A 60,948-nucleotide genomic window follows, 5' to 3' on the forward strand; every position below is an offset into this window, starting at 1 on the left:
TGGAATGCTGTGCGCACTGGAGATAATACGTGTTTATTATAATTATTAATTTCTGATATTCATGATTGTGGGAACCGACCTGTGAGATTTATATTTATTTAATTTATATGAATTTATATTTACGTTAATTTATATACTTCGATAGCAATTTGTATAATGATAAGTGGACTGTATTTCTGCAATAATCTCATAATCTCACAAATCGATCCTCTACACATTAGGGGGGGTTTATATTTATATATATGCAGCCAATCAAACTACAGTATTAACTACATACATTGAAAAGGTTCCTTATCTTATAGTACAGCAGGCTAGTCCACCAGGTATAACTAGGGTGTAGACACCAAATTATCCTCTTTGAGGTAGCTTCCATCACCCAGTAACTGGTGCACAAAATCTTGCATCCTCGTCTTGACCTGTCAAAAGTGCGCTAGCTGTGAAGCCAGATACCTATATATGACAAGCTATATCAGAGAAAACTGTACATGGAACATGAAGACCTGGCTTAATTACCTTTAGTTTGAGGCTTCCACGTGCTCTAACCGGGTCACCCTATATAATGACATTAATGGCCATAAATGAAGATACATGGGTTTCGGAAAGAACACTTAACTTGATTTGTTGACAGCGTGTTGACAGATGGTACACCTTTGGTATCCATAACACTACGTCCAAGTAAAATTAACAGGAGCCGTATTTGCTCCCGTGTGCCTCTGGTCTAGTATAAACAATGGCTGCCCTCCTTCCTCCCTCTGACGCCTGGCTTACATTGTCCACATGTCAGAAAGTGATAGAAGGGTCACATTTACTCTACTTTAATATTGATAATTAAGTTAATTTATATAAGATGTTTTTATGATGGTAAAGTCCAAAGACTAATGTATTTAAGAATAATTCCCACCATAATAGGTGGTGAATTATAATAGTATGTGGTGATGATATCCCGTTTTCTTTAGACGGTAATTCCACTACAAGTTACGTTTTCTATGGGTTAACTTGTTTATACAACACAGCTATTATCTGTCTGTATGATATATTAAATGGTGTCGGATTTTCCGACATAATTCCCCAGGGGCTGCTCACGGGTCGAAGTCCTATTTAGAACAGACGAACACCGATACTCCTCCTTCGAATTATTAGATTAATTTGATGTTAGTAGTTAGTAATCACACATTTGTGTGTCTGTTCGTACAGGACGGATGTCCCGTACTAGAGTTGCAGGGGTTAGAAGTCTAATGCAATTTCATTTCCCTGTCAACTCTTGAAAGGCTAATATTCAAGCCTTATTACATATTATTTAACCCAGAAGACTGGATGTGATCAAGTACTACAGTCAAGTATGATTCAGGGACTGCAGTGAGATCAGTGACATTAGATATAACTTGAAGTTTCTTCAGGTAACTGGTCACTGATATATAAACACTGAGGCCCATGGAATACATCTTGATTAAATAATAAATGTATCAAATCAGACATCAGATTTATTAGGGTTTAATTTAGTTAATTGATTCAGAAGATTGAATAGCTCATCATTAAAGTAAAGTATGGTTCTGAGACTGCAGTGGGTTCAGTGACATTGGTCGCAGTGACTTGTAGCTGTTTTAGGCTACTGTTCACTGATTTGCCACTGAGGCCTCATGAACTCATCTTCAGCTTCAAATGATGATACTAACATCAACTTCTGTTGGTATAGTCAGCTGTAATCTCCTTAGTAAAATGCTACTGGAGAAATATAATCAGCTGACAAATTCAGATTTCTATTGGTATTGTTTATCTGCAGCCATAGGTCTCCTCAGGCTTGATACTGGGCCTGAGAGCAATTTACCTCCTGCAGAGTTTAACATGGTTATACCCTGATATTTAGTAGGGCTACCAATGAATCGATGGCAATAGTCTGTCCCTACAAGGAGACCGAAGTCGGTAAGGTGATCAGACTTAATATTATCTGGCAATTTTATTCCTCTATTTCTCAGGAATTTGGCTGTTGCTCTCAGACCTTGAACTTGTAGGTCTACTGGTATTTTGTCCACCACAATGGCTTGTACTCGACAGACGTACCTGCCTAAACGTACTGATGGTTGTACCACCTGGTAGACTTGAGGTCCTGCATCTGTTACAAACCCTGAGATGTTGAATGGCATCTGGGCTACAGGCCTTAATTGTAATTCATCTGCCAACTTTTTAGTGATATATGTTCTCTGGGATCCTTGGTCAAACAACCCACGGGTATGGACCTTGGCCCTCTTATTCAGGATGGTAATTTGGGCAGTAGGCAAAGTCGTATTACCTTTAGACTTTGCCGATTGGACACTCTTTGTTTGTTGCACCTTGCAGTACTGTACTGAGGTGGGAATGCTATCTTCCACCTTGGGGTTTGGAGACGTTGTTTTGGTGTCTCTGCACAATGCTGCATGGTGCTGACCTTTGTTACACCTATTACAGGTGTGTAATTGGGTATCACAGTCGTTGATGTTATGTTTCCTGAGGCACCTCGTGCAATGTTGCAAATCTTTGAGTCGCTCAACACGGGCGTCACTATCAGGAAAATTAGGGCAGTGGTACATTGAATGTTTCTCATTGCAGAACAAACATGTTCCATAGCTTCCAGTACCCTTTGGTGTCACGTTCTTGGGTGACACAGTAACTATAGGCTTGGAGGGTCCCACTGCATATACGCCCACACTGCTACTGTTCCACTTTGATGTTGAATTATATTGTCTAGATTGATTTGGAGTACCTTTGGTACTCTGTGGTTTACTATTATTGGTTTCTGAGGGTTTACTTGGTGGTTTTAATTTGTCATGTGTTCGTAATTGATGAACTACTGACTTTAAACCTTCAGATATTTCATTCATAGATAAGATGCTTTTATTGTAATGAGCACTCATTTGTCTCAATATGTCCCTAGGTATTTTCTCCTGGACAATTATTTTCAAGACCCACTCAGCCCCGTTTGTATCTGCTGTCAGGCTGAGGGCATTGATCATTGATTCTACCTCCAGCTTGAAGACTTGGAGTGAATCAGCTGAAGCCTCCGGTGGGGGTAAATGCAACAGCTCATGAACTAAATGTGATGTTCTTACTTCTGGATCAGCATAATTATCCTTGAGGAGTTTTACTGCCAGATCATAGCCGTCATTAGTTAATCTCAGATGGGATACTACTGTTTTAGCCTCACCTGATAATTGGCCTTGCAAATAAGAGAATTTACTACTCTTTGGTAAAGATTGTTTTGAGTCTACAAGGTCAACGAATTTGTTCCAAAATTCATCCCAATCTTCCTCATCTTTTCCTGAGAAAGTGGGTAAATTAATTGGAGGGAGTCGAGCTTCTGCTTGACTCGTATTAGATGCAACTGTTGCTGTTGTTGTTGCCTTGTTCTGGGCAATTAATTTGACATAAGGCTGTAACGTGGCCTGAGTCTGATCTTCATAATTCGCTAGATCAACCATAATGTCGTCTATTTCTGTTTCTGATAAATTGGTATTGGCAAGTTCAGCCACATATGTTGCTATTTGACATTTGATTTGCTCAAATTTACCTGCAGCTGCTTGATAATAGCTTTCCAGGTCAGCATAATCAACTGTTGATTGTTGTGACAAATCTTCACATTTCTTGATCTGTCTTGTTAAGTGGCCTTTAAGACCTGCAAGGGTTCTTTTCATTCTCCCTGCATTATCCATACTGGCTAGTTGGTGAAGCCTTGTGGGGCTTGTACTTGGGCTGCTCGTAATACTGAACAAGCACTGATGGTAGCCTAGGGTCAAATGCACTCACTAGGCAATAATCCTACCTCTACTAGAGGTTAGCACTTAAAATTAATACACATTATATATATACAATCATACACACTAATGATTTGAGTGATAAACCAGTGTCACTGGAAGTACCTTTAGGTTAGCTCTTCTATATCACCCTAGGATGGTAGAGACACTAATTAATCACTCAAAGGTGTAATGATCATAAGTAAATTATTATATATACACAACTCAACTCGAGTTGATAAAAATTACACCCAAAATAGGGTCTGGACCATGCATTAATGGTGTTAAGTTGTTTAATATAGTACAACTGACTATGGTAATAATGGGACTAGGATGAACGATAATAGTTCAACTAGTCAATGGTTAATATCCTACCCTGTTGTGGGTTGGCAATTAGTAAATATTATACTGTGATCACTAGTGCAATATATATTAAATAATTCTCTATTTTGGAGAAATAATATACACAATTATTGATAATAGCCTCTTAATTAGCCTCTATAAAACTTCTAATATTATCTAGAAGTATTAAATATTATTAGTGACCTCGCGAAATAAACTCCACAAAATTCGTAGATAATCTCTCGCGAAATGTAACACCACGAAATCCGTGAACAATCTTGCGAGGACACAGCCACTAATTTGGCTGGCTTCTATATTAGCGCTGTCATTTCACGGAATAACACGCCACCAAATATCTGTGGGTGTCCCTGAAACCGCTGATGAGGCAGAACTCGGCTGAGGGAGGCTCCTGAGCTCCCTCGAGGCTACGCTGCAGTCTTGACTGCTGGCTTTGTTTAAATAACACTGCACTAGTATATTTAATGAATCCACTGGTTAACTAGTTCATCCGGTACTAAGATGACCAAATGTGGGTTCATAGGATCAAATAATCCGTCATCCGTTTCGAAGATGACCAAATAATGTGGGAACCGACCTATGAGATTTATATTTATTTAATTTATATGAATTTATATTTACGTTAATTTATATACTTCGATAGCAATTTGTATAATGATAAGTGGACTGTATTTCTGCAATAATCTCATAATCTCACAAATCGATCCTCTACACATTAGGGGGGGTTTATATTTATATATATGCAGCCAATCAAACTACAGTATTAACTACATACATTGAAAAGGTTCCTTATCTTATAGTACAGCAGGCTAGTCCACCAGGTATAACTAGCGTGTAGACACCAAATTATCCTCTTTGAGGTAGCTTCCATCACCCAGTAACTGGTGCACAAAATCTTGCATCCTCGTCTTGACCTGTCAAAAGTGCGCTAGCTGTGAAACCAGATACCTATATATGACAAGCTATATCAGAGAAAACTGTACATGGAACATGAAGACCTGGCTTAATTACCTTTAGTTTGAGGCTTCCACGTGCTCTAACCGGGTCACCCTATATAATGACATTAATGGCCATAAATGAAGATACATGGGTTTCGGAAAGAACACTTAACTTGATTTGTTGACAGCGTGTTGACAGATGGTACACCTTTGGTATCCATAACACTACGTCCAAGTAAAATTAACAGGAGCCGTATTTGCTCCCGTGTGCCTCTGGTCTAGTATAAACAATGGCTGCCCTCCTTCCTCCCTCTGACGCCTGGCTTACATTGTCCACATGTCAGAAAGTGATAGAAGGGTCACATTTACTCTACTTTAATATTGATAATTAAGTTAATTTATATAAGATGTTTTTATGATGGTAAAGTCCAAAGACTAATGTATTTAAGAATAATTCCCACCATAATAGGTGGTGAATTATAATAGTATGTGGTGATGATATCCCGTTTTCTTTAGACGGTAATTCCACTACAAGTTACGTTTTCTATGGGTTAACTTGTTTATACAACACAGCTATTATCTGTCTGTATGATATATTAAATGGTGTCGGATTTTCCGACAATGATCTATATTCTTATTGGTGACAAATTTTCTATTGATTCTCTAATTGGTCTTAAGATTAGGTTATTACACAATGAACTGGTGTACGAACCACACTAGTTCCTAGACATATATGAAGTTCTAGCAATAACCCCCCAATGTAGGTGTTTGAGGCTTTGATTCAAGTAAATTATTTATACAGCCCATTAATTATTTAAGTGATTATATTTCCTAATATTTATCCATAGTCACTGGTTCTTACAGGAATTTCTAATGATCACATTTTATTAGTTTCCCTCTTTACTATAAAAGCGGGTGGTCCTTCGTAATTGATTTCATTACTTTAATAATTAAATAAATAGAGTCAAGCCCCAAATGTCCCACACCAGGTGCTCAAGACAGCGGGGATGTCATTAACCAAGTGCTCAAGACAGCGGGGATGTCATCAATCAGGTGCTCAAGACAGCGGGAATAAAACAGACCAGTTATAATAAACAAAATTATTATGAGAATAATAATAACAATATACCTAGTGTCTCAATTTCTGTGACAAGGCTTTGCAGTTCAGTGAGATTAATTTTCTGCCAATGTAAGGCCTTTCTTAGGCATTTTTTGACAGTTCCCATCATCCGCTCCTAAAAGTTACCTTGCCAAGGGGCTCTTGGAGGTGTAAATTTCCAGTGACATTGTCTCTTGTTTTAATACTGACTGTTCCTCTGGATGGTTCCATACCTCTCGTAGATAGGCTTCTCCAGCCACAAAATTTGATCCATTACCTGAAATCATCAATCTGGAGTAGGATCTGCGTGCAGCAAAACTACGAAAAGCTTGGATAAATGCTTCTGCACTCATGTCAGAAGTTACTTCTAAATGTACGCCTCGTGAAATTGCACACGTGAAGAGGCAAATGTAGGCTTTCACCGGAATTTTATCTGGAGTGCCTGTTAACATTAAGGCTCCTGTATACTCAACACCTGATGTCTCAAAGGGACGAAGGTGACCAACTCGTTCCTTTGAGAGTGGTGGAGGTCCTGGGTAAGGACACACTCGAGCATCATATCTTCTACAGACTACACAAGATTTAATAAGTGTTTGACAATTTGGCGACCTTGGGGAAGCCAAAATTTCTGTCGAAGGTCGGTGAGAGTATCTAACACTCCACCATGTAAAGTGCCATATTGATGGTGATGTAAAACTATAAGTTTGGTGACGATGTGGTGATGTGGCAAAAGTATTGGATTTTTAGTCTCCAAGTTATACTGTGCATGAAGCAGACGTTCTCCACACCTCAGTATATTATGATGATTTGAATCACACTAGATACCCAGAGACGTAGTTAGTTTCGCTGGAAGATGTTCATACTCATTTCCATAAGTCTCTTGTTGAGCACGTTTGACCCAATATTTGATAGGACTGGGAAATCGATATCTAATTCCTATCTTGTTGATAAAATCAAATACGATGTCAGTTACTCTCAGTAACTTACTTAAACTAGAATAATTGAGAGGATTAATAGCCAAGGATCGAGGAGGTTCTGGGTCCACCGTGGGTGCAGTGATATTGGTCACTATGACTTGTGGCTTTTGTTCAGGCCACTGACTACTAGTCAGCCATAGGGGGGGGGCCCATTAAACCACATCTGAGCCTTAATTAGCTGTTTTAATGTTAAACCTCTTGATAGGTAATCGGCTGGATTGTCCTTAGTAGGGACATGTCTTAATTTATATCCAGCAGATAATTCATGTATTTCCCTGACTCGATTACTAATGTAAGGAGTTTTGTTGTTATTATTTCTTATCCATTGTAAGACTGCCTCATTCTTTGACCACACTACTATCTCACCAAAGTGAATATTACTGAGTGTCTTGGTCAGGCAATGAGCTAACATTACTCCTACTAACCAGGCAGTCAGCTCCATTTGGGGTAAGTTTCTCCTTTTAATTGGGGCTACTCTTGCCTTTGAAGTAAGCAGAAGTGACTGTTGTGTATTGACTAAATAGGCTACTGCACCATATGCTTGCCTGGTGCATAGCCGAACACATGTATATCTGTGGTTAAGTTTTGTCCTAAGGCGTTACGTGGAAATTTCAGAACACTTAATTGATTAAAATCCGTTGTTAGTGTCTGCCATTTGTCTTGCAACTCAATTGGTAAGGGATCATCCCAACCCATATTTTTTCTGCCAGCACTCCTGCATGAGGAGTTTGCCCCTAATTATAATAGGACTAAGCAATCCTAAAGGGTCAAATGGTTGACTGACATATGCAAGCAATTTTCTCATGGTTAGGGGTGATTTATTTGTTTGTACTGACTTGACATTCGTTTCGTCAGTAATTGTGCTCCATTCCATGCCCAGAATTTTTAATTTATTAGGTACCTGATAGCTGGGAAATTCTTTCTCCATTATCTTGTTTAATTGTTGGTTATTAGAGGCCCATGATTGTAAAGGCATATTGGCTCCTAGCAACTCACGGTGAGCCTCATGGTAAATTTCTACCAATTTAATTTCATCATTATTAGTTCCCTGGAAGTTGTCCATGTACAGGTTGTTACTAATTTCAGCCTTATAGGAACTCTTCGATTTCTTCAGATGAGTATCGAAGGCAGCTTGGAGTAAAAATAGTGACGAAGAGGCTCCGAATAATACTGAAGCAAACTGGTAGGTGATGATGTGACTATTAGGATCCTGTGGATCCTTTACCGAGAAAAATTTAGTAAAATCACGAGCCTCTTCTTGCAAGCCTACTGTTAAAAACGCTTTACGGATATCTACAGTATAGGCGGCGAAAATGCCAGAGCGGAATCGTAACAGTACATTTTGTAGCCTTTGTGTTAGGCTAGGTCCAGTTTGTAGACAATCATTTAATGATACGCTGTCTGCCCTTATTTTGGCACTGCAGTTGAAGACTATTCTTATTGGTGTCGTCACTGACTCTTTCATGACAGCATGATGTGGTAAATAATGACCTGTTTTATCAACAATGTCTATAAATTTATTGTTAAGTTGTTGGTGTATCAATTAATGAAACAGATTCAATTTATTAGGTTGTTTCTGTAACCTTGCTAATTGAGATTTTTATTGGGATGCTGCCATAATATAATTTTTGTTTTATTTATATTTTTACATGCAAGCATACGTATAAATACAATAAAACGAGATAAAACAAACATAACACAAAACACAAATTACAGAATCACAAAAGCACATAAGTACTAAACGACAAATTCACAAAACACCAGCCTGAAGGGCCGACAACAAAAGCACAACAATAAACACAAACAATGCAATACAGTACAGAAATAATAACAGTAACAGTAACAACAGTAACAGTAATACTGTAACATGAGGGTAATGTTTGCCTGACATGCAAAAATGCATATTGTTACAATAATCTCCTTCAAGAGAGATTTGGCCTGCTCTTTCCTATTGTCATGTTACTTCAGTACATCTCCATCTAGATACTACAAGCAAGTGTAGTACATATTTGGTCAGATACGTTTTGCCAGGCGCAAACGTAACACACTCGCTCTCCACCTCCCTCCCTCGTCGCCAATCACCAAACTAGCATTTCCAGCCTGCCCGCTTCTGACTGGTGAATCGACGTCTGCACCACTGCACTTCTGCACCTCAGCGCCATCTACCTAGCCGATGTCTGGGCCTGCACCAGCCATTGGAGTTAGAATATTCTGTGCTCTCAAGTTGAAACAACCATCTGATATACGCTCTGTCTATTAGTGGATGTTCTCAGCCAGTGCTTTATTCTCAGCACCTGTTAATTTCATTTTGTCTTTATCCATTTTAGAGTAACGTCACCATTATATTGTTTTATGTTATTTTTTGAACACTGTGAGTTTGCACTGTACATAGCCAAGGAATTGTCTTATTCTTAATTTGTTTTAAATTTAATTAAAGTTTCATTGTTCATACTATTTGTTTTGCTTGTTTTGCCTTACTTTGCCACAGGACACAACAGCTACGCAGTCATCTTTTTTTTATTAAATGTGATAGGAATTGACACCAGCCATTGGGAGGACTGCCGAACACCTACACTTCTTTTTTCCATCACAATATAAATACAGTAAACTGAGAACAAAACAAACATAACACAAATCACAAATTACAAAATCCCAAAGCACATAAGTAAAAAAATTACAAAGCCATAAAATACCGGCCTGAAGGGACGACAACAAAAACACAACAAAAAGCACAAAATGCAAAACATTACAAAAATAACAGGAGTACAATACACAGTACCCAAACCCGCACCCAACTATCGAAACACAACACAAAACAAGCCTACCGGCCCTGGAACCACACACGGAGAGGAACCAATACACAATGACAATAAGAAGAAAGGAAGCAGAAAAATATGACACATAAACAAATGGAAATTAATATCAGCAAATCCTGATAATGGGAACAAAAACAGGCACGGCCACACAAGCATCCCAAAAGGCATGCAACCACCCCACAAACAAGCGCACACCGCAACTCACAGGAACCGGAAATACGGAGCACGCAGGAACCGGGAAAACATAACCCGGCCCACACACACATATGCAACCTCACCTCACATCCACACACACAAACGGACACAACCCCACAACACATAGCAAACAAAATAAATCACTTCAAAGAAGAACAACCCTCATTGGGAGGTGAATATTTCTCAGGGAACTCAAACACAGGATATTTCTTCTTATAGGCCTCCCACATCAAATACTCCATGTCAATAGGGGAACGATTCCCCTGCTTCAGGAGGGGGCATAAACTCAGGAATCACTAAATCAGGTGGAAACGGCAGCTCCTGGAGCTGGGCGACAGAAGTCGCATAAGGAGGGCGGGGCTGGCGAACCACCTCTGCCGTGGAAGCAGAATGTTATAAATAAGAATAAGTTCTATGGGGGATCTAGTATTAATTTAGAATAGGGTCAGTAGTTAGCATTAAGAGGTATCCGGTGCTGGAGATCTTCAAGGCCCGGCCCCCAATAAATATAAAAAGTAAACTAATAGTGGCTTATTACTGCAATTGTCAGCCTAGAGGTAGATCATAGATCTCCTACACAGGAAGAATGGATACTCCTTTAAATAACTTACTTATTTATTAACCCCCTTAACAACCCCCCATATACACTCACACCAATAACAATAATTACTTTACCACACTATCTTACGTTACAAGCCTTGGTCCACATAAGCAGGATACAAGGTTTACACTGAGAACAAGCTAGGGTACAGTACTACTAGTGAAGAATCTGAAGCTTGAGGCAGCTTAGGGTAGTGAGACCACGTGGTACCCTAACACAACACAACTCTTAGGGGTACCCAAAACACTGGCAAATACTAACCCAGGTCTACACAAATCTTTCACTTCCAGAGTAGGCACACTTAACAACACCGTACTTAACTTAGTGGTTACAGGAACTTAAGGTAAGGGAAATAGGTAAGAGGAAAGGTAGAGGAGTGCAGAGCAGCTCAGGAAAGTCTTGACCCCCCACGAATGCCAGTCAGAGAAGGCCGCATCCAGCGTCCCATCCAGGGCTCCCGAGTTGTTGTGGTGCCGGGAAGAGCCTAATCGATCGTGCAGCTATACACATAAAAAATCTTCACCGATGTACAATATTGTTTACTTTACTCGTTCTAAGGATAGTTAATAATTACTACAATGTTATACTTAATCCACAACAAACTCAAGTCTGAATGCTTTGTGAGCAACAAGATTCATCCTACGTTTGGCAAGGAAGATACGAACAAATACACGTCGGCAAGCGTGTCAAATATATGGTAGTTTATTTAGCTCAATTTGACCTCTGGTTTCCAATTGAGGAACCCAGGGTCGTAACACTCCTCCCCCCTTCAGAGAAAAAAATGTGACAACTAGAATAGTAGTCATATTTTTTTGTAAGACTATACTGAGAATAAAAAGGAAAATCTATGACATAAAAGAAAATCAATCAAAACAACAATTTCTCTGTAAGAAAAGTACAAAGGAATTCTCTGAAAGAAAAACACATACACAAAAGAAAAAAAAAACAGGTAAGTAAATAAATTGGACACGGAATATTTAATGTCACAGGAGAACCTACAAAAAAAAATATAACTAAAGCATGATAGTTGGTAAATGGCATCCTGTGGCCCAGATGAATGTTACTCAGGCAACCGGGGACAGAGCGTCGGCTATCACGTTGTGCCGGCTCGGTAGGTGGATAATGGAAAGATTGAAGTCATGTAGGTACAATGCCCACCTGAGGATGCATTTATTCTTCCCCTTCATTTGATTCATGAAGACTAGTGGGTTATGGTCCGTGTACCCTTCCAATATATTACCTGTGAGGTAAACTTCGAACTTTTTACATGTTAACACTAGTGCCAAAGCCTCTTTTTCTACCACTGAATAATTGCGTTGCGCCTTGTCAAATTTCACAGAGTAATAATATATTGGGTGTTCCACTTGATCATCCCCAGTTTGCAACAACACTGCACCAGCACCCGAGTCAGACGCGTCAACATGAATTTTAAATGGTCGGTCGAACCTTGGACTAGCGAGCACTGGGGCGGAAGCTAAGATCAATTTCAAATTTTTAAATGCCTCTGCACAGTCTGCTGACCACTTAAATTTAACGGCCTTCTGCAACAAGTCTGTGAGAGGAGTGGCAACACTGGAAAAGTTCTGACAAAAGCGTCGATAGTACGCACCCATACCGATAAAACGTTGAATGTCCTTTTTAGACTAAATCACGGGATACTCCAGAATGGCACTGATTTTATCTTGCCGAGGTAACACTTTTCCTTGGCCCACTTCATAACCGAGGTACGTCACTGTGCCTTGGCCAAAATGACACATTTTTGCATTTAAGGTCAGATTTACCTTTTTCAAAACTGTGAACAACTGGCGTAACCTAGCTATGTGGTCAGCCCAATTACTATCAAAGAGCACAATATCATCTAAATAAACCCGACAATTTGGCACATTAGCGAGCAAAGAGTTCATTAGCCTCTGGAACGTGGGGCATTACACAAGCCGAACAGTAACACTTGATACTCAAAAACACCCTCGGGTGTCACGAACGCAGTTAGTTGTTTAGCACGTTCAGTGAGTGGGATTTGATAATACCCCCTCGAGAGGTCAAATTTCGAGACGTACTTGGCGTTTCCCAGCTCGTCGATGCAGTCCTCGAAAAAGGGTAGCGGGTAGGCATCCACAATGGTCACCTTATTGAGCTGCTGATAGTCGGTGCACAATTGCCAGGAGCCGTATGGTTTGGGGACCAAAAGGCAGGGCGAGCACCAAGAGCCCTGGCTCGGCCGGATGAGGCCGTGCTGGAGCAGGAATTCGACCTCTTTCCATATGATGGCCTTCTTTTCCGGACTCATCCGGTAGGGTTGAAGGCGAATAGGTGTGTAGTCCGTCAACTTGACATCATGGTAAATGGCATCATTCTGGGTTGGAACCTCCCCGAACAGACTGGAGAATTCATCAAGCAACGACTGCACCTCTTCACATAGGGCCAGCTGCAAATGGGACAGTCCCTCCTCCACAGCATTCACAGAACTAGAATTATTGAGAATGAGATTAGTTGGGTCCCCAGAACAATCATCCCCTCCCTCACTGGAAATGGAAACATTGGTTATTGCAATGGGACTGTGGCCCTGGAACTTCTGCAGCTGATTCAAGTGTACGAGCATTACCTGGTTACGCTTGTCAGAGTGCCTCACTTTGTAGGTGAGGTCCCCAGTCTTTTCTGTCACGATGTAGGGGGCCTTCGTACTTGTAGGACATAGTGTTCCCTAGCCGAGGCTTTAATACCAGGACAGGGGTCCCCCAGGCTGAAATACCCGCAACTTAGCCTTAGCATAGTTTCGTTCTTTCATCTTTTCTTGGGCTTTCCCAAGATACTTTAGTGCCGCCGCCTTGCAGTCCTTGAGTCTCTGGTGGTGTTGCGTAAAGAAAGCGGAACCTTCAGTTAACGTTACGTTCCCTAACAGATTCTCCTGTAACATTTGCAAGGATCCACAAACTTTATGGCCTAAGACTAACTCAAAAGGAGAACAACCCAGTGAACTTTGTAACCCCTCTCTAGCAGCAAACAAAACATACGGCAAGTTCTCATCCCAGAAGGTGTGGGAACTCTCGCACGATGTCTTCAACATCTGCTTCAGAGTTAGATGGAACCGTTCAATTACTCCCTGACTCTGTGGATGGTATGGGCTGGAAACCTTATGAGTTATTCCATGGTCCTTACAAAATTGTTCAAAAATATCAGACTTAAAGTTAGTACCATTGTCGGTTTGCACGACCCGAGGCAGTCCAAAAGTGGAAAAAAATTGCAACATACGAGCAACAACAGTCTTTGCTCGGATGTTCCTTACAGCAAAAGCCTCTGGGTAATGGGTCGTGATACACATCATCGTGATTAGGTAAATATTACCAGGCTTAGTTCTAGGTAATGGGCCAACACAGTCCATTACCACATGAGAAAATGGTTCCTCTGGCACGATAATAGGCCTTAGAGAAGCTTTAGGTGGAGTCTGGCTTGGTTTCCCAACAAGTTGACAAGCAATACATGCATTACAAAATTTTGCCACATCGCTTTTCAGCTTGGGCCAGAAAAAATACTTTAAGATTTTGTGATACGTAATATTAGTACCTTGATGTCCCCCCATAGGGTCATCATGAGCAGCTGCCAAACCTCTTTCTCTCTGTGGTCTCCATTTTCTCATCAAAATCCTATCATTGTAGTAGTACCCTGTTGCTGCATCTACAATTTCCTCCTTACAGGTGGCTAACTCATGGCATTCTGCAAAACTGGGGTCAGCTTTCTGTAACTCACTCAAGGAGGCATCCAGGTCTTGGTCAGATGCCATTCGCCGAGGCTCAACAGTGTTCTCCACCACCTCCTCACTACTCTCGGGAGGCGGCAGTGGCAGGCTCTCCACAATGTCCTCGACCACGTCATCGAGTCAGGCCATGAATGTGTCCGCAAGGTCCACTTGGCTTTCACCACTCGGAAAGTTCCTCGTGTCCTCGGGATTTACCATCTTGGCAAGCACAGGGCTGCCCTTACATTTAAATCCCATAGACCGGGTCACCGCGCACACAGGGTACACAACATTATCCTCTGCGGCGGGTAGATCCAGGGAATCCTTAGGGGGTAGGCAACATAATCGGCAGTCTGGAGTCCCCTACATTATCCCCTGTTAAATCATTACCCAATATTACATCAACATTAGGGAAAGGTAGGTACGAAGTGACTTCGACTGTACAAACACCCTTGTGGAAATCAGATTCCAGGGTAACCTTATGGAGGGGTACTGCTCGAGTAACACTAGTGACACCCTCGACCAGTACCACCTCTACAGTGTCGAGAGTGTTGGCACCTTGCAAAACACTCTCTAAAATTAAAGTCTGGGTGGCACCGGTGTCTCGGAAGATCACCACATCCTTCCAGGACGAACCCTCAGACAAAAGTAGTCTCCCTTTCGATAAGAGTGGGGTAAGCAAGTCCAACCACTGCGAGTTGAAGGTCTTACTCCCTAACCCTTCAGAAGGCCTCAAGCCCTGTGTCACAACGAGAGCATTGGATCTTTTTTCCAGGTACAGTTGCCAACAATGGCTAGTAATGTGATTTGGACGTTTGCAGTGACCACAGATATGTCGGGGAGAAGAGACATTACTAACAGGATTACCCTTCGGTTCACCCTGAGGTGCCGTGGGGCTAGACACTTTAACAGGGTTAGTTATGTCTGAAACAGAAGGTGCAGTAGTTAAAGGGTTAGAATGAGCTGGTCTGGACTGGCTGTGGGTATAAGTTTTGCTACTCTGTGGGGTATAATTATTTTTATTGGGCCTTTTGCCCGCCAACTGGTAGTTTTCTGCCATCTTGGCCAAATCCCCTATTTTAGAATCTACCTCTATCCTTCCTCTAATATAATGTGCTACATTCTCTGGCATATTATCTATAAACGGTTCCATTAAAACTAAATTGTTCAGTGCCTTGTATGTTTCAGCTTTAGCCAAGCGAATCCATTTATCAAACAATCTAATTTGATCATTAGCAAATTCAGTGAGCGGTTGGTTGTGAATAGGCCTAAGGTTGCGATAAGCTTGGCAGTGAGCTTCAGGAGTAATTTCATATGCCCTTAAAATTCATTCCCTGACTTTATCATATTCAAAACACTCGTCGTCAGGCATGTTTATAAAAATATTTTGGCCTTACCCCTAAGTCTTCCCTGTGGGATTTTCACCCACTCTTCCTTTGGCCAGTTCATGGACATGGCCAATCTCTGAAAATGGTTGAAAAGCCTTTCAGGGTCCGACTCTGAAAATTCAGGCAAGTTATGCTTTTTCTCATAATGCCTGGGGTTTAAATCCCCAGCAGGTGGTGTCCAGTGGCATTCGCTCTAATTTTAGCCTCCTCGGTTTTGAGTCTTTGCTCTTCTAGTCTTATTTTTGCTAACTCTAGAGCCATCCCTCTGTCCCTATGAGCTGCACTTTCCGCTTGGCTAGGTTGGCATAAAGGTGTATCATCTGGCAATAGTTCTTGATCCATACAATGTTGTAATATTTCATTCACCAAAGTCCACTTTTCATCCGCGTCATGTAACTGTAGGCCAAATTCCTTGCCTAACAATACTAAATTAGACTTGGTAAGCTTTTTGATCTCTACCACCGAAGGATTCCCTGCCAGTTCCTACATTTTAGCCTCCATCACTAATAAAATTAGCTCCTAGCCAAAGAAAAAATTAAAAAATAAAAATTCGAAAAAACAAAAATTTGCACGGCCTCTAACACAAGGCCCACACTTACCTCAATCGTGAAGGGATCCAGCTGGGTGTCCAGTCAGTACAAACTATCCTTAATTAGATGAGCTGGGCCCTAGGCTAAAACACAACCGTTCTGCGGAAAACAAGAATTTTTAGTTTTGGCGCTCAAAAATTTAATTTTTTATAATTTACTGTTCCTCCCAGACAGGCCAACCACTTGTTATAAATAGGAGTAAGTTCTATTGGGGATCTAGTGTTAATTTAGAGTAGGGTCAGTAGTTAGCATTAAGAGGTATCCGGTGCTGGAGATCTTCAAGGCCCGGCCCCCAATAAATATAAAAAGTAAACTTATAGTGGCTTATTACTGCAATTGTCAGCCTAGAGGTAGATCATAGATCTCCTACACAGGAAGAATGGATACTCCTTTAACTAACTTACTTATTTATTAACCCCTTAACAACCTCCCATATACATTCACACCAATAACAATAATTACTTTACCACACTATCTTACGTTACAAGCCTTGGTCCACATAAGCAGGATACAAGGTTTACACTGAGAACAAGCTAGGGTAAAGTACTACTAGTGAAGAACCTGAAGCTTGAGGCAGCTTAGGGTAGTGAGACCACGTGGTACCCTAACACAACACAACACTAAGGGGTACCCAAAACACTGGCAAATACTACCCCAGGTCTACACAAATCTTTCACTTCCAGAGTAGGCACACTTAACAACACCGTACATAACTTAGTGGTTACAGGAACTTAAGGTAAGGGAAATAGGTAAGAGGAAAGGTAGAGGAGTGCAGAGCAGCTCAGGAAAATCTTGACCCCCACAAACGCCAGTCAGAGAAGGCCACATCCAGCGTCCCATCCAGGGCTCCCGAGTTGTTGTGGTGCCGGGAAGAGCCAAATTGATCGTGCAGCTATACACATTAAAAGTCTTCACCAATGTACAATATTGTTTACTTTATTCGTTCTAAGGATAGTTAATAATTACTATAATGTTATACTTAATCCACAACAAGCTCAAGAGTCTGAATGCTTTGTGAGCAACAAGATTCATCCTACGTTTGGCAAGGAAGATACGAACAAATACACGTCGGCAAGCGTGTCAAATATATGGTAGTTTATTTAGCTCAATTTGACCTCTGGTTTCAAATTGAGGAACCCAGGGTCGTAACACAGAAGATACCAAAGAAGTGTACGTAGGCGACCGAGACGGCCCCGCCGCCAGATGCACAGGAGAAGGCCAAGGCTACAGAGACGGTAACACCACTCCTGACACCACAGGAGATGCAGAAGAGACAGCCAGAGACGGGAGAGGCGGTAATACTGCCGCCAATGAAACAGGGACTGAGGCTGGGGGCACGGAACCCCCAGAGCGAGCAGCCTTTTTCAACACCATCACCAGGTCACCACACTCACCATGAACCTCATCAGGGAGAACTACCCCCCACGAAGAACCGGAACCATGGACGCGGGCGATGCACCCGAAGCAAGATCCACAGGTACCACACTAGAAGAAATGTCCGAGTTACCACGGTCAGCCGCAGGCACATGTAATTCTGCCACCACTGTAGAATGTGACACAACCGGAACCATTCCGCCATCGCCGGAAGATCCAGAGTCGTCGAATCTCCCACATCAGCCCAGGCAGAAGAAGAATGCCGGGAATGCTTGGGCTCTGGCCGCACCCAGCAGCCTGATGCCCCAGCAGGCCACACTGAAAAAATGTCAGCGGTTGTCAGGAATAATACACCCGAACATAATATCCGAGGAGCCGGACAGAGGACTGAATATCTGCCGTCAGGCGCATCCCCAGGGCCCAAATGTTCGTTCGCAAACCGTGGAACTTCCCTGAGGAATGCTTGTGCAGCCTTACACTGACGACAGTTCCAAACCTCCCGAAGTAACGCCGCAGGAGGTCCTCGGGAAACTCCAATGGCACCCTATGAACACTCACGTATGTCAGTGCGCCACTCCGATCGGAAATATCCACCATGCCGGCACTTCCTGGCAGGGGCAAGGATCGCCACTTGAAGCGCTGGAGAAACGCACGATACTCTGCGTCCCCCATAAATATGACAATCACTCGATGAGCGGTAACCAGTTCAATGCCAAATCACATCCACGGGGACATGGAGCATGTCACACATTACAAGTTCAACTTCAGGATACTCGGCACGAACAGAAAATTCCAGGTCTACAGAGTGCACACGCACAACAGGGAGAAGAGGTCCCCGAATCACAGAGAGTCACCGACGAACACCCAAGCACAACTTGACAGCAGATGCAGGGAGGGCAGAAACACCCACACCCCCCTGGCGACCAAAGCAGCTGGCCACCACCAACCGCTGGAGAGGTCAGGCGACACGTCCTCACTCCACGCTGGCTAGCGGTCCACTAAAATAATTTACTGGGAGTTGTGGGTGATTCAACTTCCATGGCAGCTTCACCCAATACTGTTTATCTTTGTACACAACAGTATCAAGATATTGCTAGTAAGTCCATGTATCATCTGGACTAGGTTTTTCAGGGACTATACTCAAGGTGTCTAAATCCCACAATTATGTACAGGGGGATCAGACTCATTATCGTCAGATATGTCTCTGATCTGTAGGGGTGACTGTTCCAAACCTAGTCACGCCACTACAGCATTATTTGGTAGTTTGCCAGTTGAAGTAGAATTTTGCAGGAAAGGCACCGGTCCTGTTAGCAACTTGCCTCCAGCTGATGACAACAAATTCATATATTGTTTTCTAGTGCATATAGTTATAAATCTGTAATAGTAATCAGCTCCAATAAGGATCCCAACATTACTGAGACAATCTGAGTTTATTTTGTAGTCAGCTAGTCTCATGCCGTTGCGCTTGACATGTTTAACAGTGTGAGCAAGACCTGTAACCTGCAGGTCAGAAGGAATCTTGTCCACAGCTACTGCTTGTATAAGGTGTTACAAATCCATATATTTGATTCTAACGATTATCATAAATATGTATGTCCATTATTTCTTTCCTCAGTTATTTAAATAAAACATTGTATCCAGTTGTGTTCCAGTATATATATGTTTGATTTAACTGTAGCATGCTGTAGTGTGCCTGTATTTAATATTTTGTTAATGCTATTGCATGTTCATTTCTGCGGGGGGAGACCGTGGCGTCTTATGGGGGGATGACCATATTTGAGATGTTCCAGTATGCGTGCAGTGTATCAAGGTAGCATCACTGATTCACCCCTGTAATTATTCCTGTTTATTGATTGTACTTAATTTCTTTTACACCTCAGCAGTGTTATACGCATATAAGTTAGTTATAATCATGTTCTTTAGTATTACTCTCTAATAGCAGAATATCTAGAGGTTTCATGTGGGTTTTAGTTGGTACCTTGTAGACGCCACGCCATGCATTCTCGAGCAATGCCAGTCGCGTGGGTGGAGCTGGCTGGTGTTGACATGTTGATGGGATAAGTCTGTGGTATTTGTTTATTGTTTAGTAACATAGTTAATTTCCTGGTTAGACCATTATGTGCATACCCATCTACCCATTTAAGTTGTAAAGTAGTGATCAGTGCTTATATAATGATATTGTGTTATTGTATTCTGATGCATTAATATTTCTGGCTGCCTGTATTTCCATTTATATATTTGTATGTTCTTTGTTACGCTTACTTTAAGTATATTGCTTTGTTGAGTAAGCAGTTGAGTTATTTACCCTAGACACTTTAGTAGGCAAGGCCGTATTATTATATATATATTAACAACTGCAACAGAGGAACCATACCCAGAGGTTTAAGGGTCGTAACAAAATGAGGGCCTATGTTCGGGAGAATTAATTCCCATAATTTAATGTAATAAATACTGGTGCATGATATTAATTGTTAATGCTTCTTAGGTTCTGTGTGGTTAACTAGTGATACCTAACCAAGCCTGTGTACCATTTCTCTGTTCATTCTGAGCTGCTTGTGGAAGTTTTCTCAACACTTCACGATTGAGGTAAGTGTACAGCTTGTGCCAGGTGCCAAGCAAACCTTCAGTGTTGTTGTAATTGCTAGTTGTGTTAATTAAGCTGACAATGGAGGAACACGTTGCTGTGTTGGTGGAGCAGCCAAATTTTGGTAAAATTATAGTCTTGAAGAAGTCTGGGTTATTGTACATGACTGAAAAATGAAAGCTGACAGTTTCCAGGAGAATGTTAAAGGGTCAGCTAGTAAGAGTCATTGTCACACACTTGGTGGAGGAGGAGAAACGTGACGAGGAGTGGTTAGAGGAATTAGGAGAAGAGTCAAGTAACCAGGTGGCAATTCTAAAGTTAGAGATGGAATCTAAGCTAGAGATGGCTAAGTTAGAAGCAGAGAAACAGAGGTTGGTGATGCAGAATCGCCAAAAACAGCTGGAGTTGGAGACTCAGCAGCAGATGCTTGAGGCTTAGAACCAGCAAAGACAACTTGAGATTGAAGCTCAAAACCAACAAAAACAAGCAGAACTAGAAGCACAGAGCAGAAGAATTGAAGCCCAGTTTTAGAGGAAGTTAGGCGGCAGCAATTGCAAATTCAACAGAGTATAGCAATAAATAATAACAGACTAGAGGAACAGAGAATTGCAGCATGGCATGGTAACACTAGTAATCATACAGATAGTACTGATCGCTCTTTAAAGTTTAGGAAAAATGTAGATTTACATCAATTCAATGAGGAAGATCCAGAAATATTCTTTTTGCATTTCCAGAAGTTAGTAGTCAGTATGAATTGGCCTGTGGATCAATGGGTTGCCATTATGCAAGGACAGTTTAAGGGGAAAGTCCAGGAAATTTTTGCATCTCTTCCTGCCGCTAATTCTTTTGACTTTAAATTTGTCCAACAGAGCATCTTAAATGCATACCAGCAGATCCCAGAGGCCCATAGACAGAAATTTAGAGGTATAAAGAGAGCACATGATCAGACCATTTCTGATTTTGCAAGAGTTAAAACTGTGGGAACCGACCTGTGAGATTTATATTTATTTAATTTATATGAATTTATATTTACGTTAATTTATATACTTCGATAGCGATTTGTATAATGATAAGTGGACTGTATTTCTGCAATAATCTCATAATCTCACAAATCGATCCTCTACACATTAGGGGGGGTTATTAAATTAATATATATGCAGCCAATCAAACTACAGTATTAACTACATACATTGAAAAGGTTCCTTATCTTATAGTACAGCAGGTTAGTCCACCAGGTATAACTAGGGTGTAGACACCAAATTATCCTCTTTGAGGTAGCTTCCATATCACCCAGTAACTGGTGCACAAAATCTTCCTTCCTCGTCTTGACCTGTCAAAAGGGCGCTAACTGTGAAGCCAGAAACCTATATATGACAAGCTATATCAGAGAAACTGTACATGGAACATTGAAGACCTGGCTTAATTACCTTTAGTTTGAGGCTTCCACGTGATCTAACCGGATCACCCTATATCCTGACATTAATGGCCATAAATGAATGATAAACGGGTTTCGGATAGACACTTAACTTGAATTTGTAGACAGCGTGTTGACAATGGTACACCTTTGGTTTCCATAACACTACGTCCAAGTAAATTTAACAGGAGCCGAATTTGCTCCCGTGTGAGCCTCTGGTCTCAATATAAACAACAATGGCTGCCCTCCTCCTCACTCTGACGCCTGGCTTACATTGTCCACATTTCAGAAAGTGATAGAAGGGTCACATTTACTCTACTTTAATATTGATAATTAAGTTAATTTATATAAGATGTTTTTATGATGGTAAAGTCCAAAGACTAATGTATTTAAGAATAATTCCCAGCAGAATAGCTGGTGAATTATAATAGTATGTGGTGATGATATCCCGTTTTCTATAGACGGTAATTCCACTACAAGTTACGTTTTCTATGGGTAACTTGTTTATACAACACAGCTATTATCTGTATGATATATTAAATGGTGTCGGATTTTCCGACATAATTCCCCAGGGGGCTGCTCACGGGTCGAAGTCCTAATTAGAACAGACGAACACCGATACTCCTCCCTCGAATTATTAGATTAATTTGATGCTAGTAGTTAGTAATCACACATTTGTGTGTCTGTTCGTACAGGACGGATGTCCCGTACTAGAGTTGTAGGGGTTAGAAGTCTAATGCGATTTCATTTCCCTGTCAACTCTTGAAAGGCTAATATTCAAGCCTAATTACTTATTATTTAACCCAGAAGACTGGATGTGATCAAGTACTACAGTCAAGTATGATTCAGGGACTGCAATGAGATCAGTGACATCAGATATAACTTGAAGTTTCTTCAGGTAACTGGTCACTGATATATAAACACTGAGGCCCATGGAATACATCTTGATTAAATAATAAATGTATCAAATCAGTCATCAGATTTATTAGGGTTTAATTTAGTTAATTGATTCAGAAGATTGAATAGCTCATCATTAAAGTAAAGTATGGTTCTGAGACTGCAGTGGGTTCAGTGACATTGGTCGCAGTGACTTGTAGCTGTTTTAGGCTACTGTTCACTGATTTGCCACTGAGGCCTCATGAACTCATCTCCAGCTTCAAATGATGATACTAACATCAACCTCTGTTGGTATAGTCAGCTGTAATCTCCTTAGTATAATGCTACTGGAGAAATATAATCAGCTGACAAATTTAGATTTCTACTGGTATTGTTTATCTGCAGGCATAGGTCTCCTCAGGCTTGATACTGGGCCTGAGAGTAATTTACCTCCTGCAGAGTTTAACATGGTTATACCCTGATATTTAGTAGGGCTACCAATGAATCGATGGCAATAGTCTGTCCCTACAAGGAGACCGAAGTCGGTGAGGTGATCAGACTTAATATTATCTGCCAATTTTATTCCTCTATTTCTCAGGAATTTGGCTGTTGCTCTCAGACCTTGAACTTGTAGGTCTACTGGTATTTTGTCCACCACAATGGCTTGTACTCGACAGACGTACCTGCCTAAGCGTACTGATGGTTGTACCACCTGGTAGACTTGAGGTCCTGCATCTGTTACAAACCCTGAGATGTTGAATGACGTCTGGGCTACAGGCCTTAATTGTAGTTCATCTGCCAGCTTTTTAGTGATATATGTTCTCTGGGATCCTTGGTCAAACAACCCACGGGTATGGACCTTGGCCCTCTTATTCAGGATGGTAATTTGGGCAGTAGGCAAAGTCGTATTACCTTTAGACTTTGCCGATTGGACACTGTTTGTTTGTTGCACCTTGCAGTACTGTACTGTGGTGGGAATGCTATCTTCCACCTTGGGGTTTGGAGACGTTGTTTTGGTGTCTCTGCACAATGCTGCATGGTGTCGACCTTTGTTACACCTATTACAGGTGTGTAATTGGGTATCACAGTCGTTGATGTTATGTTTCCTGAGGCACCTCGTGCAATGTTGCAAATCTTTGAGTCGCTCAACACGGGCGTCACTATCAGGATAATTAGAGCAGTGGTACATTGAATGTTTCTCATTGCAGAACAAACATGTTCCATAGCTTCCAGTACCCTTTGGTGTCACGTTCTTGGGTGACACAGTAACTATAGGCTTGGAGGGTCCCACTGCATATACGCCCACACTGCTACTGTTCCACTTTGGTGTTGAATTATATTGTCTAGATTGATTTGGAGTACCTTTGGTACTCTGTGGTTTACTATTATTGGTTTCTGAGGGTTTACTTGGTGGTTTTAATTTGTCATGTGTTCGTAATTGATGAACTACTGACTTTAAACCTTCAGATATTTCATTCATGGATAAGATGCTTTTATTGTAATGAGCACTCATTTGTCTCAATATGTCCCTAGGTATTTTCTCCTGGACAATTATTTTCAAGACCCACTCAGCCCCGTTTGTATCTGCTGTCAGGCTGAGGGCATTGATCAATGATTCTACCTCCAGCTTGAAGACTTGGAGTGAATCAGCTGAAGCCTCCGGTGGGGTTAAATGCAACAGCTCATGAACTAAATGTGATGTTCTTACTTCTGGATCAGCATAATTATCCTTGAGGAGTTTTACTGCCAGATCATAGCCGTCATTAGTTAATCTCAGATGGGATACTACTGTTTTAGCCTCACCTGATAATTGGCCTTGCAAATAAGAGAATTTACTACTCTTTGGTAAAGATTGTTTTGAGTCTACAAGGTCAACGAATTTGTTCCAAAATTCGTCCCAATCTTCCTCATCTTTTCCTGAGAAAGTGGGTAAATTAATTGGAGGGAGTCGAGCTTCTGCTTGACTCGTATTAGATGCAACTGTTGTTGTTGTTGCTGTTGCTGTTGCCTTGTTTTGGGCAATTAATTTGACATAAGGCTGTAACGTGGCCTGAGTGTGATCTTCATAATTCGCAAGATCAACCATAATGTCGTCTATTTCTGTTTCTGATAAATTGGTGTTGGCAAGTTCAGCCACATATGTTGCTATTTGACATTTGATTTGCTCAAATTTACCTGCAGCTGCTTGATAATAGCTTTCCAGGTCAGCATAATCAACTGTTGATTGTTGTGACAAATCTTCACATTTCTTGATCTGTCTTGTTAAGTGGCCTTTAAGACCTGCAAGGGTTCTTTTCATTCTCCCTGCATTATCCATACTGGCTCGTTGGTGAAGCCTTGTGGGACTTGTACTTGGGCTGCTCATAATACTGAACAAACTCTAATGATAGCCTAGGGTAAATTCTGCACTCACTAGGCAATAATCCTACCTCTACTAGAGGTTAGCACTTAAAATTAATACACATTATATATACACAATCATACACACTAATGATTTGAGTGATAAACCAGTGTCACTGGAAGTACCTTTAGGTTAGCTCTTCTATATCACCCTAGGATGGTAGAGACACTAATTAATCACTCAAAGGTGTAATGATCATAAGTAATTTATTATATATACAACTCAATTCGAGTTGATAAAAATTACACCCAAAATAGGGTCTACACCATTCATTAATGGTGTTAGGTTGATCAATATAGTACAACTGACTATGGTAATAATAGGACTAGGATGAGCAATAATAGTTCAACTAGTCATATCCTACCCTGTTGTGGGTTGGCAATTAGTAATTATTATATTGTGAACACTAGTGCAATATATATTAAATAATTCTCTATTTTGGAGAAATAATATACACAATTATTGATAATAGCCTCTTAATTAGCCTCTATGAAACTTCTAATATTATCTAGAAGTATTAAATATTATTAGTGACCTCGCGAAATAAAGTCCACAAAATTCGTGGATAATCTCTCGCGAAATGTAACACCACGAAATCCGTGAACAATATCGCGAAGACACAGTCACTAATTAGGCTGGCTTCTATATTAGCGCTGTCATTTCACGAAATAACACGCCACCAAATATCTGTGGGTGTGCATGAAACCGCTGACGAAGCTGAACTGGGCTGAGGGAGGCTCCTGAGCTCCCACGAGGCAACGCCGCTGTCTATGACTGGCTGGCTTTGTTTAAATAACACTGCACTAGTATATTTAATGAATCCACTGGTTAACTGGTTCATCCGGTACTAAGATGACCAAATGTGGGTTCAAAGGATCAAATAATCCGTCATCCGGTTCGAAGAAGACCAAATAATGTGGGAACCGACCTGTGAGATTTATATTTATTTAATTTATATGAATTTATATTTACGTTAATTTATATACTTCGATAGCGATTTGTATAATGATAAGTGGACTGTATTTCTGCAATAATCTCATAATCTCACAAATCGATCCTCTACACATTAGGGGGGGTTATTAAATTAATATATATGCAGCCAATCAAACTACAGTATTAACTACATACATTGAAAAGGTTCCTTATCTTATAGTACAGCAGGTTAGTCCACCAGGTATAACTAGGGTGTAGACACCAAATTATCCTCTTTGAGGTAGCTTCCATATCACCCAGTAACTAGTTTAGTTTAGTTCATTTATTATGCACCCCATACCCATCTTGTGGGCGGTAGTGGAAAGGGTTACAGAGGCACATAATGGGCTCAGGGACTGAACCCCACAATTCATTTAGCTAAGCAAGTTACAATCTTGATGAGCTAGTTACAAAATTCAATATAAGTCATCACATCAACAATGGGTTCGAGATCGACCTCAAGTACAGGTTCTAAATTAAGCAACTGACATATGTGGAGAGCTAGTGTCAAAATTTATATGTTTGTCCTGCACACCGCCCCCCATCCAGTGGGCAGCGGTGGATAGGTTACAATCACTTAGTTACTACCTACAGTTAGCAAACTGGGGATATTTGGCTAAAATTTCTGGTAGCAGATCATTTTGAATGAAATATTGACACATCGCTGGAACATTGGTTATAGAATTGTCTCTAAATTCACGTATCTTTTCGCACTCCATCACATAGTGACGGAGGGTGTGCGAATAATTTTGTTGACACAGTTTACATTTGGTCAGGTCTACATCAGCAGATAATGAGAATTCCCAGAGATACTTGTAACCGAGTCTAAGCCGAGCAGTAGTAACATCTAGAAGTCTGCTGATTTTATTGGATGATCCATAGATGTGTGGCTCCTCTTGCATGATAGTATGATGATAGATGGAATTACTGGTGTCAATTTCACTTTGCCTCAGATCTACAAGATCTTGTTGAAGTTCTCGGTGTACAGCTGCTCTCAGATTGCTCATTGACAATCCAAGGTTACACTCAACGGCTCCTTTAAAGGCAGATTCTTTGGCTAACTTATCAGCTCTATCATGCATTCGGAGGCCAACATGAGATGGAGACCACATGAAATGGACTCTGTTACCATCCTTAGTAATTTTGTTGTATTTGTGTCTAGCTTCGGACACGAGCATGTTACAGTTATGTCTTAAAGAGCACCCAGTAACTGGTGCACAAAATCTTCCTTCCTCGTCTTGACCTGTCAAAAGGGCGCTAACTGTGAAGCCAGAAACCTATATATGACAAGCTATATCAGAGAAACTGTACATGGAACATTGAAGACCTGGCTTAATTACCTTTAGTTTGAGGCTTCCACGTGATCTAACCGGATCACCCTATATCCTGACATTAATGGCCATAAATGAATGATAAACGGGTTTCGGATAGACACTTAACTTGAATTTGTAGACAGCGTGTTGACAATGGTACACCTTTGGTTTCCATAACACTACGTCCAAGTAAATTTAACAGGAGCCGAATTTGCTCCCGTGTGAGCCTCTGGTCTCAATATAAACAACAATGGCTGCCCTCCTCCTCACTCTGACGCCTGGCTTACATTGTCCACATTTCAGAAAGTGATAGAAGGGTCACATTTACTCTACTTTAATATTGATAATTAAGTTAATTTATATAAGATGTTTTTATGATGGTAAAGTCTAAAGACTAATGTATTTAAGAATAATTCCCAGCAGAATAGCTGGTGAATTATAATAGTATGTGGTGATGATATCCCGTTTTCTATAGACGGTAATTCCACTACAAGTTACGTTTTCTATGGGTAACTTGTTTATACAACACAGCTATTATCTGTATGATATATTAAATGGTGTCGGATTTTCCGACAAAAACTAATCATAATTGATAGATGGGTAAAAGCACTTTCCATTACAGATTTTGAAACTTTGAGAAACCTCATTGTGACAGGAGATTTTAGGTTGTCTACCAGATAAATTAGCCTTGTTTATAGCTGAACATAAACAGACCAATGACATTATGAAACTAGCCACGCTAGCAGACGAACACGAATTACTCACTAAGGTGCCTTTTCGAGCACAATCAAATACTTATAATTCTGAGAGTAATTATCATGTTCCTAAATCTCATGTTTTCCAGGCCAGACCAGCAAACTCACCTACTCCCCTGAACTCTTTTCCTGTAAAGCCAAAGATAGAGAAACAACAGACAAGGTTGTCACCCTCAAATAATGTAGTGTCTAAACCTGCAGTGGGTTCGGTTGTTTCGACCACTGGCAAATATTGCACGCATTGCAGAAGAGGTCATGTGGTTAATTCCTGTTATTCCTTGCACCCTGAGGTGAGACCTACCGGTCTGATTATGAGACGGGGGTTGCAAGCAATTAATTCTAATGTTGTTCCAGTCATGCCCAATTGGATGACTAACTTTAAACCGTACCTATAGTCGGGTACCTTACTTTGTACCAGTGGAAGCTGGAAGCCAGTGCAGTTATTGAGGAACACTGGTGCTTCCCAATCTCTAATCTCTCACCGTGTTCTTGCTGATGTTAGCACAGAAGACACTGGTGTAGTAGTATTATTGCAAGGTATTGGAGGTCATATCCAGCGTGTACCATTAGTTAAAATTCACCTGAAGTCAACTGTTACACCGGGTTGGTGCACTGTAGCAGTTAGTGAGCAGTTGACCATCCCTGGTGTTGATGTTATTGTGGGTAATGATTTTAACAAGTGTCAAGTTAGTGGGACAGAGTGTCCTATCATGTTTACTAACCCTAGTTGTGTGCTGGCTCAACCGGATGCGGATGATGGTGTCATCTATCCAGTCTGTGTTGTGACCAGATCCGTGGGTAAGCAGGGTGAGGTAAATCCTGTGACTTCCAAGGTGGATGTTCTCGAGGCCAGGACCCCTTCAGACTGGGAGGTGGACCTTGAAAATACACTCTTAGCTCACGTTGATGTCGAGAGTGAGGCTGGTGCCAAAGCCCTAATTTATTCTGACCCAGAGGATGGTCTGGAAGAGGTGCCCCAGGTACCAGTTCCTTGCCGCTCGCTCCAGCTGTTGAGTCCCAGACCTTGACTGAGTTGCAGAGTACTGATCCCAGTCTTGCTGAATGTTATACAGAAGCAGCTGACACTATTGATACCTTGGATGAGAGCACGGGTTGCTTCTTCAATGATCGATGTTTGATGAGACGATGGAGACCACCAGGAACTCTCTTAGCAGATGATTGTGAGTCTAGGACCCAGCTCGTCGTACCCAAGGAGTATAGGGAGCAGGTATTGCAAGCTGCCCATGATGACCTTATGGGAGGTCACCAAGGGATTTCCAATATGTATCATAAAATATATAAGTTTTTCTATTGGCAAAAACTCAAAAAGGATGTGGTCAGATATTGTCACAATTGTGTGGTATGTCAAGCTGTTGGTAAACCTAATCCGACTGTTCCACGAGCACCCTTACACCCAATTGTAGTGCCAGAGGAGCCTTTTACACACGTGGTGTTGAATTGTGTCGGTCCATTACCTCGAACTAAATCAGGAAATATGTTTATGTTTACTATCCTATGTATGACCACCAGGTTCCCTGAAGCATATGCCTTGCGTAATATTGGGGCTTCTGCACTCATAAAGCACTTGGAACGTTTTTTTTTTTCATTATTTGGTATGCCTCCGTATCACTCAAACTGATAATGGGAGCAATTTTTGTTCCACAACCTTGTAGTTCCTTTGTGTTACGGCCCTCTCGGGTTGCAACAGGGTTCTTACTCTGATGTTGTTAGAGGAAGGGTATCCGGCCCCAAGCCAGTAGTGGCTTTCAAGGGATGTGATCCGTAACACAAGTAAATTAAAGGGGAAGGGAAATAAAGTCAAAACTTAATATAATATAATTATCACCGTCACCAATAAATAAGATATAAACGATTACACGGGGGGGTGGGGTATAAACACTATAATACACGATGTAGTCTTCCTCTGAAGACCCTGGACGTTCACGGTGCCAAGCTCTTGGTGCTCTCGTGGCCTCACGACGAATCCTTCGAGAATCTTGAGTCTACCCCGGCCACAGGCCAGCCAAAACACAGTTCCACTGGGGGCACCGTCGTGGAGGCCGTCAACCACAAGTCCAGCAGATAGCTGGCAGGTTCCAAATCAGCGACGCTGGTTAGGCCACTTCACGAGCGATACTAGGGTCGCGCCCTAGTCAGGAGCCTCGTGTGATACCACAGATCACTCTCCTTTCCACAACATCCCAGTGGTTAAGCGTCTCCACCAGTCAGTCCCGGGTATGACAATCCTTCAACTGCCGCTTCACAGGCAGGGTAACACCACAGTGTTCATCCGGGGGGCGACTCACAGCTGCTGCAGCAAACACTTGGTGACGAGACGGCTGCCTTGGGTAGACTGACTCAACTTCCATTACAGCAGTCCCAGGTCGACTCTGTAATCAGACACGTCATCAGTAACAGGGACACACAAAAGCACCTCACTTACAGGCTTAGACACAAACGCCCGACGTATCCATTCCATAGATGGCGTTGCTGTCTAAGCTCCACCTCACCAGAGGTCAGCAGCGGTTGTGTTACGAGCTAATCAGGACTGGGAACTAGCCCTTGTGGCCAGTACACGTCGTCCTCACCAGGTGTCGTCGTCCATTTGGAGGGGGTTTCAGGAGCTGACCCACAGATGGCGTGGTCGTCACTGCTCCAGGCTCGGACGCTGGATTCGGGTCCGTAACACTTTGGAATTCAACATAACTTTTCTAGTCATTACCATCCTCAGAGTCAAGGGGGGATCGAGCGGTTCCATCAAACCCTCAAACAGATGTTAAAAACAACCGGGGAAGATTCACCCAGACATTGGGATGACAATTTACCATTTGTACTATTTGCTGCCAGGGACGGGTTGCACACTGCCCTCGGCTGCTCCCCATTTGATCTTGTGTTTGGACATCAGGTGAGGGGACCCTTAAAAATGTTGCAGGAGAAAATGTTGGGAGATGTAACAGCTAGGCAGAGTGAGAGATACCTGAAGGATGTGAAGAGCAAGCTGTCTAGAACGAAGGAGTTGGCGTTACGACATCTGGGCGAGGCACAACAGGTAATGAAGGAGCGGCATGATAAGCGGTTCAAGGCCAAACTCAGAGTTTTTGAATCAGGAGATTTAGTAATGGTCTTGAAGCCTCGTATGAGAACTTTTATGTCACACAAATTTGGAGGACCTTATCGAGTGGTAAAACGTCTCGGTGAACTTACCTATAAAGTCTGTAATCCCAAACATACCCGTTAATCAATGATTGTGCATGTGAATCGTTTGAATGATTATTGTAGGCCCAGTATTGTGGCTTGTTGTGTTACTGAGGAGGTAAACCCTGAGGAGACAATTGTTGTAGGGGAAGATGATAATCCTCTTTTATCTAATTCCAGTTCCGGGGAAGAATTGTTGTGTCATTTGCAGGATGAGCAGAGAGCAGAGTTCCAGGACCTTTTGAAGACGTTCTCCAACTTGTTTGGGGAGGTCCCCACTGAGACACCTCTCATTACTCATGATGTTCAGCTGACAGAGATAACTCCACTTCGACTACACCCTTATCGAGTGACCCCGAGAAACGACGTGTCATCCAGGAGGAAGTTGATTATCTTCACCATAGTTTCATTCGACCCAGCCAGAGCTCTTGGAGTTCACCGTGTTTAGTGGTACCAAAACCCAGATGGAAAATGGGGGTTAGTAGTGGACTACAGGAAGTTAAACAAGGTAACTGTAGTTGATGTATACCCACTATCTTTGCTAGATGAATGCATTGATCAGATTGCGACTGCGTTGCTCGAGCATGCATGGCGTGGCGTCTACAAGTTACCAACTAAAACCCACATGAAACCTCTAGATACTCTGCTATCAGAGAGTAATACTAAAGAACATAATTATAACTAATTTATATGCCTATAAAACTGCTAAGGTGTAAATAAGGAATTAAGTACAATCATTAAACTGAAATAATTACAGGGGTGAATCAGTGGCGCTAGCTGGATACACTGCACGCATACTGGAACATCCCAAATATGGTCATCTCCCCATGAGACGCCATAGTCTCCCCCCCCCCCCCCCCCCCCACAGGAATGAACATGCAATAGCATTAACAAATATTCAATACAGGCACAGTACAGCGTGCTACAGTTAAATCAAACATATATATACTGGAACATAACTAGATACAATGTTTTAATTAAATAACTGAGGAAAGAAAAATAATGGACATACATATTTATCATGATGAATGTTTGAATCAAATATATAGATTCGTAACATAGAGCATACTTAGATGATATTGTGATTTTTAGTAGGTGTTGGGAAGACCATATTTCTAGTTTGACACAATTGTTTGCAGTATTATGACATGCTAATCTAACTGTAAATGTAAATAAATGTAGCTGGGCTAAGGGAACAATATTTTACTTGGGACATGAGGTCGGACAAGGTAAGATAGTCCCGTTGCAAGACAAGATCCAGACAATCGTGGATCACCCAGTACTAACGAGCAAGAAATCTGTGCAGAGGTTTATTGGGATGTTTGCATATTATAGAAGATATTGTAAGAATTTTTCCATTGTGGCTGCATCCATAACTAATCTTCTTAGAAAGCAAGTAAAGTTCAAGTGGACACAGAAGTGTCAGAACTCTTTTCAGAAATTGAAAGGACTTCTCTCAACGTCACCTGTATTAGCCAGTCCACAATTTGATATATCTTGAGATTCTTGAGATGATTTCGGAGCTTAGTGTCCCCACGGCACAGACCTCGACCAGGCCTCCACCCCCAGGAAACAGCCCGTGACAGCTGACTAACTCCCAAGTACCTATTTACTGCTAGGTAACAGGAGCATCAGGGTGAAAAAACTCTGTTCATTGTTTCTCGCCTGCGCCCGGGATCGAACCTGGGACCACAGGATCACGCGCCCAGTGTTCTGTCCGCTCAGCCACTGGCTCCCACGTTTATAATGCCATTTATTATAAACATTTATTATTCTATGCGTTTATTATTATTATAAACACTTATTATTTATGCGTTTAAGCCACTTATAATGCACATAGACGCTTCGGATCTAGGAGCAGGTGTGGTACTTTTCCAGGTAGGACCAGATGATTTAGAGCACCCTGTATAATATTTCTCTCGTAAATTTGATATGGCACAAACTAATTATTCTGTGGTAGAGAAGGAAGCTCTTTGTTTGATTATGGCGGGTAAGAAGTTTGAAACATACCTGTCAGGTAATCAAGTTGTCATATTCACAGATCATAATCCCCTGATATTCATTAACTCCATGAAATGTAAGAACCAAAGAATTCTTAGGTGGTCTTTGATTTTACAAGAGTTCAACATAGTAATTAGACATATCCCTGGAAGGCAAAATGTAATTGCTGATGCCTTATCCATGGGATTCCCCATTGCAGTGCCCTAATGTGAATTGTTCTTTACATGAGGATGTCTTTACCTTTTGGTTATGTCATATGTTTAATTTTATTGATTGTTTTATACATTGGTTTTGTGTTGTTGGAGTACACAATGCTATACTCTTAATGTTGTCAAAAAATTAAATTAATCTTCAGTTAATTAATTTTTTCCTTAAGGACAGGGAGGGATGTTACGAATCCATATATTTGATTCTAACGATTATCATGATAAATATGTTTGTCCATTATTTCTTTCCTCAGTTATTTAAAAAAAACATTGAATCCAGTTGTGTTCCAGTATATATATGTTTGATATAAATGTAGCATGCTGTAGTGTGCCTGTGTTAAATATTTTGTTAATGCTATTGCATGTTCATTCCAGTGGGGGGAGACCGTGGCGTCTTATGGGGGGATGACCATATTTGAGATGTTCCAGTATGTGTGCAGTGTATCAAGGTAGCGCCACTGATTCACCCCTGTAATTATTCCTGTTTATTTATTGTACTTAATTTATTTTACACCTTAGCAGTGTTATAGGCATATAAGTTAGTTATAATTATGTTCTTTAGTATTACTCTCTGATAGCAGAGTATCTAGAGGTTTCATGTGGGTTTTAGTTGGTACCTTGTAGACGCCACGTGGGTAGAGCTGGCTGGTGTTGACATGTTGATGGGATAAGTCTGTGGTATTTGTTTATTGTTTAGTAACATAGTTAATTTCCTGGTTAGACCATTATGTGCATACCCATCTACCCATTTAAGTTGTAAAGTAGTGATCAGTGTTTATATAATGATATTGTGTTATTGTAGTCTGATGCATTAATATTTCTGGTTGTCGGTATTTCCATTTATATATTTGTATGTTCTTTGTTACCCTTACTTTAAGTATATTGCTTTGTTGAGTAAGCAGTTGAGTTATTTACTCTAGACTCTTTTAGTAGGCAAGGCCGTATTATTATATATTTATTAACAACTGCAACAGAGGAACCATACCCAGAGGTCAAGGGTAGTAACGTAGGGCTGGTGGAGCCTCCCAGACGTACCAATAACTTAACTACTTGGCCACGAGGTCCACTATTTGTCAAGAATCCAGAGATATTTAATTTCACCCGATTGACAGTTTTCAATTTCAACTGCTCAACTAAATGTTGTGTAATAAAGGTCTTCTGTGAACTTTGGTCAAAAAGACCTCGAGTGTTAACTCTAGATTTCTTATTAACTTTAATTGAGCAGTGGGCAATGTAGTGGAATTACCCGAATCAGGTCCAAGCACATTAATTTCCTGATGCACTTTGCAGTATTGTACTGATGTAGAATTAGTAGAACCTTATGAGGATTCGTAGAATTTAATTGAACCTTTCTACACAAGGTAGAATGATGTGCACATTTGTTGCACTTGTTGCACAAACGAAAGGTGACTGTACAATTATTAGGTTCATGAGAACCCATGCACTTGGTCCATCTGTGCAATTCTTGCAGATGTTTAATCCTAGAATTACTGTTAGGAAAGATACTACATTTGTAAATGAGATGTTCTTGTTCACAGAACAAACACTTTCTCTCTCTTGCAGGATTTGTCATCTTAGTAAATGCATCAACTACAGTCTCAGAGGAAGTTACAGAATAAATACCTTCATTACCCCTCTTATTTCTAGTGAATGGAGTAGATTTAGGTTTGTGTTTATTGAACTTAATCGAAGTCGATTTTGTTTTGGCTGAATTCTCAGCATAAGGCTGCTTGTACTCAGGTTTTATCCTATCATGAGTTTTTAGCCTATTAACCGTGATTCTTAATCCCTCAAAGAATGATCGAGAGTGAGAAACTCGGTTTTGTAGTGAGAGTAGATTTCTGCTAAAATATTACAAGGAAGTTTTCTCTGGAGAAGCAACTTAATTTATCATTCGGAATCTGGTACATCAACTTTAGTAGCTAAGGCTTTCACAAGATACTCTACCTCCAATCTGAAGTTCTGAAGGGAGTCTGGTCTGTTACTGGGTGAACTTATATCTAATAATTGATAATATAAATTAGCTATGCTTAACGCTTTGTTGCAGTAATTTAACTCCAACAGTTGTATAGCCTCATCATAATTATTTTCTGTGAGAGCTAAGTTATTTACGACCTTCTTAGCTTCCCCTTTGAGAAGGCTGTGAAGGTAAGAAAATATAGATACCGTATCAATAGAAGGATCAACATAATAGATGTTGTATCAGGCACTTGCTGCACATGTGCAACTCCTTGAGGTGCTTCATCCTAGTAACGCGATCAGGAAAGCCTTGACACTGATAAATGGTATGATTCTCTTGACAGAATAGACAGCATCTCCTTCATGTAGTAGATGCAGAAGTCACAGCTCGGGTTGACAAATGGACTGCAGGTTTAGAAAGGCTGACTGGATAAGCACCATGCTGTTATTTGCTTGCACCTTGTAGCACTGTGTTTGGGTGGATTTTCAATCTCGCACCTGGGATTTAAGTACTTTGATTTAGTATGCTTGCACAGTGCAGCATTATGCTGCCCTCTTCAACACCTATTGCATGTGTTCAATGGGGTCTCACAGCTGGTTGCATTATGGGGTTTGAGACACCTAGTACATCCGTGTAGCTGCTTGAGTCGTCTGACTCGGGTGTCTCTATTAGGATAACTTGTACATTTATATGAGGAATGATCTTGATGACAAAACACACATAACCCTCGACCTACAGCTCGTTTAAGGGGCACCGGTTTAGGTGAAACTGCAACTACAGGTTGTGAAGGTTTTGCTGCTTGCATATGCTTGCTGTTTTGTTTTTTAGGATTACTTGTTGTACTCTTAGGTCTCACTGATAAATCAGTATTCGATCTGTTAATGCTAGATGAATTATTTTACCCGTATTACCTAGACTGTGTCACTTTAGGAGGCTCAGTTAAAGAATCTGATGTGGGTTCATATTCTATAGTTTCGGTGTAGGCTACAAGCGCCAGGTTTGCTTGTCTCTTCTTCACGACTAAATGCAAATCTTTCATGAGACCCCATTGTAATTACAATGTAATGTAATTACAGACTCCAATGTAATTATATTGTGCCACCAGGATCAACTTCATTCCGCATTGTGCGTAGTTGATATGCCCAAATCGCCTACGCTCCAGGTGGAACAGGACACATCCACCACTGTACAGCGCTGTGAGGTACAACAAGAAGTTAAGGTGCTTAACACCATGTCTCATAATAATATAACATTACCTACTGCACAACTATAATTAAATAACAAGAATTATTATGCATTATGTATTATTGCATTATATGCAATATATTTATATACACGATATACTTGATACAATATACTTATGCATTACGTTGAATTGAAATTTATGTGGGAAAAGTCCAACTCTCAATATTAATAATAATCATACAAATTGAATACTAAGATAACTCTGAAGGACCACCTCCTTTTATATAACAAGAAGGAAAACAAATTAATGTGAAATAACCCAAAGAACCAGTGGCTTATAGACCTAGAATAAATTAGTAGAGTATTAAGAGTATTAAATGAACTGTAGCTACAATTAATTAAAGAGTAGACTTAACGCATAAATCTGGGGGTTACATATTAAAGGATAAATATATCCCTAGTATTATTTCAGCGCTGGTTTCAGCTGAAGTAAATAGTTAGAAAATGAATGAATGTAAATTTGTCTAATTACACATTGAAATATTATATACATGCATAAGAAATGAATAGCACATGTATAAGTTAAAATCATGGAAATAAATCAGTTAAGAATGTGACTAAAGTATTTACGAAAAATTAGTATGAGGGCTTAGCTGTAAAGAAGACTTCACAACGTTCATTTCACAGCTCAAATACTCGTAGACGTATTCTCGTTGCCATGGTTGTTGTTGAGATAGCAGGGCAATGGAAACCGCATGAAGGGGAAGATTATCTCGGCTTGTCCTCACAATCCACGCTGGAATTACAATAAAATTATAGAAAATGACTATCTTGAGGTTATCTTGAGATGATTTCGGATCATTTTTTAGTGTCCCCGCGGCCCGGTCCTCGACCAGGCCTCCACCCCCAGGAAGCAGCCCGTGACAGTTGACTAACACCCAGGTACCTATTTTACTGCTAGGTAACAGGGGCATTGGGTGAAAGAAACTCTGCCCATTGTTTCTTGCCTGCGCCTGAGATCGAACCCAGGACCACAGGATCACAAATCCAGCATGCTGTCCACTCGGCCGTCCGGCTCCCTGGCTAGTAAATTATTTTAGGCTAGTAAATTATTCCATTATTCATTAGAAAAGGTGGGGACATAAATACAAGGGAAACTAACGTGGGCTTTGTGGTCTTCTTGCTAACATCACTGTTTTTGTGATCTTCTTGTTATGTAACGGCGAGCAACATACACATTAATTTATGTGTGCACACTAAAAAACTAACATAGGAACTGTTATACTTATTATGCTCGCCGAGATCGTGTCTGCTCGATCAAGACCAGATCGACTCGTGTAGGAGTCGTTGATGGTCCTTGACGTTCGCTGATGCAGAAGGTCCGTTTACGGGATAAATATAAACTCCTAGACACGAGAAATTAAACCAGTATTGCCTGCTTGACCACGTTGTTCTCTCTGTAATGGTGTCCACATTGCAAGCCTGTGAGTGCGCGTGACAGAGTGACTCCCTCCTCCTTCCCCCTTGCTCGGATACGCATGCGCAGAACACTCCAAAGTGATCTCGAGCTCAAAGTATTATATTAACTGGTAATTAGGGAAGTAAGGAACCATGACAAGTACTTATGTCACGGATAAATATATTAAATCATAATACCTCTTCTCACAAGGCAATAGGTTAAATTAACAATGCACAAATTAAACGAGAAGGGTTGACAGGTATTTATTTTACGTCGCAGTAATACATACTGATGTAATCAATCTTATTATATGACCGAGTTCATTACTCAAAGGTAAACGAAATAATTACACTCTTTCATAAAGAATAATACTTAGAAAGAAAAAGCAGTTAACTGGACTCGATAATATTTCCAACAAAACGTGGAGGAGTTCATGTTTCAGCTTGATGCTGTCTCCCGACGGCATGAGGACTAGGAAGGATCTGACAAAATATTGCCTTACTATAGAAACATTTATTATGTTAATTCTACGTATTAATGATGTTAGTAAATGCTAATATTAGTAGCTAAAGGAGAATAAACTGTTGGTTATTTAAAACATAACTCCAGGGGGGGGGGGGAATTTCGGGTCGCAGTTCACTGTTGAGTACTGACATACCTATCTCTACCCTGAAATTATATTATAAGGTTAGTATGTCAGTACGCACGTAACGGATGTTCCGACTTTGCGTTAGCAGGTAAGACTCTAAGTCTTCATGGGAACATAAATTAAATATAATAACATTAAAGTGTTACATCATCTAAAACAAGAATTTCTAAATCTGCATTGAATCTATAACTTGTGTCGTTATGACGTGTAAGGGATAAATTACTCGGTCACAGAATGATTCTGTAAACTCAAAAATATTCAAGAATAGATGGTATTTATGGGTAGGCTGTGTTCCACAAGACTACACCTGTAAAATAAATTATAAATTTAATCTTATGATGTCATTCAAGATCAAGACGACTTCGAATGGTCAGTGGGATCACTGTCTAGGGTCATAGTGACTTGTAACTTTTGAGTTACTGGACATCAACCCAACTGTATCATAATGATCGACTCAAATCGAATGATAAATTAACTGCAATTCCTCAGAATTAAAATATTGCAGAAGTTTCAATTTACACTGTTGAGCAGCAACTCTAGATGGTCGTGTGCTCTGTTGAACAGTATCCTTGTTTTCTGAAACTTGTGGTAAAGTTGACTCTGTTGAACATTCATGTTCAGCTAATTCTAGAGCTACAAACTTCTCCAATGTTTTCCAGGTAGTAGTGCATCGACACAAATCCTTTACTATTCGTAGGATACCTTGACAATCTGGGTGGACAGCAACAATCTTGCCTATAGGCCACTCTGACCTGGGTCCATCACTGTCGACTAACACTAGACCTCCTGGTTTCAGTTGAACTTTATTATAGCGGCTCGAAGCTCCATAATGGTATTCTCTCAGAACGGTGAGATACTCACGAGTCCATACTTCATTCCTCTTGTCTATTATCCTTGAAAGATGTTCATAACTTTCCACCAAGTTGCTCCTTTCAACATGTGAGGGGTCAGCTGGATCCTCGTCTGCTAGAGATATTAGAGGGCTCAGAAGACCACCATGAATTAAGTGTGAGGGACTCAGGGCTTCTCTCTGGGAGAAGTCATCTGAAAGGTAGGTCAATGGTCTGTTGTTGATTCGTGCCTCAATTTCTGTGACAAGGGTTTCCAGTTCAGTGAGATTAATTTTCTGCCGATGTAGGGCTATTTTCAGGCATTTCTTGACAGTTCCCATCATCCACTCGTAAAAACCACCTTGCCAAGGGTCTCTTGGAGGTATAAATTTCCAGTGACATTGTCTCTTGTTTTAATACTGACTCTACCTCTGGATGGTTCCATATCTCTCATAGACAGTCTTCTCCGGCCATAAAATTTGACCCATTATCTGAAATCATCAATCTGGGGTAGGATCTGCGTGCAGCAAATCTACGAAAAGCTTGGATAAATGCTTCTGCACTCATGTCAGAAGTTACTTCTAAGTGTACGCCTTGCATGGTTGCACACGAAAAGACACAAATGTTGGCTTTCACCGGAATTTTATCTGGAGTGTCTGTTATCATTAAGGCTCCTGTATACTCAACACCTGTTGTCTCAAAAGGACGAAGTGACCAACCCGTTCCTTAGAGAGTGGTGGAGGTCCTGGGTAAGGACACACTCGAGCATCATATCTTCTACAGACTACACAAAACTTAATAAGTGATTTGACAATTTGGCGACCTTGGGGAAGCCAAAATTTCTGTCGAAGGTCGGTGAGAGTGTCTAACACTCCACCATGTAAAGGGCCATATTGATGGTGATGTAAAACTATAAGTTTGGTGACGATGTGGCAAAAGGATTGGATTTTTAGTCTCCAAGTTAATCTCTGCATGAAGCAGACGTCCTCCACACCTCAGTAAATTATGGTGATTTGAATCACACCAGATGCCCAGAAACGTAGTTAGTTTATCTGGAAGATGTTCATACTCATTCAATACTCATCCTGTATTTGACAGGACTGGAATGTTCATACTCATTTAATACTCATCCAGTATTTAATAGGACTGGGAAATTGATATCTAATTACTATCTTATTAAGAAAATCAAATACATGTGCAGTTACTCTTAGTAACTTACTTAAACTAGAATAATAAAGAGGATTGATAGCCAAGGATCGAGGAGGTTCTGGGTCCATCTTGGGTGCAATGATATTGGTCACGATGACTTGTGGCTTTTGTTCAGGCCACTGACCACTAATCAACCATGGAGGTCCATTAAACCACATCTGAGCCTTAATTAGCTGTTTTAATTTTAAACCTCTTGATAGGTAATCGGCTGGATTATCCTTAATACGGACATATAATTAGATATATTTTCATTTCATTTTTTAACAGTTTTTCTTTTATTTCAGTGATGGGAACATCAGATCACTTGATGTTCCCAATTTTCTGATGGGAACTTCAGACCATTTGGAAGGCATCGGACGAGGGAGTGGGGAATGGTGGGGGATGACGAGGGGATTGAAGTGAGAGAGGGTGGGGAAGACGAGGGGACAAGGGAGGGGGTGATGGTGGGGAAGGACGAGGGGACGGGGTAGTTTGGGATGGTAGTGACGCAGGGATGGGGGAATGGAGAATGGCGGGGAGGACAAAGGGACAGGGGAGTGGGGCATGGTGGGGAGGATGAGGGGACGGTGGAGTGGGGAATGGTTGGAAGGCCGAGGAGATGGGTGAGGGGGAAATGGTGGCCAACGGCCATACCACGTTGAGAACACCGCTTCTCGTCCGATCAGCGAAGTTAAGCAACGTTGGGTTTGGTTAGTACTTGGATGGGTGACCGCCTGGGAACACCAAATGCTGTTGGCAATAATGTTAACTACGGGCTCACCATAGCCCGTGTTACTTGGAACTTTTTGTTCCTTTTTGTTCCAGGTAGCGAATCTTTAAAAAAAAAAAAAAAAAAAAAAAAAAAAAAAAAAAAAAAAAAAAAAAAAAAAAAAAGGGAAATGGTGGGGAGGACTGGGGGACAGGGAAAATTGCTTTGGCCGGGTTACTTAACATTTATTGTGTAATTTACTATATTATTTTGTGAACATTTTTTGAGTGCTACTGAATGTTACTGTCCCATCGAATGGTCATAATGAAGAGCTAGCCAAGCGTACTTCCAATAGTGACATTCAAATATTCCTCAAATCTTTATTACTTGCTCTTAGATAGGTAAGTTTAACCTCCAAGGAGGTAGTAATAGCCTAGTCAGAACATATTAGGCTATCCTTACGATATTTGCCACTGGATGGGCAAGTATCCAAGTTACTTTAGTAACACTTATTCAAGTCCCATAAAACTTGAACATAAAATCACCATGGCTACTCCTTAGAAGTTAAGAAGAACCTTAACAGGTCTTAAAGGCCATTTAACTAGACTGCTCAATAAGTCTGAAACCTTATCCAAAGCAACTCCCATTGATTACCATAAATTAGAGGTATCTCTGCAAGTAGCTGATCTTAAACTTGACCAAATTAGGTCTAATTGTGTCCTATATCAATGTACTAAATGCTGCAGACATTGAGCCTGTGGAAATAGGCCAAGCCATAGCAGAAACATCTCAGTACAAAGATGACACCCAGGATAAACTTAATGTTTTAACTGATTTAGTAGACAAACATGAAGTAAATCCAAAAGTGACTGTATCTCAATCCAATGTATTACAACCAGAGGCACGTTTACCTTCTTTAGACTTGCCTACCTTTGCTGGACTGGATGAAGAAAATTGGGATACATTTTGGACGTCATTTAACGTCCAAATTCATTCAAAACCTTCTATTGATAAGGTATCTATATTTTCTTACCTTCACAGCCTTCTCAAAGGGGAAGCTAAGAAGGTCATTAATACCTTAGCTCTCACAGAAAGTAATTATGATGAGGCTATACAACTGTTGGAGTTAAATTACTGCAACAAAGAGTTAAGCATATCTAATATATATTATCAATTATTATATATAAATTCACCCAGTATCCCTTCAGAAGTTTAGGTTGTAGGTAGTCTCTTGTGAAAGCCTTAGGTACTAAAGTTGATGACCAGCTTCTGAATGGTCAGTTAAGTTGCTTCTCCAGAGGAAACTTCCTCGTAATATTATAGCAGAAATCTGTTCTCACTACAAAATCGAGTTTCTCACTCTCGATCAAATATTTGAGGGATTAAGAATCACGGTTAATAGGCTAAAGTCTTATGATAGGATTAAACTTAAGTCCAAGCAGCCTAATGCTGAGAATTTAGTAACACCAAAATTGATTTTGATTAAGTCCAATAAATACAAATCTAAATCTACTTCATTCACTAGAAATAAGATTGGTAATGTAGGTATTTATTCTGTAACTCCCTCTGATACTAGTTGATGCATTTACTAAGATGACAGATCCTGCAAGAGAGAAAGTGTTTGTTCTGTGAACAAGAACATCTCACTTATAAATGTAGTGTCTATCCTAACAGTAATTCTAGGATTAAACGCTTGCAAGAATTGCATAGATGAACCAGGTGCATGGGTTCTCATGACCCTAATAATTATATAGTCACCTTACGTTTGTGCAACAAGGGGGTGCCCATCATTACGCCTTATGTAGAAAGGCCTAATCACAATCAACGAATCCTTATAAGGGTTCTACTAATTCTACGTCAGTACAATACCGCAAAGTGCATCAGGAAAATAATGTACTTGCAACTGAGTCGGGTAATACCACTACCTTGCCCACGGCTCAATTAAAGTTAATTAGCAAGAAGTCTAGAGTTAATACTCGAGGTCTTTTTGACCAAGGTTCACAGAAGACCTTTATTACACAACACATAGTTGAGCAGTTGAAATTGAAAACTGCTAATCGGGTGAAATTAAATATCTCTGGATTCTTGACAAATAGTGGACCTAGTGACTACCAAGTAGTTAAGTTATTGGTATGTCAGGGAGGCTTCACCAGTCCAAAACAAGCAGTAGTTGTGGACCAGATTCCTTCTGACCTGCAGGTTACAGGTCTTGCTCACACTGTTAAACATCTCAAGCCCAACTGCATGAGGCTAGCTGACTACAAAATAAACTCCAATTGTCTCAGTGACGTTGGGATCTGATATTGGAGCTGATTACTATTACAGATTTATAACTGTATGCACTAGACAACTAGGTATGAATTTGATGTCATCAGCTAGAGGCAAGTTGCTTACAGGACTTTTGCTTTTCCAGCAGAATTCTACTTCAACTAGCAAACAACCAAATAATGCTATAGTGGCATGACTAGGCTCGGAACAGTCACCCCTACAGATCAGAGACATATCTGAAGATAATGAGTCTGATCCCCCTGTATATAAATTGTGGGATTTAGACACCTTGGGTATAGTCCCTGAAAAGCCTAGTCCAGATGATACATGGACTTACCAGCAATATCTTGATACTGTTGTATACAAAGATAAACAGTATTGGGTGAAGCTGCAATGGAAGTATAATCACTCACAACTCCCAGTAAATAATTTTATGGCAGCATCCCAATTAAAATCTCAATTAGCAAGGTTACAGAAACAACCTAATAAATTGAATCTGTATCATTAATTGATACACCAACAACTTAACAATAAATTTATAGACATTGTTGATAAAGATGACCATAAAACAGGTCATTATTTACCACATCATGCTGTCATGAAAGAGTCAGTGACGACACCAATAAGAATAGTCTTCAACTGCAGTGCCAAAATAAGGGCAGACAGCGTATCATTAAACGATTGTCTACAAACTGGACCTAGCCTAACACAAAGGCTACAAAATGTACTGTTACGATTCCGCTCTGGCATTTTCGCCTATACTGTAGATATCCGTAAAGCTTTTTTAACAGTAGGCTTGCAAGAAGAGGCTCATGATTTTACTAAATTTTTCTCCGTAAAGGATCCACAGGATCCTAATAGTGACATCATCACCTACCAGTTTGCTTCAGTATTATTCGGAGCCACGTCATCACCATTTTTACTCCTAGATACCTTGGACACTCATCTGAAGAAATCGAAGAGTTCCTATAAGGCTGAAATCGGTAACAACTTGTAAGTGGAAAACTTCCAGGGAACTACTAATGATGAAATTAAATTGGTAGAAATTTACCATGAGGCTAACCGTGACCTGCTAGGGGCCAATATGCCTTTACAATCATGGGCCTTTAATGACCAACAACTAAACCAGATAATCAAGAAAGAATTTTCCGGCTATCAGGTACCTAATAAATTAAAAATTCTGGGCATGGAAAGGAGCACAATTACTGACAAGATGAATGTCAAGTCAGTACAAACTAATAAATCACCCCTAACCATGAGAAAATTGCTTTCATATGTCAGTCAACTATTTGACCCTGTAGGTTTGCTTAGTCCTATTTTAATTAGGGGCAAAATCCTCATGCAAGAGTGCTGGCAGAAAAATATGGGTCGGGATGATCAGTTACCTATTAAGCTGCACGACAAATGGCAGACACTAACAACGGATTTTAATCAATTAAGTGTTCTGAAATTTCCACGTAACGCCTTAGGACAAAATGTACCCACAGATTTACATGTGTTCTTTAATGCATCAGGCAAAGCATATGGCGCAGTAGCCTATTTAGTCATAACACAACAGTCACTTCTGCTTACTTCAAAGGCAAGAGTAGCCTCAATTAAAAAGAGGTCCTTACCCCAAATTGAGCTGACTGCCTTCTTAGTAAAAGTAAGGTTGGCTCATTGCCTGACCAAGACACTCAGTAATATTCACTTTGATGAGATAGTAGTGTGATCAGAGAATGAGGCAGTCATACATCGAGTAAGAAATAATAACAACAAAACTCCCTACTTTAGTAACTGAGTCAGAGAATTATATACATGAATTATCTGCTGGATATAAATTGATGCATGTCCGTATTAAGGATAATCCAGCCGATTACCTATCAAGAGGTTTAAAATTAAAACAGCTAATTAAGGCTCAGATGTGGTTTAATGGACCTCCATGGTTGATTAGTGGTCAGTGGCCTGAACAAAAGCCACAAGTCATCGTGACCAATATCATTGCACCCAAGATGGACCCAGAACCTCCTCGATCCTTGGCTATCAATCCTCTTTATTATTCTAGTTTAAGTAAGTTACTAAGAGTAACTGCACATGTATTTGATTTTCTTAATAAGATAGTAATTAGATATCAATTTCCCAGTCTTAGAAGATATATTAGACAGAAGCCTCGCTCCGTTGAGCTCCCGTCAGAAGGGAACCCCTAGTGATATATCTCGAAGAGAAGAGAAGTGTGCAGACGTACCAGCTGTGGAATCGAGCCGGGAACGTTGTGGTCTCAAGTCTTGGTCGACGAGAAGAGTATTAAGCAGCCCAGAGACATTATTGTGGGCCGTGGAAGCGCCCTGACCAAGCTCTGTCAGAGGGATAGCGCCCTCGACCAGATAATCTGTGGTAAGCACGATATACGCAAGTTCATAGTGATTGCTTGTAGTTGGTCGTGTGCCCAGCGACAGTAGCAATGTTTATTGATAAGTTAGACATGTTTTACTAAGGCAGAAGGCCTGAAATAAGAGAGTGGAGAGGGAGGAACACGGAGCGACGTCCGTCCCCTCTGAGCGCTGGCAGGCAACTGAGGGAGCCTGGCTCCTGACGGCGAAGGACCCTCCCAGCGTGAGTGAGGACCGCCGCCGGGCGAGGTGGAGTATGGACCCGCCCAAAACGGGGGAGTCCACACTCACTGTATGTAGAGGACAGATAGAGGTTGGAGGCAAACATATTGTGTGATTATTTTTGTTTATGTGTTAAAGGGGAAACAATTTTATTGGAGTGTCGATGGGTTGCAGGTTTGTCTTTGGGGAAGAAGTTGCTGGGAACTTCGAAGCCAGCACAGAGGGAGTAGTTGATGAGACTCCAAAGTAGTGGAGCAGAGGACCTCGAGCTGTGAGGAGAAGCAGTGAAGAGGAGTGCCACGTGCTTCTGTAGAGGTGGAGAAGCACCATTGTTGCTCGAGGGAACTTCATGGTGTAGCAGCCAAGAGAGCTGTGGAGGACCCCAGCAGAAGGGTGAAGCACCGTAGTTGCTCAAGGAAACTTCATGATAGCAGCCTGGAGGAGCTGCAGAGGATCCTGGTAGTGGAGCCCTGAAGAACCTGAAGATATCAGGGTAGTGAACTTCCAGAGGTGGAAGGGAAGTTCTGGTGGATTACTTGTAGGGAGTTAATAGTGTTTGGTTGTCATTAGCATGCAAGACGCAGTGAGAGGTGAGTGATTGTTGGCATTCTTATGTCAAGGAGTGTTTTATACTGAAGTTTAGAGTTACAGACGTAGGCTGGATTACCTACAGATGTATGTGTTCTAGGACTGGTAGAGTGATCGATTGATCATTGTTGTGTATCAATGAACATTTATACTGATATATGTTATTGCATTCAAATGCTGATTTTCTTTGTACACATTTATAGATACATATATATATTCTCTTGCTGATGGTGCAACAGTGTATGTAGACTTGATCAACTTAAGGAGGTTGATAGTATCAGGTGGTGAACCAGGAGATAGGACACCACTTGATAAGCTGATGATAGAGTTCTGATGATGTTGGAGTGCAACCTGATTGTAATAGTATTGAGTATAGGATTCATTATTACTGTATGTGTGTATGTATTGTGTATGTGCTTTGTCCAGTAAATGTATCCCAATTTGCCGGTGTTTGCCCTTGTCCTAGTGAGGCTTCCCAGGAGGTAGTAAAGAAGGAGAGAGAGAGAGAAAGAACCAAGAACCACTGCTGTGGACAGGGTAGAAGGTAATACTAGTAAGTCATAGGGGATTGAGGAGATCATATCTCATATGGAGAGAGTGGGGAGTCACAGCGGCTCGAGTGGGTGTGTGCACGTGACAACGAGGCTAAGTGTTGGAGCCGCATCCCCTAAACGTGTGACGTTGAGCCCCTCTCCAAGAGCCAGAAGCGCCAAGGGTGATCTCCTAGTATAAGCACTCTACCGAGTTGTGGGTTGGGTTGTCCATAGAGAAGGATCAACGACGACAACACCAGCCAACCCACAGTACTATAATAATTGTCCCATGTGACTGTTTGGTTCCCGGTGACTGTATTGTCCCATGTGACTGTGTGGTTCCAGGTGACTGTATTGTTGCAGGTGACTATTGTCCCATGTGACTGTGTTGTCCCAGGTGACTGTGTTTTCCCAGGTGACTGTGTTTTCCCAGGTGACTGTGTTTTCCCAGGTGACTGTATTGTCCCAGGAGACTGTATTGTCCCAAGTGACTATTGTCTCTGGTAAATGTAGTTTCCCAGGTGACTGTAATGTCCCAAGTGACTGTATTGTCCCATGTGACTGTGTTGTCCCAAGTGACTGTATTGTCCCATGTGACTGTGTTGTCCCAAGTGACTGTATTGTCCCATGTGACTGTGTTGTCCCAGGTGACTGTATTGTCCCAGTTGGCTGTGTTGTCCCAGGTGACTGTATTATCCCAGGAGACTGTATTGTCCCAGGTGACTGTTTTGTTCCAGGTGACTGTATTGTTCAATGTGACTATTGTTCCAGGTGAATGTGTTGTCCCAGATGACTGAATTGTTCCAAGTGACTGTATTGTTGTAGGTGACTATTGTCTTAGGTGACTGTGTAGTCCCATGGGACTGTATTGTTCATTGTGACTGTATTGTCCCCCGTGACTGTGTTGTCCCAGGTGACTGTATTGTCCCATGTGACAGTGTTGTTCCAGGTGACAATATTTCTAGGTAACTGTGTTGACCCAGGTAACTGTATTGTCCCAGATTACTATTGTCCCAGGTGAGTGTATTGTTCCAGGTGACTTGTCTCAGGTAACTGTATTTTCGTAGACGACTATTGTCCCAGGTGACTGTATTGCCCAAGATGAGTGTATTGTCCCAGTTCGCTGTGTTGTCCCAGGGGACTCTATTATCACAATTGACCATAATGTCCCAGATGACTGTGTTGTCCCAGGTGATTGTATTGTCCTAAGCGACTGTTTTGTCCTAGGCGACTGTTGTCCCAGGTGACTGCATTGTACCAGGTGACTGTATTGTCCCAGGTGACTGTATTGTTCCATGTGACTCTGCTGTCCCAGGTGACTGTATTGTTCTAGGTGACTATTGTCCCAGGAGACTTTATTTTCATATGTGATTGTATTGTCCTAGGTGCCTGTAATATCCTGCGTGACTGCATTGCCCCAGGTGACTGAATTGTCCCAGGTGACTGAATTGTCCCAGGTGACTATTGCCCCTAGTGACTGTATTGTCCCAGGTGACTATTGCCCCTAGTGACTGTATTGTCCCATGTGACTATTGCCCGAGAAGTCTGTATTGTCCCAGGTGAGTGTATTGTCCCAGGTGACTGTGATGTCCCAGATGACTCTGTTGTCACAGGTGACTGTATTGTCACATGTGACTGTGTTGTCCCAGGTGACTGTATTGTCCCTGGTGATTGTACTTTTCCTGGTGACTGTATTGTTCCAGTGATTGTTTTGTCCCAGGTGGCTGTGTTGTCGCATGTGACTGTATTGTCTTAGGTGACTGTATTGTCCCATGTGACTATATTGTTCCAGGTGACTGTACTGTTCCAGGTGACTATTGATCCAGGTGACTATTGTCCAAGGTGACTGTATTGTCCCATGTGACTGTGTTGTTGTAGGTGACTGTGTTGTTCCAGATGGCTATTGTTCCAGGTGACTATTGTCCCAGGTGACTGTGTTGTCCCAAATGACTGTACTGTCCCATGTGACTGTGTTGTCCCAAGTGACTGTGTTGTCCCTGGTGACTGTGTTTTCCAGGCGACTGTATATTTTCCCAGGTGACTATTGTCCAAGATTATTGTATTCTCGAAGGTGAGTATTGTCCTAGGTGATTGTATTGTTCCAGGTGACTATATTCCCAGGAGACTAAATTGTCTCAGATGACTGTATTGTCCCAGGTGAGTGTATTGTCCCAGGTGACTGTGTTGTCCAAGGTGAAAGAATTGTCCCAGGTGACTATATTGTCCCAGGTGACTGTGTTGTCCCAGGTGACTCTAATGTCCTAGGTGACTATTGTCCCAGGTGACTGTATTGTTCCAGGTGACTATTGTCCCACGTGACTGTATTGTCCCAGGTGAGTGTATTTTCTCAGGTGACTATATTGTCCCAGGTGACTGTATTTTCCCAGGTGAATGTATTGTCCCAGGTGACTGTATTGTCCCACATGACTGTATTTTCCTAGGTGATTATTGTCCCAGGTGGCTGTATTTTCCGAGGTGACTGTGTTGTCCCAGGTGACTGTATTGTCCCAGATGACTGTATTGTCCCAGATGACTGTAATGTCTCAGGTGAATATATTGTCAGAGGGGACTGAATTTTACCTAGTTGATTGTATTGTCACTAGTGACTGTATTGTCCCATTTGACTATGTTGTCCAAGGTGACTATTGTCCCAGGTGACCGTATTGTCAAATGTGACTAAATTGTCCTAGAGTGACTGTATTGTCAAATGTGACTAAATTGTCCTTGAGTGACTGTATTGTCCATGGAGACTGTGTTGTCCTAGGTGGCTGTATTGTCTCAGGTGACTGTATTGTCCCTGGAGACTGTGTTGTCCCAGGTAACTGTGTTGTCCCAGGTGACTGTATTGTCCCAGGTGATTGTATTGTCCACGGTGACTGTGTTGTCCCAGGTGACTGAATTTTCCCAGTTGACTATTGCCCCTGTTGACTGTATTGTCCCAGGTGACTATTGTCTCAGGAGACTGTGTTGTCCCAGGTGAGTGTATTGTCCCAAGTGACTATTTTCCCAGGTGACTATTGTCCCATGGTGACTGTGTTGTCTCAGGTCACTCTGTTGTCCCAGGTGACTGTATTGTCACATGTGACTGTGTTGTCTCAGGTGACTGTGTTGTCCCAGGTGAGTGTGTTTTCCCTGATGACTCTAATGTTCTAAGTGACTGTATTTTCCCAGGTGACTGTATTGTTCATGGTGATTGTACTCTCTCTGGTGACTGTATTGTTCCAGTGACTGTTTTGTCCCAGATGACTGTGATGTCGCAGGTGACTGTATTGTCTTAGGTGACTGTATTGTCCCTGGTAACAATATTGTTCCAGGTGACTGTACTGTTCCAGGTGACTATTAATCCAGGTGACTATTGTCCCAGGTGACTGAATTGTCCCATGTGACTGTGTTGTTCCAGGTGACTGTATTGTTCCAGGTGACTTTTGTCCCAGGTGACTGTATTGTTACATGTGACTATGTTTTTCCAGGTGACTGTATTGTTCGAGGTGACTATTATCTCAGATGACTGTGTTGTCCCAAGTGACTGTATTGTCCCAAGTGACTGTGTTGTCCCAGGTGACTGTGTTGTCCCATGTAAGTGTGTTTTCCCTGGTGACTCTATTGTTCTAAGTGACTGTATTGTCCCAGGTGACTGTATTGACCCAGGTGACTATATTCCCAGGTGACTAAATTGTCTCAGGTGACTGTATTGTCCCAGGTGACTGTGTTGTCCCAGATGAGTGTATTTTCCCAGGTGACTATATTGTCCCAGGTGACTGTATTGTCCCAGGTGAATGTGTTGTCCCAGGTGAGTGTATTTTCCCAGGTGACTATATTGTCCCAGATGACTGTATTGTCCTAGGTTAATGTATTGTCCCAGGTGACTGCATTGTCCCTGATGACTGTATTTTACAAGGTGATTATTGTCCCAGGTGACTGTATTTTCCGAGGTGACTGTGTTGTCCCAGCTGACTGTAATGTCCCAGGTGACTGTATTGTCAAAGGTGACTGAATTTTACCAAGTTAACTGTATTGTCAATAGTGACTGTATTGTCCCATTTGACTGTGTTGTCCCATGTGAATATTGTCCCAGGTGACTGTATTTTCCCAGGTGACCGTATTGACAAAAGTGACTAAAATGTCCCAGGTAACTGTATTGTCCCTGGAGACAGTGTTGTCCCAGTTGACTGTATTGTTCCAGGTGACTATTGTCCTATGTGACTGTGTTGTCCCAGGTGACTGTATTGTCCCAGGTGACAAATGTTCCAGGTGACTATTGTCCCAGGTGACTGTGTTGTCCCAGGTGACTGTATTGTCCCATGTGATTGTGTTGTCCCAGGTGACTGTATTGTTCGAGGTGACTATTGTCCCAGGAGACTGTATTGTCCAATGTGACTGTGTTGTCCCAGGTTACTGTATTGTCCCATATAATTGGGTTGTTCAAGGTGACTGTATTGTTCTAGGTGACTATTGTCCCAGGTGACGTTGTTGTCCCAAGTGACTATATTGTCCCATGTGACTGTGTTGTCCTAGGTGACTGTGTTTTCCCAGGTGACTGTATTGTTCTAGGTGACTGTATTGTCCCAGGTGACTGTATTGTCCCAGGTGACTATTGTCCCTGGTGACTGTTTTTACCTGGTGACTATAATGTCCCAAGTGACTGTATTGTTGCAGTGAATGTATTGTCCCAGGTGACTGGTTTGTCCCAGGTGACTGTATTGTCCCAGGTGACTATTGTCCCAGATGGTTGCATTGTAGTAGGTGACTATTAGTAGCGGGAAATGGGGCGTAGACCAGCAATTTTGTTTTTTCCAACTGCCGGTCTACGCACCAGGTGCATAGACCGGCAATTTAATTTTTTCCGACTGCCGGTCTACGCACCCTGGGCGTAGACCGGCTATTTTGTTTTTTCCTATGCCGGTCTACGCACCCTGGGTTTTACGAACTTTTTTTCCTATGCCGGTCTACGCACCCTGGTTTTTACGAACTTTTTTTCCTATGCCGGTCTACGCACCCTGGGTTTTACGAACTTTTTTTCCTATGCCGTCTACGCACCCTGGGTTTTATGAACTTTTTTTCCTATGCCGGTCTACGCACCCTGGGTTTTATGAACTTTTTTTCCTATGCCGGTCTACGCACCCTGGGTTTTACGAACTTTTTTTCCTATGCCGGTCTACGCACCCTGGGTTTTACGAACTTTTTTTCCACAGCCGGTCTACGCACCCTGGGTTTTCTCGATTCCACTTGCCTGGGGATTAAAAAGCCGGTCCCTGGCACACCCAAATTTCGTTACCCCAGTGACCCATGCACAGGCATCGGTCAATGACGTCATCAGCTAGCCAGTTTTCATCTTCCCTGAATAAGTCCGTTTTCTGTTATAGTGTATTTATTCCCATTTTCAATATTTAAAGTAAAGGGGGATTAAAAGGCCGCCTTCTGTCAAGCCTAATATACAATGACGTCATCCATTATAAGCTCGTTTTTCTCAATAAGGCATTTCCATACTGTTGCCCATTTTTCTAGGATCATTTCAAAGTTAAGATTTCAAATTAACACGAGAAATGAGTTCAGCTCTGTCACCAAAGGAGTATTTGCCCAGGTCTTTTTCCTAAATCTAAAACTTATTCCAATTTATACCCATTGTTTCGTGTTGATATGTATAATAGGTTATTAATATTCCCCTTTACTATGACCATTCAGTCACACCTCTATCATGTCACCCCTATTTCTTCTTCGTCATCGTTCTAGAGAATGTAATTTGAGCTTTGACGATCTTTCTTGAAGGATCGTTTATTATACATAGGGCAAAAAATAAAACTGCTATCAGTCATTTAAATTAAAAAAAAAAAAGAGGCCTGGGCATTGGTGATTTCAATGCGAGTTCGGTAGTGACCCTATCCTTATGCGCATCTCACATTCGCTCAAAAACATACCTCCCACACCATTTATCAAATAAAAAACTCATTCAGTAAAAGCAAGCCTCTCATATTTTTTAAATAAAAGCCTTCTGCAGTTACCACCTTTTGTGACGTCATCATCCCTAATGTGGCGCGAGGCGCGCTAAATGCGGATCCCAGGAGGTTCACACATAAGTGTGAACTCTTAATCTGGCTTAATACCTCAACTGTACTCTGTGCTTCATCAAAGTTGATATTCAGCTATAATAGCTCGTATTTTCGCTCGTTGCTTATATTTTCTGTTATTCATAAACCCGATCGAACCTTCCTAACCTAACCTAACCTAACATATTATATATAACAAACTAATACATTCTACAGAACAGTTATTGTTGTTGTTTAGTGACATCGTGAAAAGCGACCTCAGGTATAGGGATAAGGTATTGCTGGCCATTAGCATATAGGTGTGAAGGTATTACAGTACCTTACTGGTCAACTATGTATGACGTCACCAGACAACCAATGCGACCTTTGGCGTCCTACTGGCATGTGTATTTGATGTTATTATTCAAAAATGACTAGACTATCCATCCCCACCTAACCTAATCAGAGGTTTAAGAACATACATTTTAGTCATCCACAACTGTCATTGATGTTTGAAAAAATTGCGGGGGGCCCCTGACTCATCACTGATGTTCTGAAAATGCAATCTCAGTTCGAAACTCAAATAGACACCCAAATGTTGTACTGCAATTTATGAAGAATTGTATGTTTTACCGCACAGTAGGTAAGTTATCGTGAAAAGCTACCTCAGGTATAGGGATAAGGTATTGATGGTCATTAGCATATAGGTGTGAAGGTATTACAGCACCTTACTGGTCAGCTATGTATGACGTCACCAGACAACCAATGCTACCTTTGGCATCCTACTAGCATGTGTATTTGATGTTATTATTCAAAAATGACTAGACTAACCATCCCCACCTAACCTAATCAGAGGTTTAAGAACATACATTTTAGTCATCCACAACTGTAATCATTATTCAGTGATAAGTTCAAAACTCAAATAGACACCCAAATGTTGTACTGCAATTTAAGCAGAATCGTACATTTGGCAGCATAGCAGGTGAGCTGAACATAAGAATAAAGGTAACTGCAGAGGTCCTATTGGCCAATACGAGGCAGCTCCTATATATTTCCACCCAATCTCATTCATGTCCACCCTATGCTTAAAACAACCAAGGGATCCCACTTAAAGTATTAGTTTACAATAATAGTTTTAATAAATAGCTCTTATTCTAGTTTTATACACAACAGCAATTATGAAACCCTATAGCTAGATATTCTACTATAATCCACAAGTAGTTACCACACATCTGGCAGTACAGCGGATTAGTGGCTGTGTTCATAGGCTAGTCAACTGTCCTCACATCCATCAAATAGATATCCAAATGTCGCACCTCAATTCATTCATCTAGCAACTCGGCTGGATGATAGCCACTATATTCATAGGCTAATCATTTCTACACCTCAAAAAATCCTAGTCTTGCTACGCAAATCAGCTAACTTGTTTCTAAACCAACAGTCGCAAATACAATCATGCATACCTACACATACTTCAAAACCTATGCATTCATAGAGAATAGCCTAGTTTTTTGCCACCATTTCCCCATTAATCAGATGTAATTTATGCCATACACACAGAAAATACAGCATTTACACACCAAATATGCCATTTATGCACAAAATATATTATTTACACTCAAAATATACCATCACATAAAAAATATGAGATTTTCATACAAAATATGTCAGTTGCAAACAAAAATATACCATTTACACAATATTGCATGAACACTCAGAGTATGACATTTACACAAAGTACCGTATTTTGCACAAATATATCAAAATGCTTATGCATTTAGACAATCAAAAATGCGCTTTAACTAAAATTACACAATTTCACAAACGTAATTTTCACAAAATACCCACACATTGTCTCATAAACCAAAATACACTTACACCATGAAGATCTATTTTATCAAATTACAGAGCTTACACAAAATACACAATTTTCACACACAAATACAGTTGCACCAGTTCCACTTCAACAAATTAAAAACACAACTTGCATAAATGCACTATTATCACAAAAATTATTACACAGTTTGTGTAATTATTTTACATCTTTGCACAATAAATACAAGAAAACTTGCTATATAATTACTCAGCTTGCACAATGACAATCAATACGCAAAGGTATAAATAAACAATTCGTCCATATGCAATTACACAACATGCGCAATTAATACACAACTTATACAATATTACACATCTTTCATAATTATTACACACAACTTGCACAAATACATATCTAGCACAAATACGTACAATACATAACTACCCCAAATATGAAAATACACAACTAGCATAAATACACGATTTACACAAATACAATTGCGACATTTACACAACTAGCTCAAAAATATAATCAATACACAACTTACCAAAATATGAACAATACATATCTAGCACATATTCATTAAATACACAACTATGCAATTTCCGCAAATATACATACAAAAACATATACAATTAATACATACAACTTGCACAAAACAATACACAATTTATAGAAATATAATCAATACATAATTTCAATAATCATACAACATATGCAAAATACATAATCTGCACAATTAATACACAAGTATATTAATTGTGCTATATATGTACAAACACAACCAACTGGGTCAAACAATACACAATTTGCATAATATTTTTCTGGGTATATTTAGGACATTAATTATAATATGCTGAGTTTAACCAACTCCCCAAAAGTCAGAATTTCACATATAAAAATGTTTCTTATAACTTCCAATGAGCTCAATATATAACACATTCTTTTTCCATTAAGATATCAACATTATTAGTGCTAAACTATTCATCTAACATATGTCCACTGTTTTTATGTCTTATTAATACCTTCCTTGTTACATTCTCTCCAATCAGACCACCATATTTATGTATTTATTCAAACCATCTAACAGACTTATTTGTTCTAGCCTTAGTTATGTTAGGGCAGGTGGGGTTAGGTAGAGTCAGTATTTTCTATGATAATTTTAGACAAATTTGCTATATCTTATCAAAATGCATCCTGTTAAAACTCAAATTCATCTAAATCTATCAAAAATATACTTATACTACGCAAATTTGACTAAATTCTACCTAGCTAAACTTACTAAATATGAGCATCCCATATCCTCACATACAAGCCTATGTCACCTCTGTCCATACATTATATGAGTCTGCCATATAGCACGAACCCCAAATAGGAAAATTTACGCTATTTCATAAACATACTAGTTCATTACCCTAAGATATTATATATGTCCTTCCCTACACGACCTCACCAAACCTGACCTAGCATATCCAACCCTGGATTTGGTTAAAGTTGGCAAAATGTATGCTATGCCACCTAAATTTCACCAAATTTAAGGCAATTTCCACCAAATATACCCAAATGTTGTGTATCATAGCATCGCCAAAGCCCATTTTCTCCTATTCCATACTACCCTACACAACCTCACCCAACCTGACCTAGCATATCCAAACCTGGATGTGGTTAAAGTCGGCGAAATTCATGCTATGCCACCTAAATTTGACCAAATATACCCAATGTTTCATATCACAGCACTGCCAAAGCCCATTTTTACCTACATTTTCTCCTATTCCATCCTACCCTATGCAACCTTACCTAACCTATCCTACCATATCAAAACAAAGATTTGGTTAAAGTCTGCGAAATTTAAGCTATCCCACCAAAATTCTATCTAATTTAAGGCAATTCCCACCAAATATATCCAAAATGTTCTGTATCACAGCACTGCCAAAGCCCATTTTTACCTACATTTTCTCCTATTCCATCCTACCCTACGCAACCTTACCTAACCTATCCTAGCATATCCAAACCTAGATTTGGTTAAAGTCGGCGAAATTTAAGCTATCCCACCTAAATTCTATCTAATTTAAGGCAATTCCCACCAAATATATCCAAATGTTCTGTATCACAGCACTGCCAAAGCCCATTTTTACCTACATTTTCTCCTATTCCATCCTACCCTACGCAACCTTACCTAACGCTATCAAATTGGAGACAATTTCCACCAAATATGCCTAAATGTTGTGTATCATAGCACAGCCAAAACCCATTTTACCCACATTTTCACCCATTCCATCTAAACCGGGACCTAGCCTCTGATACTCAGAGAAGTGATGTTTTTGGATATGAACCTAAATGCCCGTGCCTAACCTGCAAGAGTCTTGGAGCTTTGTTGAATATTTCTTCGAAAACTGAAGTTTTGGATATGAACCTATCCGCACTGTGCCTAACCTGCTAGGATCTTTGTTGAACATTGTAACCATATTCATAGAAAAGTTATGTTTTGGATATGGACCTAACAGCCCCTCTCCTTTAAAACTTGGAACTGTGTTCAATATTGTAGATATAGTGTTGGGTGTGTGTTTTGTTTTTACACATCAACCCAACCGACCTGGACCTAACCTCCCTTCATCTAACTTCAAATTTATCGTAAATATGGAAGGACGTGTTGTTTGTGCATCAACCCAATCGTCCTCGACCTAACCTCCATTTATCAAACTTCAAATTTATCATAAATATGGGAGGACCGTGTTATTTGTGCATCAACCCATCCTGGGCCTAACCTCCCTTTATCTATGAATTTCGCCGACTTTAACCACATCCAGGTTTGGATATGCTAGGTCAGGTTGGGTGAGGTTGTGTAGGGTAGTATGGAATAGGAGAAAATGGGCTTTGGCGATGCTATGATACACAACATTTGGGTATATTTGGTGGAAATTGCCTTAAATTTGGTGAAATTTAGGTGGCATAGCATACATTTTGCCAACTTTAACCAAATCCAGGGTTGGATATGCTAGGTCAGGTTTGGTGAGGTCGTGTAGGGAAGGACATATATAATATCTTAGGGTAATGAACTAGTATGTTTATGAAATAGCGTAAATTTTCCTATTTGGGGTTCGTGCTATATGGCAGACTCATATAATGTATGGACAGAGGTGACATAGGCTTGTATGTGAGGATATGGGATGCTCATATTTAGTAAGTTTAGCTAGGTAGAATTTAGTCAAATTTGCGTAGTATAAGTATATTTTTGATAGATTTAGATGAATTTGAGTTTTAACAGGATGCATTTTGATAAGATATAGCAAATTTGTCTAAAATTATCATAGAAAATACTGACTCTACCTAACCCCACCTGCCCTAACATAACTAAGGCTAGAACAAATAAGTCTGTTAGATGGTTTGAATAAATACATAAATATGGTGGTCTGATTGGAGAGAATGTAACAAGGAAGGTATTAATAAGACATAAAAACAGTGGACATATGTTAGATGAATAGTTTAGCACTAATAATGTTGATATCTTAATGGAAAAAGAATGTGTTATATATTGAGCTCATTGGAAGTTATAAGAAACATTTTTATATGTGAAATTCTGACTTTTGGGGAGTTGGTTAAACTCAGCATATTATAATTAATGTCCTAAATATACCCAGAAAAATATTATGCAAATTGTGTATTGTTTGACCCAGTTGGTTGTGTTTGTACATATATAGCACAATTAATATACTTGTGTATTAATTGTGCAGATTATGTATTTTGCATATGTTGTATGATTATTGAAATTATGTATTGATTATATTTCTATAAATTGTGTATTGTTTTGTGCAAGTTGTATGTATTAATTGTATATGTTTTTGTATGTATATTTGCGGAAATTGCATAGTTGTGTATTTAATGAATATGTGCTAGATATGTATTGTTCATATTTTGGTAAGTTGTGTATTGATTATATTTTTGAGCTAGTTGTGTAAATGTCGCAATTGTATTTGTGTAAATCGTGTATTTATGCTAGTTGTGTATTTTCATATTTGGGGTAGTTATGTATTGTACGTATTTGTGCTAGATATGTATTTGTGCAAGTTGTGTGTAATAATTATGAAAGATGTGTAATATTGTATAAGTTGTGTATTAATTGCGCATGTTGTGTAATTGCATATGGACGAATTGTTTATTTATACCTTTGCGTATTGATTGTCATTGTGCAAGCTGAGTAATTATATAGCAAGTTTTCTTGTATTTATTGTGCAAAGATGTAAAATAATTACACAAACTGTGTAATAATTTTTGTGATAATAGTGCATTTATGCAAGTTGTGTTTTTAATTTGTTGAAGTGGAACTGGTGCAACTGTATTTGTGTGTGAAAATTGTGTATTTTGTGTAAGCTCTGTAATTTGATAAAATAGATCTTCATGGTGTAAGTGTATTTTGGTTTATGAGACAATGTGTGGGTATTTTGTGAAAATTACGTTTGTGAAATTGTGTAATTTTAGTTAAAGCGCATTTTTGATTGTCTAAATGCATAAGCATTTTGATATATTTGTGCAAAATACGGTACTTTGTGTAAATGTCATACTCTGAGTGTACATGCAATATTGTGTAAATGGTATATTTTTGTTTGCAACTGACATATTTTGTATGAAAATCTCATATTTTTTATGTGATGGTATATTTTGAGTGTAAATAATATATTTTGTGCATAAATGGCATATTTGGTGTGTAAATGCTGTATTTTCTGTGTGTATGGCATAAATTACATCTGATTAATGGGGAAATGGTGGCAAAAAACTAGGCTATTCTCTATGAATGCATAGGTTTTGAAGTATGTGTAGGTATGCATGATTGTATTTGCGACTGTTGGTTTAGAAACAAGTTAGCTGATTTGCGTAGCAAGACTAGGATTTTTTGAGGTGTAGAAATGATTAGCCTATGAATATAGTGGCTATCATCCAGCCGAGTTGCTAGATGAATGAATTGAGGTGCGACATTTGGATATCTATTTGATGGATGTGAGGACAGTTGACTAGCCTATGAACACAGCCACTAATCCGCTGTACTGCCAGATGTGTGGTAACTACTTGTGGATTATAGTAGAATATCTAGCTATAGGGTTTCATAATTGCTGTTGTGTATAAAACTAGAATAAGAGCTATTTATTAAAACTATTATTGTAAACTAATACTTTAAGTGGGATCCCTTGGTTGTTTTAAGCATAGGGTGGACATGAATGAGATTGGGTGGAAATATATAGGAGCTGCCTCGTATGGGCCAATAGGACCTCTGCAGTTACCTTTATTCTTATGTTCAGCTCACCTGCTATGCTGCCAAATGTACGATTCTGCTTAAATTGCAGTACAACATTTGGGTGTCTATTTGAGTTTTGAACTTATCACTGAATAATGATTACAGTTGTGGATGACTAAAATGTATGTTCTTAAACCTCTGATTAGGTTAGGTGGGGATGGTTAGTCTAGTCATTTTTGAATAATAACATCAAATACACATGCTAGTAGGATGCCAAAGGTAGCATTGGTTGTCTGGTGACGTCATACATAGCTGACCAGTAAGGTGCTGTAATACCTTCACACCTATATGCTAATGACCATCAATACCT

The 60,948-nt window shown here is 40.5% G+C and overlaps 1 protein-coding gene and 1 non-coding gene across 2 annotated transcripts; one reads left to right on the forward strand and one right to left on the reverse strand.

Moving 5' to 3' along the window:
• Nucleotides 1–39,259: 39,259 nt before the first annotated feature.
• On the reverse strand, nucleotides 39,260–39,976 carry LOC138367123 (uncharacterized). Its single transcript, XM_069328527.1, has one exon. The coding sequence runs from the start codon at nucleotides 39,974–39,976 to the stop codon at nucleotides 39,260–39,262; it is 717 nt and encodes a 238-aa protein (XP_069184628.1).
• A 1,487-nt stretch (nucleotides 39,977–41,463) lies between these two features.
• LOC138367325 (5S ribosomal RNA) lies at nucleotides 41,464–41,582 on the forward strand. Its single transcript, XR_011229308.1, has one exon. It is a non-coding gene; the product is annotated as a 5S ribosomal RNA (ribosomal RNA).
• Nucleotides 41,583–60,948: the final 19,366 nt, after the last annotated feature.

Source organism: Procambarus clarkii, chromosome 21 (assembly GCF_040958095.1).
Source record: "Procambarus clarkii isolate CNS0578487 chromosome 21, FALCON_Pclarkii_2.0, whole genome shotgun sequence".
NCBI lineage: Eukaryota > Metazoa > Arthropoda > Malacostraca > Decapoda > Cambaridae > Procambarus > Procambarus clarkii.

Bases quoted from the DNA above. Each gene is read 5' to 3' on its own strand.
- LOC138367123 (XM_069328527.1), bottom strand. From the start codon at position 39,976: ATGGGAACTGTCAAGAAATGCCTGAAAATAGCCCTACATCGGCAGAAA.